Source organism: Patagioenas fasciata, chromosome 3, assembly GCF_037038585.1.
Source record: "Patagioenas fasciata isolate bPatFas1 chromosome 3, bPatFas1.hap1, whole genome shotgun sequence".
Classification (NCBI taxonomy): domain Eukaryota; kingdom Metazoa; phylum Chordata; class Aves; order Columbiformes; family Columbidae; genus Patagioenas; species Patagioenas fasciata.
In genome coordinates this window covers 101,497,392-101,569,480 of record NC_092522.1, presented here as the reverse complement: position 1 = coordinate 101,569,480, position 72,089 = coordinate 101,497,392, and the positions used below count along the sequence as shown (strand labels likewise).

The 72,089-nt window shown below is 37.5% G+C and overlaps 1 long non-coding RNA gene across 2 annotated transcripts; it reads left to right on the top strand.

The window, feature by feature from the left end:
- Nucleotides 1-27,062: 27,062 nt before the first annotated feature.
- On the top strand, nucleotides 27,063-65,752 carry LOC139827762 (uncharacterized). Of its 2 annotated transcripts, XR_011738689.1 has the most exons (6): nucleotides 27,063-27,268; nucleotides 27,599-27,735; nucleotides 28,394-28,497; nucleotides 51,564-51,777; nucleotides 52,674-52,752; nucleotides 65,411-65,752. It is a non-coding gene; the product is annotated as an uncharacterized lncRNA (long non-coding RNA). The 2 variants fall into 2 exon arrangements; XR_011738688.1 differs by lacking the exons at nucleotides 51,564-51,777; nucleotides 52,674-52,752; nucleotides 65,411-65,752 and adding an exon at nucleotides 31,492-31,929.
- The last annotated feature ends 6,337 nt before the right edge of the window (nucleotides 65,753-72,089 follow it).

Genomic DNA, 72,089 nt, shown 5'->3' with positions numbered 1-72,089 from the left:
AAAGTCACTGTCTTCTCCCAACCAATGTACAAAAACCTTTCAATGGCAGGTGCAAGGAATTTTGCAAGGTCAATTATGACAGCATTTAACTAGAATAATGCCTTGAAAAATCAAAGTATATCTCTATTGTAATGTATTTTATTTACTGGGTGGACATTCTTGGTAATGTTAGAAACCAGTTTACTTTCGCTAAGTTTAATAACATCACTTCTGTCAATTAACATCAAGTTAAAAGTAAGACAAACTTTTCTTTGTAACTGAGTTTCTTCTGTTGCATTTTCCTGGTACTGAAATAACCCTTTTTTTGTTGGTTGGTTTTTTTTCTTTTTTTTTTTTTTTTTTTTTTTTTTTTGGTATTATAAGAATGTAAACTGGGACACCCTACAATCCCAGTCTTTTCGGTCTCTCCTCTGATGGAAACATTTCCATTCTCTATCTTAATTCGTGCTTGAACTCTCCACATGACAATTTGATCCACTCTAAGTAGGTTACCATACCAATCTCCTTAACGCTAACCTTTGCAAAAAACCACAGAAAAATTGCCAAATAATACAGGGTAGCTCTTCTAAAATAAGAGCAACGTTTTAAAATGCTACCACCTGGTGGTAACCGAGTAGGAAAACTTTGACGCATGCTAAAAACATACAATCAAATTCTGCTTCTGAATAAATACAAGTTAATCCTTACAGGGGTTGCAAGCTGTTAAATGGGAGCTAATGGGAGTGTACTACGTTACAACTACAATGTCCTGTAGCTAAGCTTAAGAAAGGAAATACGAGACACCAAAGTTTGTATGATCTAGTGGCAGGTATTAAGCACATTTTTGTGCTTTGGTAAGCATCCGTATCTGTGGATAGAAAGACAAATTGAAGATTCTTAAACAAGATAGTTACGGGGATGTTCACTACTTGGTATTGAAGGAGTAGGCTATTTGTCCCAGTACAAAAACAAAACAAACAAAATCAACCACCCAAAAACCAAACAAAACCAAAACCAACAAACAACAACAACAAACACCAAAAACAGAAAACCAACCCCAATTACTCAAATAAAGAGAAAAGGCTGTATTTTCTCAAAGTGTAATTTCACTGACTTCAGCAGAGCTACTGGCACAGGAAAACTCCATTTGGAGCTCCCTTTGGTGACTGCCTTATGTATTATATGCATTAATCAGTAGCTAAGATAAAGAGACAAATCTGTGTTTCTGCAAATATCCAGTGATAGCTATTAAAATCTTTACAGTTCCCACTTTAAAGTAATGAAATCCCTATTCTCTGGGCAGGGAAACCAAAAACTTCAGTAAACTCAACTGCTTCAGTAAACTCAGCTAGGCAAAAGTAAAGACTTTTATCACAGACACCATGGACCCGGGCCTGATTTCACACTAAGTCAGTGCAAGGCAGACTCCGCTGGCTTCAGCTGAATTATTTCTGATGCATATTGGACTGAGATCAAAACAAAGTCATTCTCCAAGTCTAATTAATTTTGTTTTCATTCTCACTTGCATCTGAATTAGCAGTGGACAGTTGATACATATGCATTAAAATTTACCTGTTAACTCTGATGATAGAAACATATGTGCATTTCACCGAGTGCTGTGTGTTAGGGCACCTGGAGAATATGGTTTGAGTTGGTACAAACAGATCACAAGGGAAGATACCCATAGTTACGAGAAAAATGCCTGATTATTTGCATAAGCAGCTTGCAGTATGCTCAGAGGGCTACAAGCTCCCACCACATCTGCAGATCACCATCAGATTGCTCTGCCTCTGCTTCTGAATGGCTTCTGTATAGAATATATTCTACTACAGAAAGTACAGTTTCTTTTTCTGCCTTTCAAATTATTGTTGATTTTAGAGGTGAGTGTGCTAGCTCTTCCTGTTCCCTCAGAAGTAGGAAACTCTTCCCTATATGAGAAAGCTTCTTTCCTTTTTAGGACATTGAGTTTTGGTTTTTTTTTTTTTCTTCTAGTGCATTCAATTTCCTAATCCAGAATCATTATGTTGGTTGACAGAAGCATAATAGCCAGAAATGCATGATGAAGTTGAAAAAGAAAGTAACATTTGCTACAGTATAATTTTTCATGTAAAAAACTATACAGTAACAGTTGTGATACCTCAATTTTCCATATTATTCCCTATACTTATGATAGCGTATAACTGTGATATCTATTTGCATTTACATTTCATGACCGTCATTGCAGAAACTGACTACTGTGAAGCAGAACAGCTTGTTCAAAGAAGTAAGGAAACATATCAAATAAAATCCTTGCCTTTTTTTCCAGAATAAGGACAGGATTTTAACCACTCTGTTATGTCTATCCAATTGGTTCTGGTCTATGTCACTTCAGATGACACTAGAATGGTAGTATCATGCACAAAAGCAACAGATCCTTTCAATTACTTAAGCACATGTTCAGTCTCTGTATTTGTCAGAGACCAAAATGGAAGGTGATTTGCACATCCATTTGTTCTTAATAGCTAGCTGCTACAAAATTCATGTTGGTAATCAAAGACATTTTTCTGACTTTTTTGGGGGGTTTTGCTCATAGTTCTGAGGAGTGATCAAGAGAGAATTAAAATTTTGGCCAATGTGGGTTTTGTCTGAACCCGTAATTGTTACTGATATTCATTCATACCTGCAGGATAATAGGCCATTTCTCTTCAAGACTTTTTCTCTGGAAAATCACAAAACACTAAATATACTTAATATTCTGAGGTTACGTGTCTTGTAAACCTGAGTCTCAACACAGCTTTCTGTCAAATGATGATATGGTAGTGCTTTAAGAGCCTTGCTGAGTAACTATCATAGCGATAGATTGGAAAAACAAGATCATTTCAAGTCACTCCGTATACACACACTTCAACCATTAAAGTTATATTCCATATTTGCAGTTTGAAGTCTGGCTTGTAACAGGTCTGATTGCCCAGCATTTTGTCAATGCCTGTAAGCAGAAGGAAGCGTGCACTGAAGAGAGGAAAGAAGTCACTGACAGGAGCCGCTGGTTCAGTCAGAAATCAGGAACTACCAGATAAGTGCAGTGTGATCAAAATCAAGATAACATTGCTGGCCCTAATAAGCAAGAACCTCAGGAGGGACAATCTAAAGCAGTGTGAAGCACAAGGGAGACAAAAAGGATGATGGAGAAAAGAATGACGTGATTTCAGCAGAAATGAGAGGACATGACATTTAAATTTGAATTTCATGAACAAATGAAATTACTTCAGAAACACCAATGCACACATGCTTCTAGATAAAATTATGACACCCAGAATCTGCAAACAATTCAGTTTTCTCAAACAGGGAAGGGCTTAAGCAGAATTTTGGTCAGAGTACCAAATAAGACTGGTATGAAGACTCAATGGCATGCTAAAGCAGGTGAAAAACAGAAAGAATATCTGGGATGCAAAGAGAAAGTCAAACTCCAAGAGCCAGACATACCAAATACAACTCCTCTCCGTAAGATAAGCAAACCCAGAAATCAGCCAAGGGTACAGCTAGATCATTATAAAAAATTAGATTGTAATACAAAATGTAGTAAAAAAACTCTTTGGAGGGGTGGTTCTAGTGGATTAAGGAAGTTATTCTAATAATAGATATGTCTGTGTGTAGTATTTTTAAATGTGTCAGAGACAGCAGATTATTTGCACCTTCATTGCATACATACTGAGAGAACAGAATGCAGAATAGCTATATAAGAAACTTCATAACAAAATGAAAAGGAGGAATCAAAGTGTTAGCTGCATAGTTACAACAGCATAGAATTTGGCTTCTAAAGCAAGCTGAAGAAATTTAATAAAGAAAATCAGAAATGGAGTTACTTATAGAGGTTTCAGTATCGAGTACCAGATACACTTTTCATGATTAGTGCTTCAAGGAACTGAATTCCAAATGCTGTAGCTCAACAAGCGCTTTACCCCCAACACATATAGGATCATCACGTAATGGTGTCGTCTCTTAAATGGTGTTTCTCAGCAAAAAAGATACTTGTTTTGATTTGTCAGTCTATTGCGTCGTACCTGAACTAGTAAAAGTAAACAGATTACAAGTGAGACAACAATTTAAAATGTTATCCTGTTCTTCAAAGTACCTGACTCCGGGAATTTCTACAAAAGAAAACAAAGGACGTCCTGGAGGTGAAAATTCTATGGTCAGACCCACGAAGAGTGAGAACCTATTATATGGCAGTAGTCATGACACAAAAACTAGGCAAGTAACCTAACATACCAAGCAACGTGGCCAGACTGATCCAGACTCCATTTATTTGGAGGAATTTGTTTCCCAGACAACTGTTGTCTTGGGTCTAATTCAAACCTGAGGTAAGCAGGTTCAACTCCTTTGACATCAATGCAAGACGATCAGCTTAGCGTAGGAGTCCTGGATTTGGCATAACATGCCTCTTGTAATGAATTGATTTTGCAAAGCACTACAGTTTGTCAGCCCTTTTGATATCTCCAGTCTCAGAACTGCCCCCTTCTAGGACTGCATTGATTCATTACCAAGCTGACCTTTACAAATGGACAAGAATAGAATGGAATTTAGTTTATATAATGTCTTTCCTTCAGAAAAGGTCTTCAGTCACTGATAAACCAATAATAATATGAAGATAATGCACAGGAAAATATAAAAAAAAAAAAAATTGTGAATTAGATAGCAGTATATATATTACCTTGAATACAAGATGATTACAAATGAAAAAACATTGTTCACTTATATTTGAGAGCTTTTCTTTTTCACATTTAAAGCATAATGCTGCAGAATTCACTTTGTGGACTAGGAATACATTGAACTGTAGCATAAATTCACATGCGACTCATCTTACTAGTTTATTATTTTGGTTCTAAAACTCTTCTGTTTCTTACAGATGAAAAGTATGTATTTTTAATTGCTTTCCAGATTTAGTTTAAGGTGAATCTACATAGTTATTTTTAAGACACATGAGGCTGTGCTTTATAGGTCTTCAATACCTGTCTCTTCAAAGCTGTCCATTGACCACAACAAACCATCCTTTTCAGCTCCATTACTTCCTTTCTATTTCCTGATACTTCTGTAGTAACATAGAAGAAAAGAATTATCATTGTCTTCATTCGAAAGACTGAAAGTGCTGTAAACAATACAGAAATGATGGAGTGGTATGCTGATACACTAAATGTTTATGAGCCTGCAAAGCCAATATCTTCCTTACATTCCTCTATATTCACCAGGAATTGCATTATTCTTAATAGGACTAGCAGCTGAATTACTTGGTATATTGTGATCCCAGGGAGTTATAGCATGGCATAAAGAGGACATGAAGCCCTTGTGTTGTTAGAAATTCAAGGGACAAACATAAGAAGCAGCAGCCTATGAGCCTGAAAAGCAATGAAAACATGGAATAAGGGAAGACAAGGAATTCAGTTTCAGGAAGGCTAGTCTGGAGGGGTTTAGAAATGCAGACTAGCTTCTCTACTTTGTACCAGCTGTGGTTTTCTGATGTCAGATGCTGCCATTCTGGTGCATGTTTTACATTTTCTTCCTACTAGTATAATATAATCCCAAATGATTAATGCATTATAAAACATACTTTTGTGGGAGAATGTTGAAAGACCTCAGAGATAACTGTCTTATTCCTAAACACGGCTTTGTAAACCTATTCTGTTAGTCTCTGTGACTGGCAAAAGATTTCCCACTCCTTTGAACCAGCTAATGGGTGGTTATGAAATCGCAAGAACTGGTGTATATAGATCTCTCTGAGCTTAGGGAACTTTTCAAATATAGACTCCTTTTTGAAAGTGGATGCAGCAGATTGTAGCAGATGGCTCGTTCTGTCTGGTAAATCCTTCTTCATTCGTGGCTCATTGAACTAGTAGTGTCATTACTGTCTAGCATGTTAATTTGGAATCCATGTGCTAAACTTCATTGCAAAATTTTATGATGAAAAGATTTTATTTGTATGCACAAGAGCTACTATTCCTTATTCAATGTGGCAAAATATTACAGTTCCCTCTAGAGATCTTTAAAAGCTGGATTTCCAGCTCTACCATGTGATTGGAAAAGCAGATTTCATGAATCTGTGTCTAGTTGCTATGAGATTAATTCAAGAATATATTTTTTTTCCTAGTGACTTGGAAACCAGAAGATTAAAAGGAATCCCTTTATTAAAAAAAAATAATGTAACATTAAATATATTTTACATTTACAGCTGTATCTTTCAATTCTTTGCAACCTTTCAGCACATGAGTTATTGAAAAACTTCACTTTTCATATACTGCGCTGTTCATCTGTATAACATCAGGCAATTTGCACTGGAAGCAGACATTAAAAAGCTTAGAAATTAATCTTCAGCATTAGGTAGTGGATTTCCACAGGCCTTTTAGTGATTAAAATTTTAATCACCTGATGATTAAAGGTTTCATTACCAGGCAATTAGCACTTAAAGTTTAAGTGCCAGGCATTTAACTCTGTTTTGGAAGTGGAACCATCAGTGGCTGAGGATTGCAAAGTCAGATGGATCACAAGGCAGCAACGAAGCCAGAGCAAAGGGGCCAGACAAGGACAGAGATCAGGGTGCAGGTGCGTAGACAGTGTAAGGATCCTTCCCGCAGGTTTCGGCAGAAGGAGATTTAGATCTAGTGAAGGAGACATCAAGGTGCAGCAGGGGACGGCAGCTCCCTGGGAGTCAGGAACAGGGCACTGGGGTGGCAGCAGGGCAGCCCCCAGCCCAGGCATCCAGCACCTCCCTGGGGATGGAGAAAGTTGTCTCATCCTTGCATGATATTGTGGATCTTGAGGCAGAATAAAGTTTGCCCAGAAATTGGTCACAAAGAATGCCAAGAATATTTGTTTAATCTTCTGGTTTTTTTCAAGATAGAAGCCACTGTTGAGAGCTGAACTATTAATTATAGTAGATTTTAACATGTGAATCATTCTTGCTGTTACTTTCCATAGAAAATATATATTTAGCCAGAAACCTTCACTCTGTTACTCCAGGCAAACTGATCTGCAATTTAAGCAAGATGCATTTTGGGGGTTTGTTTCAGAATTGTAGATTTTGCATATTGGCACTGAGTGTTGAAATGCCAAGCTGGAAGCTGATTACTTCTTTTCTTAGCTCTTGCTAGTTTTAGCTGCCTCTTAATCTTTTTCCTTTTTTTTTTTCCTCACTAGCAGGAACACTTTGGTCCTAGAAGGGTTACACAGTCTTTTTTCCAGTATAAATATCTAGTATTGATTTATCTGTGAACAAATTGCATTTACTGTTTCATTATAAAATATGTACAGTAGACCTTGGAGCTGGAGGATGTTAGGATTCTCTGATCTACCAGAATAAGAAAAAAAGACCCGATTTAAAAAAAGACGTTGTTCTGACTCAGTTCCATGGCTCACTTTGATATCAGAGAAAGCTGCATTCATGTATCAGAGACTAGACTATGGAGCTTAATATATTCCGTCAGAGTTGTCATGCTGTTTCAAGATAACACAGGGGTTTGAAACTATAACCAGTCATTCAGAAGGGTAGGAAATTCACTCTTTTTTTTTTTTTTCTTTTTCTTTCATTTAACTGTAATTCCAATGACTAAAGCCATGCCATTGCTATGCCAACCAATCAGCAGCATAAAGTCCATGGTACTTGTGGCAGATTTAGTAAATAAGTGGGTAAAAACTGCAAACCCTCCTCCATGTATTATCTAGTTGTTTTTATTTGGTAGAAGAGAAATGTAGTAAGCATTGGACTAAGTCCTGATCTTAGTTCTGCTGAAAAGCCTGAGAGCAAATAAACAAAGAAGGGTCAGAATAAATCAGGTACTAGAGGGGCTGTATGTGAGTAGGAATTAGGTGGTGAGTGTGAGCTGACATAGGTTTTTGCAGAGATGAAGTTAAAAAAAGCACAAAGCAATGTAAAAATAGTTAAAGAATGAATACTTTATTTCACTCTGGTGTTTTGGGAATAGCAAATCGTACACTAAACTGTTCCATCACCTGAAGAAATAATGTCAAGTAACAATCAAAATCCTCCTTGCAAAGCAGCTACTGAAAAGAAATTCTAAACTGGAATACATTATTTTTTTCCTTTTTGTGAATGATAAAAAATATGAAGACTGCACATGTCCGTATTTACGTTTTATTTAAAAGGTGTCAATTACAACAGGCTCTGCTTCTACCAGTGATTGCATTGAAACAGACTGAATTGCAGCATGGAAGTGAAATCTGAATGCTGGTTTTGTTTATTTTTCATTATGACAAAGCTCTGCAAATTTACAGCAGAAAATTCTACAGATGGCCTAGGCACAGCTGCGGCTTTTCCGAAATAGGTCTATACAGCCTATGGAGAACGCGAGGTAGGATTTGTCTCATCTTTATTTTAGGCATCTGAAGAAATTCACGTGACTAATTTTACCTACCTACCTCAGGAGAAATGGGCTTATGTCCTTGAGGTTTTTATTTCTGCCTGTTAGCTGTGAAGTGGACTGTCTCAGACACATCTGCAGTGTGAATATTTAGGTCCAATGAACAGAATTTTATATTTATGAATGAAGTTCTTCCTCAGGCATTCATGGTCAGCTTTGATTTTTATAAACCCTAAGTAAATCTGGATCATCTTGTCAAATTATTGCTAGGATAAGATGAATCATACCCTGGAAGTGTTGTGGGTTTTCTTTCTTGTTTTTGGTTGGTTTGTTTTGGTTTGTTTTGGTTTGTTTTGGTTTGTTTTGGTTTGTTTTGGTTTGTTGTTTGTTTGTTTGTTTGTTTTAATCTCAAGCAAATGACTATGAGATTAAAAATCCTTAGACAAATACCATTGTAAACAAATTAGGTGGAATGAATTCAGCCCTTGGTATTTTTTCTTCTTTAACAGTGAGCCATTATGCTTCTGAGCTGGTAACTACACAAAATGAATTGTACAATACTAGCTACAGCTACCAATAAGCCATTAGGTGGCAATTTAAGTGAAAGGAATTAACATGACAACTGCTGAACTGGAAAAAACTCAACTTCATACTGTGAGGAAAGATTCTTTTTTTTTCTCCTTTGTGCTTTAAGTATGAGGCTACCTTGCAGCCTTTTTCAAATTCCATGCTTGTTTTTATACTGGTTATAAAATTAAATCCTGATGAATTTTGGGTCATGATAATGATAGAAAGCCTGAAGTCTGAGTTTCAACTCACCTGATTTGAATGGTGAGAGAAAATCTTGAGATACTTAGGAAGCATTGTCAAGTTACTATTTTTCTGGCTGGCTTTTCTATGAAAGATTTTTGAGGAAACTGTTTGGACAGAGGCAGGACAGTTTCTGAAGGAAAACACAAAGGTACAGTCATAGAATAAGGCCTAACCAGTTAATTAGATTCAAGGGGGTAGTACCTGCTCAATTGGGTGTAACACTATGGTAAAGTAGATTAACAGTGGATCAGACTTTTATATGGCTATAGTATGTCTTTGTTAAGAAGACCTGGTTGAAAATTATAAAAAGGAGATTGTCAAAAGCACATGAAAACAATTATTGTGTTAATAAACACAAGCATATGAAATGAAAAAAAAAAAAAGGAGATTTAAAGCCTACATATTCATCTATCTGATCTGTGAGAGTGGAACAAGCAGACCAAAAAGGAAAAGTGAAATGATCTATAAACTTCTCACATTTACCATGAAAGGCAAAAGAATTTAGTTCCACTTAATGCATTGGTCTATGAGATCACCTGCACACAGAAAATTTATTCTAGGAGTTTCCAGTAGCAATCTATCTCAATTCAGGAGATTAACTGATTGTGGGAGATTAACTAATTGCAGTAGTTTTGCAAGTGACTTACTGTATAACTGAGCATGATCTCTCAATGGATTAGAAAGAAACCAGTGATCCTAGCTGCAGCAACACAGACACCTGTTTTGAACATTTATATCCAGGGAAGTTATTCAGAGTTAGTGTGCAGGGACCATATGAGAGCCATGTGTAGCATTAGAACCTTCTTTGGTCCTTCCTTAACTTCTAGTAGCCCATGTTTGATTCTGAGCTATCTGAAGATGGGAAGACCGACATAATAACAGAGAAAAGTCAAGAGTGTAAAAGGCTGTAGGCTCCTTGAAATTTAAGTGCCACAAAATAGCAATTTCTCCACCTACTTTGCTCAATTTTACAGAAGTCGTATCTAATGGATTAATACACTATGTGAAACAAATCACACTATCTTACTGCACCTCATTTCTATGTCACATACTTCATGAAGTTTTTAAAGCTGTATGTTGTCTTTTAAAAATGTAGACACTGGCTACACACCTTTGTTCTTATATAGCATCTGCTTTGTTACTTATCCTACTTACTGTCCCCCTTCTAATGCATCCAAAGGCTTACCTGTTCTTCCAATCAGCAAGTTCCAGTATGTTGAACACCATTATATTTTCATTTGATAGCATCCGAATTAACTTGGTTGAATGAACTGCTTCACCATACTATCTAGATTACACTCTGTAACCAGCCTTGCTTCATCATTCTTTCTTCAGGTCTCTGAATCACTCACAGATCTTACCAGATTTTTTTTTTTCGTATCTATTTCTAGCTCATTTAGATTAATATCGAATGACATCAACGTTATTTCTTGTCAACCCAGAACCCCACTAGAAACATGCTCATTCAGGAAGGATTCCACTTTCCTTGTTACATCTTGAGATCTGCCAGTCAGCTGTAATTCAAATGACCCAAGAATTGTTGATACCGCATTTTGCTACCCTTTTAGTCAGCATATGATTGGACACTAAACCAAAAAAGTCACTAAAGAAAAGTATATTGCATGTACATGTCTCCCGTCTTATTATTGTTCAAGCCACTGACGAGGAACACAAAGAAAGACAGCACTGTAGATCTGAATTTCATCAGAATATTGGACCTAGTTCCACTTGATGCGTGATTAAAAATCTGCATTATATGGAAATAAGAAAGACTGAAATAGACTTTTCCAAACAGAGTTGTTAGAGTAAATTCGTCAGTTTGTGTGGACATAGCTCAAGGGATGGGTGCTTTGCCAAGTGCTATTCAATAATTTTATTGAGAATGTAGACAACAATATATAACCTTGTCTATCTGAGTTTACAACTGACACAACAATGAATAGGATAATGAATAACAGGAGAGGTTACCATTACAGAGTGATTCGAATTGTTCAGTTAAACAGTTATTCTCCAACCAAGCATGTTGTCCAACAGCTGAAGATAAGGTAACTTATCTGAGCACAAGGAATGGATTTCCTAGGTAAAGGATGGGAATACTATTTTGGAAAACAATCATTCAGAAGATACACTGGGGTCATAGTATATGAGCATCTTAATATGCTAATACAACTTTTGGGTCATGTAGGGGGTACTGTAAGAGAAAGAATATGCCACTGCAGGTACTGTTAGTTAGACTATTAGTATACTGTTGTGACCATCCCAGTTGACTGCTTCTAAAGAAGATGTCAGAAAAAGCAATATGTGGTAGCTGAAAAATAACCCCTATAAACAGAGTCTCTAGGGACTCCATTTATTCAGCTTATCAATGTGGAGGTTCAAAGGTGATTTGATTGCCATACAGAGATACTTACTTCTACTTTGAAATTAAACCTGTTCATGGCAAGAAAGGAAAATTTTCGGTCTTGCAGACAAAAACATAACAAGATATGCACATTCAACCTTGAAACAGAGACAGTAAATGTAATTAACAATTTATCAGGAAAGGCAATAGATGTGCTCTGGGTCTGTAAAATGAGATTAGATATCATTCTGGAAAACATGCTTTGACTCAGCATCTGAGAAAATTACATACATTATAGACTGAGTGATCATTATGGTCTGCACATAAAGACGATGAATCTGTTTGCCAAATGAGAAGCTCTGGTGAAGAAAAGCAAGGTGTAATCTGCCAGAATTTAATACTGTCATGGCATTTTGAATGACAATATTTTACTTCCTTGTACTGGGTAAAAGTGTCTGAAACAATGTGGCAGACCTCCTCTGGTAAGTTGAAGAGTATCCAGGTTCAATATGACAAGGAAGAGAACCTGTCTACTTCAGTGGACAACAGCGGAATGTCATCAGCACAAGAGCGACCTAGGACATATGTTGAAAGAAAATGGGTTTGGATGATTGAAGAGGGCTGGTGAAGAGATGACTTCTCAGTTGGGTGCTTCTGCCTGAAAATGGCACTACAACTCCCTGAAGGATACTCCTGTAAATCGTGCAATCTGACCTAAGTGAGCCAATATCAGGGTCATTTCAGTGTAAATCAGCACAGAGAAGAGCTTTTGAAATGAATCAGTATACATACACTAGCCATATAACTAGATAAATGCATGGAAAGAGGTTGAAAACCAGGTAATTAAAAACTTTAACAGAGCTAAAAGCAATTTTATTTAAAATATAATGAAACTAGTAGGCCAAATTAAATAAAATACTAAAGGATATGGCATGGTGCAATATAAAAGGCTATTATATAAACTATCTAAAAAATGAATGAAGGTAAAACACCTCATTAAACCAAATAACAGCCAAGCAGCAGTTAAAGCATATTATTTTGACTCTGTTAGTTCTTTTTTTTTTTTTTTTCCATCACAATCTCATATTAGTTAGCATGAAACTTCTTAAGAGTTAAACACAGACGTTTATCAAAGGTAGCCTGCAAGTGTGGTTAGTGGCTTTTAGTAGACTTTTGGTAAAAGCCTGAACAACCCTGTGAGAACTTCAGCAGCAGAACAGCTTGTCAAAATAAAACCTTAAGCAGATGGATCTAAATCACTGGAACTCTACTGCATATGCTGAATGCTTGAGCAGTTCTATGAATAACAGAAATCTGCCCACAAACATGGAGGAAAATAGCAGATGTGTGAGGCTGATGTTACCTGATCTCCATCACACAGAATCCTATCACTGTCAAAAGTGCCATCTCTTGCCTGCTTGAAAAAGTGACTAAAAAAGTCTCTGTTGATGAAGTTGTTCATAAGAAACACATCCCTTTTTAAATACTGTACCTTAGCTTCTTCCTGTGGAAAAGGAGAACCTTCACTGGCACAGACTAAAGGCAGCTATAGCAATGGTTCCGAAGGACACTGAAAAATATGTTAACCTCCAATTTACTTGTCAACATGAAACTTGTATGTACTTTCTGTTATTTTACCAAATGCATTTCACTTTCAGCAAATAGAGCAAGTCTTAGTCACAGAGATTCTTGTCCATGAATGTCTGTTTTCCATGTCCCTGCAGGGTCTTACTCCAATGTAATGTTCTGAGGTAGCAATTGTCTTCTTGTTCAACCTTTTATTTAGCATCTCTCTGGTGTCTTGACCACATCAGAGAAGAAGAACTGAATTTAGTCCCTATTCCCGATACTGTTCCTTTGTTTTGTAGCAAACTATTTGGTATAAAAATACAGCAGAACTCCTCCTATCTATGGTAAGTGCTACAGCCTTTGCCCTGCAGAGCTGGGGAGTTTCTGAGGGAGTTTATTTCTCTGAGAAATAAGGGTCCCACAGCAATAAGAAGATTTGTTTCTGGTAAGTACTATAATATGGTAAACTGAAGCAGAAAATAGTCTTTGACTGCTGATCTTTCATTCTCTACATAAATAGGAATCAGTCATACTTGAAGACCTTCAAATATATTTTTTTTCCACAATGTGAATTGGTTGTATCTGTAACCCCCACTGTTTAGTACTGGTGGAAGCTGCAGGCATCCTTCCATTGCATTAATGTCTTTCATGTAGCATGGTGGAAGTACTGGTGATCCCAAAAACTGTTCTGGTTTTAATCATAACTTTAAAATGTCTTACAGTAATTTTCAAAAATATCTTAGGCAGAAGACAGATACTCTTCTGCATGAGGATATATGTATGATACTATATGTATTATCTGTAATGATGTTATATCATTATATATTGTTATAATGATGCTCTATGATCCTGGTTAATGATACTATACTATCTGCATGACACTGTATTATCAGTAAAGTGTAAGAATGTCACAAAAATTATATTTTCAGTATATTCCGAGAATACCTATACAATGAGATATTCTGTGATATTTTTAGCCTATTAAGTCTTACTGCTGTTTAAAGTAAAGAGTGAGCCTGTGCAAACTGAAAAATCAAATTATTTTGGTTAAACATACCTGGAGTTTTACTGCAATACTCTTCCAAGTAATTTTGGTATCTATCTCTGATCCTAGAAATTGGCAGATTGACTAACATCTTCAGTGTCCAGAGTCCAAAGGTGGCTTTTATTTGGATTTCAGAAGTCCAAGCCAAACATTAAGAACAAAGTGCATTTTTAGCACAGCAGGTGATTTAACATCAGTGACTAGGATGTCATCAGAGAGCTTCAAATTATGTCCTCTGAGAAGTGTTGCTGGGTTTGGGGTATGTTTTTGTAGTTTATATAATATGTTGTGATGCTGAACCCTTCATTCAGAGGTTTTGAAAGCCTACCGGTAAAACATGAAGATCAGATTTTTTCCATAAGAATTTTTTTTAGTGTAATCTGGCAAAAATCTACTGAAACTAAGAGAGTTCTCCTCTGTAGTTCCAGTGATGGTAACTGCAGTTTCTGTTCTTTCTGACTTTCTGACTGTATCAACAGAAAGTAGTCTTTCTTTTTTTTTTTTTTTTACCCAAAAGGGGATGTACTCTATTTTCTGGTGCTTGAGAATTTGGATAAATATTCTGAATATAACTAAAATGTTATTTTATTATTTTAAGCGCGATAGCCTCAGAGCACAAGAACACATCATTAGCTTTCCAGAAGCTTTAGTCCATGATTTAGGTAGTGTTATTGTAGCAAGAATAATGCACAGGGAAAATTGTCAGTTATTTGGATACCAATATGCTACGGAGTGCCATTTTTCCTTCCTCTCTTATTTTGTAGAGGAAAATTCAAGGAAAGGGGCAATTAGCTTTTCCCTTTGAGTTTAAAACAGCTATATATAGGTGCCTTTGTACAGTTATCTAAAGAAGAACTATGTAGCTAAGCCTCCATTATTATCAGTGGAAATCTGCATTTAATCAGTGTCCAATAAGACTGGCCTTAACTAACATCCCAGGGCATCCAAAGCCATTCGTGACACCCATGTGTAGACAGCTGAACTGAACTACTGATGACTGCCCATCTGACTTATTCTCCATGTTCCACTGATTTTATTGATCTATGACCATACCAAATTCTTCCCTTGTAGGCTAGCATAACTGCTTTCCTCATGGATTTCTGACCCTCATTTCTGTTGGCCTTTGCCATAGTTTATATATGGTAGTCCATCTGCTTACTTAAATGACCACAAGTTCAGTGGTATTGTCCAGATACTTTGATGAGAATCTTGGTCGTGTATGTAGTTCTGTATCTCACTGAGTTCATGAAAGGAAATTCTGCTCTGATTTCTTTTTTAAATCCAACAAGACGTGATCTTTCATTACATTCTATATACATATTCTTACACCAAGTTCTTCACCAAAATCTCTGAATGAATTTTACTATGTATTAGGCAAAATTACTAGTGTCTCTGTTGTGCCTTATCTCTCATCTTCTGCTCCCCATGTGCAGTGTGCAGTTTTTGTTTCAGTGAATGTTGGTTCTTATTGTTTTTTATCTGTTTTTGTTTGAGGGGTTTTTGGTTGGGTTTTTGTTGTTGTTGGTTGGTTGGTTGGTTGGTTGGTTGGTCTGGGTTTTTTTGGTTTTTCTTTTTTGTTTTTTTTTTTGGGGGGGGGAGAGGGTTGTTTCTTTGTTTGTGGGGTTTTTGTGGGTTTGTTTGGTTGGTTTGGTTTTAATGAAAATACTGTTAGGAATTCGTATTGAAAATGACCAATAAAAGAATGTACATGGCAATTTCAGCAGAAAATAATCAGATGTAATACTGTCATTAATTTCTGGATAAAGTTCATTCTGTAGTCCTACAGAAAGCATCTCTCTAGCAGAGATGAGCTTTTTCTAACAGTAGAAAACACACTGTGCCAGTGGAATGAAATTGCTGGCCTTCATTCCAGCAAATGGTTTGTTCACTTCTTAGCTCTTTTGGCCCTTGAGAATAAAATAATTTTAAGCAGGAATTTGAACTTGACTCATTATTCCAGAAAACAGGAGCAGAAGAGAGGAGAGGACAAATGAGTGTGCAGCAGCTGATAGTGTCAAGGGAATTTCTCTTTCACTCTGCACAGACCTTAAGGCTGGATATGACTGCGGATGTTGTAGTCTAACTTCTTTCATAACACAGGCCACAATGTTCTCGTTGCCTTCTAGTGAATTTGGCAACTGTTGCTTAATTAGAATATATTTTCTAGAGCCTCTTGTCAGGAGGTTGAGGTGCTACCTTGTCTTTCAGTGAATTGGATTCTATTTGCTTTACTAAGGTCTTGTTCTGTGGGTCTTTCTGCTTTTACTCTAATATCTATTAAGTTATTGGCTGCTTGAAGCTGAATTTTTCTGGAGGGGAAACTGTCAAAGATATTAACATAAAAATTGGCCTCATGGTAAAGAAGGCATGGTTAATGTTTCTAGTGAAGGAAAGACTGCAACGCAGTCTCTCAGCTGGCAGCAAGGAAGGGTGAGGGAGAGGTTACATCCACTGAACTACAGTGGCCTCTGCTGGGCTGTAGTCATTTACAACTAACTTTGTCCAGCTCTGCAATTGCCACAGAAGGTACTTATTTAGAATGGATATGAACTAAATGGAAATGCTTAATCTTTCTTGTAGACTCCATAAGGAAACATGCATCAGTTTGTCCTGTGCAAGCCCTGACTGTTAAAGGAAGATAGAGGCACATAAGTTAGGTAGACCAAGTGCCCCTCTGAAGGTCTCTCAGGGGACTTTTGTCTTTCTGTTATTAGTATAAGGAACTTAGGGGTTTATGTTGGCTGAATTCCTCTCCCTCATTGCTTCGTAATAATGTACTTTCAATGAAGCAAAGCCTAAACTGGGCACATAAATTAGGTGCATTAACTTTCGTCCTGAGAAATCCACTCAGGAGAGAAATCTTATGAAAGCTGCAAAACGGAAGTTTCAGTCACACCTTTCATTTTTTAGATACTAAATATGTCAACCCTAAGGAAACAGGAAATCTGGTTTTCTTACCCGTAAATTCAGTTTAAGCATTCCTAACTATCTTCTCTTTAGATCAGGATAATGACAAAGACTTTTCGGGTGATGTTTGAGAAGTTTTATACAAAAGATTTTTTTTTGCTTCTGGATCTTTCCTGACTTAATTGCAACAGTTATTCATTAGTCCACATTTGTTCAGTGTTTTGAAAATGTGACTGGATATATTGGAAAAAAAGCAGCAACCATTTGCACTTGTCTGCAATTCTATATGAGTCAGGACTACGCTAATGTAAATTTATGGTAAATTTTCCACTTACTGTGGAATTTTGTTATCCAAAATGCCAGGGCTGTAAAATACCTTTGCCTGGATATCATGAAGATTATTCCAGATGGACAGAAAAGACTGAATTGACATATGCTGAGAAGAAATTTCCATTCCTTTTCTGGATATAAATATTCAGATTTGGATGGAACCAGCTACATCCACGGCAGCAGAGTTGTGCCTAGGGGTTAAATCTAGTCTTCTCTACTTAAGTTCCGTCCAATGCCACCTGGTGAAATCTGGGAGCTCTAGGGGTAGGTTCTGTCAGTCAGATATATATTTGATTTGCCTGCTAAGGAACAAGAAGTAGATACTGCTTAGAGAAGTGGTAGGCGAGCTTTGCTAAAGAAACTTCCTCAATTTGACAGTCTTTCAAACAAGATTTTCATCATATAGCAATAGCTTCCTTTTGAGGGCAGAGGAAATTAATTGTGGTAAACTGATTTGAGGAGTGTTTGAAGTTTCCTGATTGACCTACAATGGTCTAGCAATGGGTTTGGTACACTGTGCATTAACTTGGTAATGGACAAATATAAGATGCATTGAAATTCATAAAACATTGGAAAACCCCAGCAGGAGTAAAGTCACACTTGAATTATGTAATTCCTTTGTTTCTGAAAAACCTCATTGAGGTCCATAGTACTGGCCAGCTGGTCTTCTACCAATAAGGCTTTTTCATATAGAACTTAAGGTACACATGGCACCAGCAGCAAGGTTCATGAGTGAGTATAGGCAGCTGTGACATCAATATGTCAGTGACATTCAGATCTGTGCCATCACTCATTCTTCCCAGTGCCTTTGAGCAGCTTAGTGTCTAGCAGAAACAGGACTATTGGTAATACCTAGCTCTGTGAGGCACTGCCTAAAGGACACAAAAACAGCATCTGTATCTTTAAAATTATGCCAGTGCCTACCAATGAATTCATAGTTTCCGATTGCCATTATGAAGCAACATCTAGAAGATCTTCATATGTTCACACAGAAGTGCTTAGCATCCAACTTTAGCCTACTACCCAATAATAATGAGCAATACCAGATAATGGAAGGAGCACTAAGAACGACAAACATACAACAATATTTATCCATGAGTTAATGGTTGCTATACATAGGGTTTTTTTGTTTTGTTTTTGTTTGTTGGTTGGTTGGTTGGTTGGTGTGGTGTTTGTTTGGGTTTTTTTATTTGTTTTTGGGGTTTTTTTGTGTTTTTTTGTTTGGTTTTGGTTTGTTTGGTTTTTTTTTTCTATGCTGTTAGTTTTCCAGCTCCAGAATAAATTCATGCAATCTTGAGAGGCCAGTTTATTCCTTTGGGAGTTAGAGCTGAAGTTTCCACACTAATCACATTACAAATCAGTGGTCTTCATCTATATGACTGTAGCAGTGTAACTAAGCTGAGACACCTGAGCTGAAAGAGAAAAACCTTATTCTTTCTCTTCAAAAGACACGTTTCTGATGATAAATCAACAGCTTTCTAAAACATATTTTTTCGCTTGGTTCACTAAGGTCCAAATTGGCAACCGTCATTTTCTTCCTAGCCTTGCCTGGGACACTGACCTGACCTGGTGGAAGACTGTGGTAGAAAGAAACCTGCTACTGTATTTGTTCAGCAGGCATTTGTTTGGAATCACTTGTAGACTTAAATCCTGAAGAAGACAGAAAGAAAGATGAGAGATCTGAATTTTCAGACAGCTCTTTACACATGAGGATCTTGATGCTCCAAATGAGAAACTTCTGGCCTTTCCCAGAAGAGAACTGAAAACACTCTGTTAAAATTCATGTAAAATCTGGGGTAAGTCTGCAGCTTAGCTAGTTCCAGGGTAGACAACAGCTGAGCAAAGATTTGGAAATTGGTCTCCAAAAGTGGGTGCACAGAGGAGACATAAATCTTTTGTGGATCTGGTCTTACTTGTTAAGAGTTTGAACTGATATTACCATATCCTATCCAATATTAATCAGGTGGTAACAGCTTTCAGTTGTTAGTGATCTGTAAGATATGAAAGGCTGTTTGATGTTTCCTGATATTTATTTTTGCCTTTTTCCAAAGATCTGCCCTAAGATTATCAATGTGCTACCTGGGCATTAACTTCAAATATTTTGAACCATCCACTCCCATCAGATTTTTATGTTTTGGAATCATATCTGCATATTGATTTGCATGATGTTCATGGACAAAAGAATAGCTGTTCAAGATGACAAATGAACACACTGATTTCTTATGATCCAAAATGTATTTAAGCTCCTAGACCTCTAAGCTGGATTTTAACAGCTAGCACATTGCATGGCACAGAGCTGGAAATGGTTTCTTTACTGTGACATTTGCAAAATAAATGCTCAAGAGCTGGGCAAATTCTTTCTTTGGGTAATGCTTTTCCTCAAAGAATTGGAGTTCTGAGTAATGGATCTGTATTTTGGGACCAAGTTCTAGCTTTGAAATGAGAATTTGGGTAAATTAGGCAGGTGGGTATTTGGCTGAATTATCAAGGTCTTTATTCTTACTTCTGAGATGTTGTATGGTAGGGCAAAAACTCACGAAATCTAACACTCAATGAAATGCTGACTTTGAATATAAGAATTGCAGACTGCTCAGTCTTCCCCCTTGAGAATGTCGTGGCCTTTGCCGAAACTGGGTGGAAAAGCTGATCAGCACCTTTGTGGGCATTCAGTTGTCATTTCCTACAGGGCACAAATGAAGCAATAACAGCAAAAGTGAATCACTACTTGCAAAGAGATACTCAATTTTGTGGATTGCTCAGTAAGTGTGGGTGTTTAGGTCTTAAACTTCAGATGAAGTCAAGTAAGCAAGAACACAAGGAGCCACAGGAACAGCTGGGAGTAAATCTAAACATATGTTTTAAAAAGCTGCAGGTGGGTTTCATGAACAGGTCTAAAAATTACTACTGTGGGGCCAAAAATGTCTGTTCTGAGAGAACAGTGAATGTTTTGATCTTATTGTGTCTGTATGAAGGGGAAATAACAATTCAGAGATAAATGACTAAGTAGGTGGAAAAAGCTATTCCTAAAATTAAATAAAGATGCAGACATACAATACAGATCATAGGTCTGTATCTTAACCAAGGCTTAGGATATAAAATTACTTAGATAGGGAAACATACCCATAAAGTTTCCAAATAATAAACAGGTAGGCTTGTTTTTACCTTTTAGATTAGAGGTTTTGCTGTCCTATCCATTTGAGCTGTTCTGGTTTTGAGTTTCTAGTAATTTTCCTTGTTTTTGTTTTGTTACCCACCTCTGGAGTGAAGGGTGTCAGTTATCCTATCAGCTATACGTAAGTAACAGTTGTTGAAATAACTGTGACCTCTGCAGCAGGTATTGTGACTGATCCCAGGTGTTCTCTTCCCCTTTTCCTTTTGGGGAGATGTAATATGTAATATGTGCACCAATATGAACTTTCTGGAACTAATAAAAGGAAAAGTACTCCAGGTTAGTAAACTTAGTATTTCTGACTTTTTTCTGCATATGTGGTGCACTTTCAGGTAAGTTTCTCCATTGTAAACCAAAATGTCTTGGAATGACTTCTAATAGGGACTCATTGGCCTATGAAATGAATTTGGCAGTCTCAGTTACCAGGTGACAGGTGTCTACACCATGCACAAAAACCACTGCACAGCTGGTGCTGGCATTCACCTCTGGCCACACTCCTAAAGCACAGGCCAAACACCGAATCAGATGTGCGCAATGCACTATTCTTATGGTTTATGCAGTTCAGGTTTCAGGCTTATTACCAGGAAAACTTTCCTTGCCACTGTTTGCACTTTTAACCTTCCTTCAATAGAAATGCCACTACAGAAAACAGAATATACTCTTCAAGGCCGTGCAACATATTCCCCAAGAGGCAACCTCCTTAGGAAATGGGAGTCTCTTGAGTGAAATTTCAGTAGCTGAATGTTTCCTTGAAAAAAAGAGATGTGAAGGAAGAACAACATAAGAAAACTGGGCTTGGTTTGTATACAATGCTGGATTTATATTGACTTAAGAAGTAAATCCCTTTCTTCTGGGAAAAAAAAAAAAAATGTTGTGACTTAGAAATATTGTTTTTCTGCACCGAGAGCCTATATATTCTAAGACCTCGAGCCATGTTTCTGTGTGCAAGATCAACAATTTTGAGCCTCATCAAAAAATATTACTAAAACACCTAGAATCTTTTAAATTGCTTTTATGGTCTTTCCTCTCCTCTGGAATCAACGTAAATAACAAATTTGATGTTTGCTTTACATGTTAAAGAACTTGCTGCTTCTTTTCTACACTCCACAGCTCCAGACATATTGACATCTTTATTTTTGTGGCATAGTGCATCAAAAGTCTCGGTATTAGGCAGAGCAAATTTTATTTGATCTCTCCAGAGTATTAAAACTAAGGGTATGACTGTCATTGTAATAGTAAACAACAGGCAGGTCATCAGTTGCTGAAGTTTTCAGGAGAAGAGCAAACAGGGAAAATCCACATTCATCTTGTATTAGGATTACCAAGACTAAGGAATACAAATATAACCATCTAGAGAAAGAACACCCTAACGGTACCCCAATTTGAAAAAAAAAAAAAAATTAAAAGGGGAAACTAAATACAGTGTAACTACAAGACCCCAGACACTGATATGTATACACTGATGTGCCTTTACCAGACATCCCCAATGGATGAGCAAGACAAATTATTCACTGTAACAGTAGCCTTTGATGAAAGCATTTGTGTCTCTCTAATGACTGTGCTTGCCATAATACCCTAATAATACCCCTTTTCTCATGAACACTTCTTCCCCTATTACACATTCTCATAATTTTGGAAGCTGTGCAACACCTCCTCTTTTAAAATAAAAACAAGCAAACAAACAAAATAAAAACATGCAAACAACAACAAAAGATATACAGAAGGTGCTGATGAGTAGATTATTCATCCTGTTTTGTGTAAGTCCAAGCTTCAAGTCTAATATTTGAATCCCATAGGACAGGAGAATGACTAAGCTATCAGTCTGTTGTCTATTCGATGTAGGATACATAATTAAATATTAATTTGACCATAATATTAGATTCACTCTTCCTCTGTACATTCTCTGAATTCACAGGTATTGGAGAAAAAGAAACTGAAAGGAACTGAATGTTGGCACTATCTACCCAACAACAGTTGTTTTCTATGTCCAAATGAAATATTAGTAGATAACCATGACTGTAACAATACTATATGTGTTCCTGAAAAGTATATGACTCAACAGTGTAGATGCTGTCTCCATCGCTTTATGTTTTTGCAATGTTTGGCTATTTTTCTAAGAGAGAAAGTAAGTCTTTATTACAGAAATTAAGGGAAAGGCTGTGGATGTTGTTTATGTGAACATTAGTAAAACCTTTGAGACCATTTCCCACAACATTCTCCTGGAGAAACTGGCAGTTTAAGGCTTGGACAGATGATAAAAAACTGGGACTGGGTAAAAAACTGGCTGAAGGGCTGGGCCCAAAGAATTGTGGTGGATGAAGTCAAACCCAGTTGGCGGCTGATGATGAGTGGTGTTCCCTAGGACTTAGTATTGTGGCCAGTTCTGTTTAATATGCAGACAACACCAAGTTGGGCTGAAGTGTTGATCTGCTTGAGGGTAGGAAGGCTCTACAGAGGGATCTGGACCAGGTGGATTGATGAGCTGAGGCCAATTGTATGAGCTTCAACATGGCCAAGTGCCAAGTCCCACTCTCAGGTCACAACAATCCCAGGCAGCGCTACAGGCCTGGAGAAGAGTGGCTGGAAAGCCACCCTTTGGAAATGGACCTGGCAGTATTGTTTTATAGCTGGCTGAACATGAGCCAGTCATGTGCCCAGGTGGCCAGGAATGCCAACAGTATCCTGGCTTGTATCAGAAATAATGCGGTCAGCAGGGCTAGAGAAGTGATTGTCCCATTGTACTCAGCATCCTGTGTTCGGTTTTAGGCCCCTCACTACAAGAAAGACATTGAGCTGCTGGAGTGAGTTCAGAGAAGGGCAACAAAGCTGGTGAAGAGTCTGGAGCACAAGCAGCCAAGGGAACTGGGGTGGTTTAGCCAGAGAAAATGAGGCTGAGGAGAGACTTCATTGCTTTTTACAACTACCTGAAAGAAGGTTGTAGCATGGAGGGTTTTGGTGTCTTCTCCCAAGTAACAAGTGATGGAACCAGAGGAAATTGCCTCAAGTTGCACCACGGGAGGTTTAGATTGGATATTAGGAAAAATGTCTTCACAGAAAGGGTTGTCAAATATTGGAACTGGTTACCCAGGGAAGAGGTTGAGTCACCATCCCTGGAGATATTTAAAAGATGTGTTGACATAGCACTTAGGGACACAGTTTAGTGGTGAACTTGGCAGTGGTAGGTTAATGGCTGGACTCAGTAATCTTAAAGATCTTTTCTAAACTACATGATTCTATGAAATTAATGAATTTCTACTGACAGTGTTTGAGGTCCAGAAAAATGTCTTTGTACTGTCTCTTACCATTTTATCACATAAATGCAAGAAAAAACAGCTTTATAATGATGTCTGGATATTTTACACAGTGATAGGAAACTCTATGTAAGTCCTGTCGCTGCATAGGAACCCATTACTCCATAGGTCTCTAGAACATCGAGCATATCCACCCATGTTCAAAAGCCTCTCAAATCTGAACCCTAAGTGTACAGTCATTTTCCCAGTTCTCTATTGCTCTGATACAATTGTGCATCCAGTAAATGGTGGAATGTGGGCTGGGACAGGTAAAGATCTTCAAGGTATTTTTGAGTCTAATCAATAGATAGACAGATGGTAACTAAAAAGTAAAAGTATAATGTTAAGTACAATAGATGCTCCTAATACGACCATGCAAGGCTTGGATCATTCATTAGCAACCTAACTTTATTGTTTTGCATTATTTTTAAAAGCACGTAATAAATTAGTGTCTATTTATATTTTCATTTTAGGCATTCTGTAATCTAAAAAGTTTTGTTTGATAAGGCAGAAAGTACCTAAAGCTTTTATGAACAAGCCTTTATTCTCTTGCAGCTCTTCTGTCATGTACCTTTTTCTCCTATCTAAACCTGGATTTTAAAAGACTTTACACTTTACAAAGCACTCAGCCTGACATCCTGCATCAGCTTCTATTTTTCTGGGTTGTCCTTCTTCCAGCCAGACAAGCAGTTGGTGGCAGAGGAACTACACAGGTGACACAGCCCCAGTGTTCCTGTGGAAGTGCTCCATGTGCTGAGGATGCACAAAGGGACTGCTCTTCTGGGAAGGAACAGATTTGCTGCACCTGTGCAATAGATTCAGTCATGCCATCAGGCTAGGAATGTGCCGAGCCCCTCTTTTGCTAAAACAAGCCGCGCCTTTGCTAAAACTGTCTGTCCTAGTCATATGCTTTCCACAAGACACTTGCTGCCATACAACTGTTGATTTTTTTGTTAATTAGTGAGAACACCTACGACACTCTGGTCCAAGATTTGGTGGAGACAATCTGTGCAGAGATCTAAAATGTTAAAATTTTTTTACCTCTTTTCCAAAAAAGGCAGTTGAAGCAAGAAAATTACGTTTTGAACAGTGACATGTTGGCTCATCAGTTACTTTCAAATCTTGGTTTCTTTGGCATTGTCATGAACATTTGACAGAAAAAAAAAAAAAAAAAAAAAAAAACACACCAAAAAAACAAGCAGGTATATTAAATTAACAATGATGTATCACAATGGTTACTTGAGAAACACAGGAATATTCAGAAATCTTTGAAGATCATCTTCAGTAAAAATAGATTTGGTTGTGTGAGGGTATTCAGCTTCATGTTATTTGTCTCTGCTATTTGACAGGTCAAAAAATGTTTATAGATTCATAGTTTACATAATAAAAAATTTTACTCACATTCTTCTTAATGCACCCCAGGATATCGTTGGCCTTCTTGGCCACAAGGGCACATTCTTGACTCATGGTCAACCTGTTGTTGACCAGAACTCCCAAGTCCTTCCCTGCAATGCTACTTTCCAGTAGATCTGCCCCTAACCTGTACTGGTGCCTGGGGTTATTCCTCCCCAGGTGCAGGACCCTATACTTGCCCTTATTGAACTTCATCAAGTTCTTCTCTGCCCAGTCCTCCAGCCTGTCCAGTTCTCACTGAATGGCATCACAGCCTTCTGGTGTGTCAACCCTTCCTCCCAGTTTGGTATCATCAGCAAACTTGCTGAGGGTGCATTCAGTCTCTTCATGCAGGTCATTGATGAACAGGTTAAACAGGACTGGACTTAACACTGACCCCTGGGGAACCCTACTAAGTACAGGCCTCCAACCAGACTCTGCACAATTAATCATGAACTCTGCACCATTGATCAGAAAATCATATTTCATATTTCACTTGTGCATTTTATACGTAGCTCTGTTTTCAAAGAAAATAGTCATTTCTGTCAGAGGTTTATGAATTTAGCTTAAGACAAGATAGAGTAAAATGGTAGTGCCAGCAACTGAAGGAGGGAAAGATGTTAATATCTATAGCTAATTAGCACCTCATTTAGATCAATTAGGGACCCAAACTATGTCCTTAAGCCAATTCAATGATTTCCGTTAACTTTAAAGAGCACCAGATGAAATCTTATGTGGCAGGTTCAAGTAGCTCTTAAAAATATATCAATAAAAAGGAACATGAATGGTATTTTATATATATATATGTATATATATGTATTTTTTTTTTTCCTGACCTCCTGCCTAGGTATTTCTATTTAAAAGAAGAATAATATCTAGTGATATCATCCTCAGGTCCCACATATTTAACTATCAGACTACTGTATGTTCTTCCCTAATACAGCAGTTCGTTCCACAGTTGTCTTTTTTACCAAAGTTTAAGACCCCTTTTGTACTGAACAGTACAAATAGCATGGCTTAATGTGTCTAGAGTGATGTCCTGAAAACTGCTCTTCTTGGTCTACAGATGATGCTCAGTTTTTCATGTGCATAAAAAGGGCATTTAGGAAGGTACAAGAAGTACCCAGTATATTAAAGTTCACTAAAATATAAACCTCTGAGTAGCTGTGTCAATACAGAATTCTAGAAATAACTCTGGAAAAGACTAAGCTGGATGAAGCTTCTAGGGAAGATGCAGGGTAATGTGAGCAATGATAAACTGGATGTTACTGAAGCAGACTATGACATCATCTTTCTCAGTGTTCTTTCTGTTCCTCTGCTAAAGGAATTCTCCCTCATAGCTGGGGCAGAGAAAGTGGTCTGCAACACCCTAGTGTAGAGCCTGGGATGTCAGAGTCAGGGATAAGGCACCTGCCTTATTTTGGTCTATCAACTGGAAAAGCCCATGCATGTGCTGATATTTCTTCTGGGGAATGCAAGATGCTAATCTTACTGTTGAAAAGAATAAATGCATTCTCTTGGCCTTTGCAGCTCCTATTTTCTGACAGACCTTGTACATGATGTACTGCTTCCCACCGATTTCTTTGTTGGAAGAAGTCAGAGCACCACCAGCTTTATAGTCAGAATCACGAAGAGTAACTGCTGCTGCTAAATAGCCTCTAATGCTGGTCGGTGTCAAAATAGTGCATCTGAGTTCTTTGAAACTAGTTTCATTTGTTGAATGTGACCATGATATAGACAGTCAAATGACACATGAGAATAGTGTAGAAAACAAAGAATCTGTGATTTTTGTAAATAGGTTTACAGAGCTAAACACAGACAGTATTTCCTAGATAAACATTAACACATGCATGTGTGCATGTATTCGCTTGATCATGCACATAGAGGACAAAAACGTTCAATTAAGTTTTTAGGCATGCTGTCACTCTCTCAGGATTTCCATTCATCGAGTTGTCTTCAGTGGGAGCTGCCATCTTTATGACATCATGCACCAGAGGTCTGCTTTGATCATGCAAAGAGGAACAAAAGGATCAACTTCATCATGAGGAAAGAGTGAGAATCAGGAAGTCTAAGCATTTTCATAAGGTAAATTCTGTAATTTTAAATAATTTTTAGTTAATTGAACAGCTTATTTTTAGTCAGGGAACTTACCTTTCAGCAATGAACTTTCCTATTGCTAATGTTTTCCATAGTTAAGATACTCTTTTCCAACTTACTTAATTGGCTTTTGCTTTCTCCATTTTTAAAGGAATAGTATCCTTTTCTGGGTTAATCCCTTACCTACAATATTGCCTTAGCCTAGTGGGATTGAACATTATCCCTGCTAATGCTGTAGATGTTCTTTCTTTTCTCTGCTGGCCCTTGCAAAGGGCATCTCTTAATAATTGTCTCGCTTTCTGGGTTATACATCGCTAGGTATACCACGTGCAGGAGTACAGAAATAAGACCCCCCTGAAGGCCAACAGCAAACAGCAGGATGCCTTCATCCCTCTCTGAAACAGCAAAACAAGGCAGATACAACACACCCTGCTGTGGGATTCCTGGGTTCAGTGGTACGTATTTGGGCACAAAATGTGGTCACTGAGGAGGTGTAGTGCAGGCTTACCTTTCCCAGTTTGCAGTGGTGCCTTTGAGCAGGATGGAAATGTACTTCACCTTTCCATTATTTTTTAAGCCCATGTTGCCTCTGAGTCTTCCACTACTGTGAAATGATTTTGAAATAGCAAATGTCAGTTGCTTTGGAAATCTCTGTAAGCATTAGGTGTGAGACTATTTTACTCTGACACTTGAATCCATTGGATATGCTCAGTAATAAGAACCAGTCTGTTGGAATAACTAATTCATGCATAAAAAAAATGCCTAACTGAGCTTACAAAGAACAATCTCTTCCTTAAGACTGTGCTAAATATTATATTCAATCTTTGTTTTGTGCTGTTACCGAGCAAGACTACATATATGATTTATGTAGTTTGATATCCAGCTTATTAGAAATTTATTAGCACTAAGGAATACATTTCAATGTCTACCTAAAGTTGCACTTAATTTTAATTTAGAATCTGATCAAAGACTATAGGCCAGAACTCTTCATCCTTTGAATAGTACTACCCTTTGACGTGGAAAATCTCTGAAAAATTCAACATGTAGACCTTCCTGCATATTTGTCCTGACTTTTTTTCTTTCCCTTCCTTTCCCTTGCCAACTCCACTGAAGAAACAAGTGGTTTGGTCCTTAAGTTTCTGGTCACAAAGGGCTGCCTGAGGCACACCGCAAGCTATAGGAGGAGTTGAGCCGGTTCCCTCTGTGATTCTCCTCTGGTAAGCACTGCTCTGCAGCACTACCGTATGCTTCACAGTATGCATAGGTACCACAAGTTCTGCTGCTTTACAAGAGCAGGTATAGGCGAATACACTACAGCAATATAGGTCAAAGTTCTGCTTTACTGTTGTCTGATACATCACATACAACTATAGCCAGCCCTGGAAACCTAGTGCGTAAGCACGATAAGCTTATCTTGTTCTCTGGTTAAAGATTTACACAAGATCAAATGCTCTTGACCAGTGACTTATATTCATTTTGAATAGCACCTTTTTTAACATTGTGTTGTTGGATCAGTATAAGCAAATTTCATTAAATGTTCTGTCTCTTTAAGATTAAAAGCAAGGGTTGCTTGGTATTCACAGACTTGTTTAACAAATTTAGAAACATCTGTTTCATTGCTACCAAACTCTGAACTTGGTCCCAATAGCCTAGGAGCATTAGGGCAAGCTTTCCTTCTAAAATGATGGGAGTTAGATACTTTGCTGTTAGTACTTAAGACAAAAAAAGAATGTCCTTGAGTTTGTTATCTTCTTATGAATTTGAATACTATATAAAAAGAATAACTGAGCAATGAAAACAAAGTCATGCTCATGGCAATAGTGAAATAGCAGGCTTTTTTTGTAATACATGTCACATACATTAATGTAATGTGGAATAATGAAAGCCTCCCAGTGTGAACAATAGAAGCACATTTGGTCTGCATTATTTAAATGTAGTTTGGTCAAAGGAATTGAAAATGCAATGGGGAAACAATTTTTCATTAACTATGAGATGGACAAGATGACCTTAGAGATTCCAAATGTATTATAAGAACTATTTTATTGAAATACTAATAATAATTTGGTGTATATGTAGTGCATATAGAGGTCTCATGAGATAACCATGGATAAAACTATGCATGCACAAAATCAGAAATGGTTTCCACGTCCAAGGAACACAAAAAGAGTTACAGCAGACTGAGCAAGCTCTTCATAGCAGCTCAGAAACCCATATTACCCAGTCTGAGACATTGTCTACCCTTTGGGATACAAGCTTTCCACTGAAATAGAAAAGGAAAGTTTTATTCTAATAGTTCCTATTTATGCTACAAAACCATGTCATTTTAGTTTTCAATTCATGTTGCTGTATTTTAGAAGTGTTACCCAGCTGAGATGCACCAGCAATTTACTACACAAGACTTCAGACTACATTCAGACTGTAATTCAGTCTGAACCATAATATAACTCTTTTAAGTGAAAACAAATGTAAAATTCCCTCAGCCTTAACAAGGATGTGATTAGTCTGCAGTTCTCTTTGTTCCGATCTGTCTCTCCTATATCTCAAGTTCAGCTCTACCTCACAGCAACATGCTAAACATCCAACAAGTCTGCATATTTCTGATTTAGTCAATAAGAAAATAATAACTAGTATCATTATCCTTAATTTTGAACAAAAATGTTGCTTCAAAACAGAATGAGGATCAGTTTTGAAATAGTAACAAGCAGACATATTGTGGATGCTTCATATTTTAATGGGGACTGCTGAGCTTTGCTTTTCTCTTTTTTTTCCCAGTTTTCAGATTAGCCTTATGATTGGCATGACCTTCAATTAACCATATCAGACATCATACATTCCTCACAAGCAATTTACAAACTGAAATGGCAGCTGATCCTCTCAAAGAAAGTCCATTTCAGATTGTAAAAAATGAACTAAACTAAGGGTAGCTCTGAAATAATGCACCTCACACTTGCCCTTATTTGAAGAACTCTACTATAATAGGCTGTCTTTAATACTCTGTGAGTGCAGTTGGTTCCTAAATGTGATAAATCTTCCTATAATCTCTCTTTTTAGCAAGATCAAACAGCTTAGAACATCCAAAACGTTGAATTCCTTCAGATTGGCTGTATTTATCATCAAAGAATACAAAGTGTATTGCATGACATTTGGAAAACAGTTTTAATTGCCCTTTTAGTCATTATCAGAGTCACAGAACACAGAGTGAGCAGGAATATCACAGATCCTACTGTTTTCAATAAATAATAGCCGTATTTAGAGATTGAAACAGATCTCCTCCAGGTAGCCTTTCCACCTTAATTTATTCTGTAATTCTATGATTTCGTGATTAACAACTAAAAATTAATTGCACGTCAGAGAAGGTGTCAGTCAATTCCTCCTTTATGGAAAGAGGTGTGCTTGAAAATGTAGGCATCTTTCTCCATGACAAATCAACACAACTAGTCACACATAGGGTCAGATGTATTATGGTTTTAAGAAAGTGTAATTGGACAGGAAAGGGAAGAGTGAGAGGAAAAGCACTTGCTGAGAGTGCTGTAGGAGGAATGCCTTACAAACTAGCAAGGAAATCTGGAAAGACAATGGAAATCCGAAGTTTGATTGCTTAGAAGAGGAATTATGCAAGATATCATTGTGAAAATGTCACAGTAAAAATAACAGGAGAATTATGAAAGCTGCATTCAACAGATTGAGGAACAGCATCACAGAGGGGTTCATTTCAGAGTCTTCTGATAAGAAAAAGACAACACAGACCACGTTATGATGAGCTAACACAAAGATGGAAGGTACAATTGTGTGAAAAAATAAAGTAGTTGTTATTTAAGCAGAACCATTGCCTTCTGTCTTCTTCTTGGTTTGATTACAGCTGGTCAGAAAAGTCAGTTGGTGGGGGAGGGGACTGGTATGTAGCGAATAATTATTAATTAATTTAGGTCAAATATGGAAAGTAGCTCAAGCTGAAGAAAAATGGAAAACTTAGAAAAATCAATTTTTCTTTTCGACAAAAAAATCAATTTTTTCTTGTGATGAAAATTTTTCCAGACTATCAGAATTAATTTAAGAAGAAACTTCAAGTGCATAAAGTGTTCATCATAGATTGGATTTTTTAAAAAAAGTTTGTTTTGCTTGTTCTCCTAAGAAAAATATTTACTTACATTGTGTTAACTGGGAGGTCACTATTGCTCAATTTCTCCAGTCAAAACCCCATTTTCTTCCAGGTCCTTCCAGCAATCATTTGCATCTGCACAGTTCCTACTATATGCAGAGAACTTGTAACTTCTACAGGACCACCACGGGGGTCGAAGGAGCAAGAGATGACAGACGCATCTCTTTGCCACTGCACTAAGACCAACCTGCCAAATACTCATCATATCATAATGTCAGTCTGAATAACAGCTATGTGTGCCAGCGGACAATGTATGCGGCTGACTCACTCTAGCTGTAAACACATGCCAACTGGCACTGACTGGAAATTTTTCAGCAAACTAATTTTGACAGAAAACATTGATTTGTCAAAACTAAAATACTGCAGTCCAAGTGTACACACCGATTTCAGCATCCAGACACCCTTCTACTGCAGGATAACCAGTATCACTATGCAAGGATCTCCCCTGAAACATCAGGGTCCTGCTCTGAATAAACCTGCAAAGATAAAACTATGTTTTTCTTCATTTATTATGTAGGGAGCCTAGGAAAACTGGTCAGATAGGTTATGTATCTAACCTTGGAGTATGTGAATACTAACCAGCAGTTCAGTCTTTTCAACTCAATGAATTCTCACACAAAGGGAAAACTGTTCATAATCTCATCAATATAAATGAAATATCAAATGTTCATCAATGACACACCAACAGGTGTGTATCTTACCAGGGAAGGGTTTGAAATGTAAAAGGTTTGTGAGGAATTAAGCAGTGAGATTTTTATTAGTGTTTTATGATCCATTGGTTGAGCTCTCTATTGAAGCTTCCATAAGGAATTAGAAGAAAACACATTTTTCACTACTTAAAAGTTCTGAGAACAACAGTGATTTCCTGTGCTCTTTCAGGATAAACCTGATACCTTACAAATGTGAAAAAGTGTGAGAGCAAGACCTCAAAGACTGAATTCGGCCCTTATTTGGGGGCTGGGAAATTCCAGTCCAAATCTCTGCCTATTTGGTAATTGTTTACACAAGCTGAAACATATATCTGGAAGATATTCAGAGGTCCATAACCTTACAACATTCAATATCCTATTGAATAGGTCAGAGAACTTGCCTAAGCAGTGGTAAGTTTGGTTTCTGACACAAATCCAATAGAACAAGGAATATGGATGCTTTTAATTGGTCCCCAAGTAATCCAGTTATGACTCCACTGGTATTTCCCGAATAAGCAAGCTTTCATGCCTTTCCTGCTCATTTGACATTTTTTCTTACCAAGTTAAGAACATCCAACACCTATAAAAAATAATTTGAAAAAAAATTATCTTCCAGCAACAAAATATATGCAATTGAAAAGTTATCTAGTAGTACACATTTCTTTCGGTAGTTACAGAATATTCTTCAATTTCTCCCTACACTTACAGATAAACTGAATCCCAAGTCAGCTCTGTGCACAAAGTTTATATCCCACCTCAACCTTCAGACTGCCCAAGTTTGCTGTACCAAAAATAGGCTGTTTGCTTCAACTCCAACCAGAAAGGATGGCCTATCCCTTTTCCTACTCACTTGTGCTAGTATATTTTTAATGCAGTTGGCAGAAATTTGTTTTAGCACTTAATCTTTTCAGTTTGGGTCTCACTGGGCAGACAAACACCTCAAATTTCACTATGAGCTGTAGCAGAGAACAAATTAAAAATATTAAAATAATTCTCATTGATATTCACAGATTTTATCTGAGACTCCTCATTAGTTCTCATTCTCATTCTTCCTGTGTCTGTAAACTTTAATCTGAATACCTGGAATAAATTTAGACATTGCCAGATTATAATCAGTCATTCTCATTTTGGCCCTGAATTTGATCAGATCCCTTTCTTTTTGGCATTTGTTACACCACTGCCACCCTTGATCTACTCAAAAGAGAGAAGCAGAGACTTCATTTTCCCAGAGTAATTTTAAGAGTTTTTCTTCCATCAGCCTGATTTCAGTACTGCTCTATAAATCCCTACCTGAATCTACTTTTCTTGAACATGTCTAATCAGACCTGTATATTTCTAATTTAACAGTCTGAGTAACCCAGTGGCAAATTATTTTTTTCAAAAACAGGTTTATTTAGGTCCAGTTCTTTGCCCTTCTGTTGAATCTGAAGGACACGGGTGGAAGATATCCCTTCATTTTTGCTTTGTACATACTTTAATCAATGGGCATTGAGAGTTGTCAGGAATACATTGGATTACTGTGTGCAAAATCTAGTAATTTTGGGGGGTCTATATTACTGGTTATTTATTATTTGTTGGTAGCATGTTAAAGCAATGCTTCTGACCTGGAGAGCTGATGTCAGGCAACACACCCAGTTTCACTGGGAAAGGAGACTGGGACAAATTACTTGATTTAAATTTAAATTTAAAAAATTTAATGTATTAGTTGATCCAATTTACACTGAATCTCATGTCTGAATGAGACATCCATGGACATAATTTTTGTCTAAACATAAGCAGCATCTCATTATTTTTCCTAGGACTGTAAAATATTTTCAGTTTCTAACAACTATAAAACATAGAATGAAAATAAAGTCTATCTAATCATTATTAGATTAAATTTAGTGTAATAAAACAGATGCTGAAAGTAAACTCCCTCAATGTAGCTCTGTGTAATAAAACAGTATTCTTTTAATCCATGCAGCTTTTAAAGCCACTAAAACTGAGTGACACATGAGTGATCCAGCTGAATAAACTAACTGCACTGATGAGACCTGACTGAAGGAGATTTTTCAAACTGCAGTGATGCATATGGTATAAAATTCACTAGAACACAAATTCTGCAGGAGGGACTGTCCCTATTTGCATGTGTTTAATAATAAAATATATTTCTTTTTAAAGTCTACATCTTTCAGAAACTTCAGGGAATGAATAAAAAGAGATATAGATGATCTGACTGAATACACTTCTGAGAATAATGAAACTTGACTGAAAGCCACTGAAACAGAGAAGGGTGACACTGGATGCTAGATAACAAGAAGTCAAGGCTCCTGTGAGTGAAGGTGACACAACGCCTTGAAATGCATGCTGAATCCACACCATCTAATGACAGATCAGTTCTCATTTTCAAAACCTGAAAGAGAAGGTTGTTTTTCCTTTTTTGAAGAGGCTGAACTAGTTCTAGCTATAAAGCTAGGCATTTAGAAAGTAACATTTCCATCACAGAGACAAGTACATCCATATTTTTGAAGATGGAATTTGGAAATTGAGCCTCAGTCATGAATGTGAAATAAAGATCATTTCAGATGTTCAAATGGCAGGTAAAAACCAATGTCAGTATTGCAAAATAGGCTGGCAGAGGTAAAGGAGATAGAAAATGAGGCAAGAGCAGCTCAGAGTGGAAACAGGTAGAGTGTTGCAATCAAACCACTTGGCTTTCCATCTGACACGTATTGAGGCTACTGCTAAATGTCATTGCTGCTTTCAGCTTGAATTTAAGTTAACCATTTTGGTCTATTCACTCTTCTAATTGCATACTAATCCTCATCTTTTTTGTTCCCAAACTTGTATCACATGATCATTGGGATCTGCACTGCTGGAGAAGTTAGGCCTTTTAGTTCCTTGCTTGGAATAAGCTGTCTGCTATAGCTTCTCCATTCATTTATAAAAAAAAAAAAAAAAATGTATAAAATAAATAGTCTGTCCCTAATATATATATTTTTAAATATATATTGCCTCAATACAAAGCAGGAGGCAATGGAACTTCTTGAATGCTCTGTACAATCCAAATACTCTTGCGGCAGAGCCTTCTCTCTTTCTTCCCCTCTTTTGGATCTTTCTGGTCATTATTTACTCTCTTTTGCTAAACCCTTTCTGCAGCTACTTTTCCTGGGGACAGCAGCAGCCTGCAAGTGTCAGGCACATTTATCCTCCTTCTATATTTATCCATACTCTGTGGTAGATTGTGAAAAAAAGATAACTAAATCAGACTAAAAGAGGTAAGGAGGGAAGATAGTAATTCAGACAGAAAAGCAACCACTGGAGTAAGTGCATATACTGTGAGGATCAAACAGAAAGCTGGTAACATTTTGTACGGGATAAGAACAGATAATCTGTGAACACCTGGAACAAAGAGAAGTTGAACCATCTCCAGGTTCCTAAGACAACTGGGACGTCCGAACAACAGATTGATTAGGACTTCTTAATGAAACTGTACATCTCAGCTTAATTTTACATAGCTATGCAGGTATCCAGTAAAAATAGACTCAGAGGACAGACTGTCTTTATCTCAGCTGCTAACTGCCTGCAGCCCAAGCTATGTGCTCTGACAATGGACTTCCTCAGCAAGGATGAATTTGTGGTTCTGAAAGGATAAGGTCATGATTTGCTGAGTTACTGCAATTCCCTGAGCCTTTCCATCAATATTGGGAAGAGATGCATGGGTCATATTTTTGTTTCAGACCAACAGACCTGCAACAATGTATCCAACTCCATGATGAGCAGGGTGTGTAAAGATTAATTTCTATGGCTTCAAATAAATTTTATATCTGAAAATTTTATCTAAAAGAAACCTTCTTGATGAAAGGCAACACATTTTGCACAGGTCCAGCTATTCTGGAGTAACATTTTACCTAGGCAGATGTTCATCAATATATGTATTCTTTTACGAACAGTGATTGAAATCACATGAGGTGAGAGCTAGGCATCCACAAGAAGAGGAACTAGAAAAATTTTTTACATTGTAGGAAACTTGTTAAAACTTACACCTGCAATCTATACACACTATCACTTTGAAACACCTTAAAGAAACCATGACCCAGTTATTTGTGATTACAGTGTCAATTCTAGGCATTTCAATCAGAAGAAGAAGTAAATTACAGGCTAAGTCTATTCGCATGAGTTATACATAGTTATGACTTGCCTTTAAAGACTCTCTAAACAAGGAGGCTTTATATCCCCAAATTAAGTAGTGTCAGGAAACAGCCATGGGTCCTGAAGGTGAATTCTTGATGCTGTTATACTGCTTGAATACTCCTTGTGGTGCTCACAACACGCAACAACCAGCACTCCCCAGCAGCCATTCCCAAGGAGCCTACTGGATCACACCACCCTAGAGGATAGAAGAGTTTGATAGCTGGGACGTGATTAAAGTTTGCCAGCGTATATGCATTAACACTGATTAGTTTGCATGTACATATGTCACCTTGGTGTCCTACATACATCTCAGATGAGATGTTCAGCTTTCTCTGTTTTTTTGTTTGCTTGTTTGTTTGGTTTTTATGTGGTAGGGAAAGGAGACAAGCAGCAAATGTGAAGAAATCTCACAGTGGATACTCTTTTCTTTTCTTTTCTTTTCTTTTCTTTTCTTTTCTTTTCTTTTCTTTTCTTTTCTTTTCTTTTCTTTTCTTTTCTTTTCTTTTCTTTTCTTTTCTTTTCTTTTCTTTTCTTTTCTTTTTTTCTTTTTTAGGAGAAAATTGAGTAAGAAGAAGAGATATTATGCACTTAACTGCTTTCAGTAGTATGACAGTGTGTGTCAGTGTTGAATGTATGAAATGATGGAGCATGAACACAGACTTTTATGAAATTTGGGGTTTTAAATGAAAACAATGTTCCATGTCAAGCTCTGTGGAATAAAAACAACACTGAAATACCCACATGTTCTATTACAGTATTTCTTCAGGCTTTGACAAGCTGTAACTGAGAATCACTATGCTAAGTACAGAAAAGTTACACTTCAAGCACATAGGAGTGAAGGTGCTTTCCAGCTAATTTGTAATGGGCACTTTCCCACCATGCAGAAGCACTCCCAGCCAACCTCTGAACATCTCTCTAGCCTCACTTCAAACTGTCTCATCTTCCTTCGCTTTCACTAGTCTCACAGTGCAACACAGAAAAAGCATGGCACTTACCAGGTCCCAGAAGACCAGTTGAATCTGAACAGTGCAAAAACAATCTTACAGTCTGAGCCTGTGTGCTGAGTGTGGTAAGCAGACACAGCAGTTCTGGTATGCAGAGAACCAATGAGCTTCTGCAATACTGTCAGCAATGGTGGCAAGGTTTCAACCATCTTTCAAGGGAGAGGGAAGGCTGTGGGAAAAGCAGCTTGACAAATCTCCTACTGAGAACATAGACATGATTTGGAACTGCAAATTTTATGGAAAAATTCAAGGGCTTATAGTAATAAAATTACATTTAGTGTCCACAGAGAACATGGTAACAGTAGAAGGAATTAGAACACACATTTTTTCTGGGGTTGCAATTAGGGTATAGAATGGTCTAGTTTCTTTAATAGTAAATCACTGCAAGTGGGAAACTAGAGTTTTTAGCTTGGAGCTCAAGTAACATTTAACTGGGCTTCTATATTACTCCAGTGATATAATATCTAGACACCAATAACTAAAGAGGAATCAGTAAGGGGCAATATGATGATTTATTTACTGAAGTCTTTGTGAAAGCACTTGAATTTTAAGTGTTCAACATCTGCAGAGACCTCCCACACTCAATCCTTCAAATTACTCATTCCCTTCACTAGAACAACCTCATGAATTAAACTTCTACTTATTCTATTTTACTATTTAAAAGATATTTCTTCCCACACCAGATCAACTACTGTACTTTTTAACTTCTTATATGATTGGGCTGAGTCTCCCTTTCTAGAGGGGCTTTGCATTTTTTGTTGTGCAAATGTAACAATCATCTGTTGGAGAGTTCCATTTGGCATCTGCTTTGCTTGCTTCCTTTGGAGTGGAGGTGAATATTTCTATTTTAGTATTTCAAAACTATGGTATTTGTTTGATTTCAAATCAATTATTTTAACAATAACTGCAGCAATCTGTTCATGAAGAGAAGAGAGGGAAAGGAGTGAAGGACAAAAAGAGGAAGGAGGGAAGGAAGGAGGGAAGGAAGGAGGGAAGGAAGGAGGGAAGGAGGGAAGGAGGGAGGGAGGGAGGGAAGGAGGGAAGGAAGGCAGGAAGGCAGGAAGGCAGGAAGGCAGGAAGGCAGGAAGGCAGGAAGGAAGGAAGGAAGGAAGGAAGGAAGGAAGGAAGGAAGGAAGGAAGTCATGGTCTCATCCATTAATCTGTCCAAATATCTGCCATGGAGTGCAGAGAGATATGAAACAGCAAGAGTATGAGAAATCTAAATTTAGACTTTCTGTAATTTTAGATCAAAGATGGCTACTGCCTGAAGGAAAGACCCAATTACTAAGTACCAGATGTTGCAACTCAGAAAACACATCTGTAGCATGGGAAAATAAGTAGGAAATCCTCTCCTAAGATAAAAATGCCAGATGACAAGGCACTTCAAAATTGAATTAACTTTATAACATATGTTTATGCTTTCAGAAATATTGAATGTGTTTTGAACAACCTAGGTATAGGGTGTTGGTCCGAAATAAATTTGATTTTAGAGGTAACTGTATGCCACATGTATTTAAAATAAAAAGTGTTTGTCTATTTGAAATCAAAGTATGAGAGAAGTTAGGCTTTTAATTAAATAAAACATGAGCAGGATCCATCTTCTTACTTGCTTTGCATTGATAAAACCTAGGAGTATTTGAAAAAAAAAAAAGGAAAAAAAGAGCTATCTAACGTTCAGGAGGCACTTACCTGATAACATCTCTGCTAGTGAAGAAGGAGACCCATAAACTTCATTTTCTTTCTGTTACACCTGAAATTCTCACTAGAAAATAGTATACTTTATACCATTTTCAAAGATCTGAAGAAGAAGGTACCTTGTCAGGGTCCCAGTCTGAATTGTTAAATCAAATGTACCCTAAACCTAGAGTAAGAATACATTTGAAGCCACATGAAAGAGTTCACAGGCAATACTTTACCCCTATACATTATTGTTTACATTTAGCTCATGTGACTGCACATCTTAATCATACTCATGAAGTATAGAATTGTTTTGTCATATTATTTCACTGTGCTCTACTATTTTCATTTTTATAAACAACATATGGTTTTGGACTAAGACACTGATCTTTTTTAAAGTTTTTTTTCCTCTAATAGTCTAACTTTATTGTTAGTCAGCTAATTTCATACACAGTGGTCATTTACATGATTTGGCAGGGCCAGGAATGGGATTTGCCTTAATCCAATATAATTAATTTTGAGAGATTCTATATGTCACATTTGCATTAATGAAGATACAGGGTGAAAGAGAGCTGATCTGTAGAAATTAATTTTTGAAACAGGTGCATTGAATATGGCTAATAAACACAAACCCTAGTATTATCTACCCCTGGCTTCCATTATTTTTGTAATCTTCAGGCTACAGCTACATATGAGGAACACATACACACAAATAGCTCTGGTCCTAGCTTCAATTTAAATCACCAAATCCTTCAACATGGCTTCACCATGAGACCATTGTGCCTGGCTAATATGATAGCCTTCTACAACAGAGTGACTGCATCAGTGAACAATGGAAGAGCTACAGATGTGATCCACCTATCAGACTGGTGCAAAAAGAATTGCAGTTTTGGACCATGAATTGTAAATCTTTATAACTAGGCTCAAACATATCTTTAATAATAAAAATAGGAACCATTACAATCAACATAGTTTTGCCAATGAGAAATAAGTTTGCTTATTCCTGTAGAGTAAAAATCCATGCTTTGGGATTTGACGAACTCTTGGACAGTATTTTCTGCATTCTGCTGGTTGTGGAACAATTTTCCCTGTAAAAAGTTGCTGAGATGCTTGAAGAAGTGGTAGTTGGTTAGTGAGAGGTCAGGTTAATATGGTGGATGAGGAAAAACTTCATAGCCCAACTTATTTAACTTTTGAAGCATTGTTTGTGTAATGTGTGGTCAGGCTTTGACATGGAGAAGAATTAGACCCTTTCTGTTGACCAGTGCTGGCTTCAGGTGTTGCAGTTTCCAGCGCATCTCATCAATTTGCTGAGCAGACTTCTCAGATGTGATGGTTTTGCTGGGATTCAGAAAGTTGTTGTGGATCAGATGGACAGCAGACAAACAGAGTGACCGTGACCTTTTTCTGGTGCAAGTTTGGCTTTGGGAAGTGCTTTGCAGGTTCTTCTCTGTCCAGCCACTGAGCTGCTCATCCCTGGTTGTCATATAAAATCCACTTTTCGTCACATGTCACAATCCAATCAATAAATGGTTCGTTGTTGTGTAGAGAAGGTGACACTTCAAACTGACAATTCTTTTTATTTTTTATCAGCTCATGAGGCACCCACTTATCAAGCTTTTTCACCTTTCTAAATTGTTCCAAACGCCAAACAACCATAGAATGGTCAACATTGAGTTCTTCAGCAGCTTCTTGTGTAGCTGTAAGAGGATCAGCTTTGATGATTGCTCTTCATTGATCATTGTCAACTTCTGATGACCAGCCACTATGATCCTCATCTTCAAGGCTCTCATCTTCTTTGCAAAACTTCTTGAACCACCACTGCACTGTATGCTCATTAGCAGTTCCTGGGCCAAATGCATTGTTGATGTTGTGAGTTGTTTCTGCTGCTTTACAACCCATTTTGAACTCAAATAAGAAAATCACTTGAATTTGTTTTTTGTCTAACATCATTTCCATAGTCTAAAATAAATATAAAATAAACAGCAGGTAACAAGTCAGTAGCAAAAAAACATAAAGCAAGAAAAGCACATTAAAATTATCTATAACATAACCTCATTTATTTAAGAATGTATTCCAATATTAAACAGCAAATTTCAACAACACAAAAACCACAGTTCCTTTTGCAGCAACCTACATAATTCTGTGAGACCTTTAATGTGATCCCCCATAACATTCTGATCTCTAAATTGGAGAGACACAGGTTTGATTAATAGACTCTTAGATGTATAAAGAATTGTCTGATGGCAGCTTCCAAAGAGTTGCAGCCAATGGCTTATAGTCCAAATGGAAATCACTGAGTGGCATCCCTCAAGAGTCCATACTGGGACCAATGCTACTTAATATCTACGTCAATGACACAGACAGTGGAACTCAGTGCACCCTCAGTGAGTTTGCAGACATCAAGATAAGTGACGTAGCTGATCCACTAGAGGGAAGTGATGACATCCAGAGGGACCTTGAGAGGCTTGAGAAGTGGGCCTATGTGACTCCCATGAAGTTCAAAATGGTCAAGTGCAAGATCCTGCACCTGGGTCAGGGCAATCCCCAATGTCAATGCAGGCTGTGGGATGAAGGGATTGAGAGTAGCCCTGTGGAGAAGGAGTTGGGGGTACTAGTGGATGAAAAATTGGACATGACACAGCAATGTGCACTTGCAGGACAGTAGGCAAATCCTATCTTGGGCTGCATAAAAAAAAATCCGGGTCAGCAGGCTGAGGGAGGTGATTGTCTCTCTCTTTTCTACTCTCACAAGACCCCACCATCGATACTGCATTCAGCTCCAGGGCCCACAATACGAGAAACACATAGACCTCTGTGATAATGTGACCTGTTGGAGTTGGTCCAGAGGAGGCCCACCGAAATGATCAGAGAGCTGGAACACTTCTCCTTTGAAGAGAGGCTGAGAGAGCTGGGGTTGTTCAGCCTGGAGAAGAGGTGGCCTTATTGTGGCCTATCAATATATAATAGAGGCTTTCAAGAAAGAGGGAGATGACTTACCAAGGCCTGTAGTGACAGTACAAGGAACAACAGTTTAAACTGAAAGAGGTTAGGCTTACATTGGGCCTAAGGAGGAAATTTTTCATTATGAGTGTGATAAGGCACTGAGAGATTGTGGATCATTGTAAGTGTCCAAGACAGGTTGGACAGGGCTTCGAACAACCTGATCTAGTGGAAGATGTCCCTGCTCAAGGGCCGGGTTAGATAATCCTTAAAGATCCCTTCCAACACAAACCATTCTGTGATTCTATAAACATCTGCTAGATGGCTAGTAAACTGGAATAGTTTTCCCCAAAAACGTCCGTTCATTCTAAAAGGTCTTAGTGTATTCTCTCTAGAAGAGCTGTGAGACTGCTGGATATATAAGTGATCATACAGTTTTGTGACAAGAGGTGTAGTATGGCAAAACTCCATTGCTAGCATTGCTTGAAGAACCCAGAGCCACCATGTTGTACTAGTTTCTGTGTAGGAGCAGGAGTGGAGGGTGGAGTGCTAGTCTTTGTCTCAAACACCTTATTATTTAAATTGACGGGAAGAATGAGAAGAATATATAAAGTTAGAATCATTTGTGTGTGGAAATATAGAAGGAATGTGGCAGAACCCAGAGAAAGTCACAGTTCTCTGAAATACTTTGTCCATTGTAAAAGACTGTGCCTCAGTGTCCCAGTCATGTATAATGTTGGGCAGTGATGTCTGCCTGATTCTCGTTTTCAAATGCAATTTTGTGACCTGATGCTGATCCCTCACTACATACATAATCACCATCTATTAAACAGATGCTGCCTAAAATTTCTCATAATCTTTCTTGATAAATCTGTGCATGTTGGTTAGAAAACACCATAATGTTTTCTCCTTCCAATGGTGTACTCAAGTTTACAATACAGTGCACTGGGTATTTGCTGGCTATTCAGTTTTAGTATAGTAAAGTTAATGTTGTATACTTTTAGACAATAAAACTAATTCAGATCACAAGAAGTAAGGGGGACAAAAAACAAAACAACTCACACAACAAACCGAAACAACACCACCAACCAACCAACCAACCGACCAACCAACCAACCAACCAACCAATCAACCAACCAACCAAAAACACACTCTTCTCTCACTCTTCCAGTCTTTTAGTTCATCCATTCTTCAAAGGTTTTCTGGTTAAAAGAAAAATGACCTCCCTTTCTTTCTTTGTTTCGAGTAAGAAAGTCTATGTACTGCTGCTTTAGAATGAACTCTCACCTTGTGGCAAATGGAAAACCAATGAAGCAATCAGACTCCAGTAACTGCAGTGGAATAGCTTTTGTGAACTTTTTATAAGGAACTGGAAACAGTAAGTAATTAAAGTCCTGGAAATGCACTTATGGAAACCACAGAAAACACAGGGGTCTTTGATTGACATAAAAAAAAAAACCAAACCCTCAGAGTCTTTCTTTTTCTTTCACCTAAAAAAAAAAAAAAAAAAAAAAAAGGCTCAGCATAAATAAAATTGATTCATTTGGGTCAGGATTTAGGAACTGGAGTTCTCTACTGACAGTCAGTGGGCTTTATCCTAAATGTCTTAGGTGTTTCTGGGAATCTCAACCTTGAGAAATATATTTTGTTAAACACACTGCTGTTTTTCTTTTTTTTTTTTTTCACTTTGTATAGCAGAGACATGCATTTTTACTATTAATAGATGATTCATTCCCTACACCCTCTAGTCACATGGGTATTTTAATTGACTTTGAAATAAACATCTTAAAGAACATGCTCTATTTACAGATCAAGAGCTACTGTAGAAATGACTTTTCAGACATAAACATATTACTTGTTACCACCAACTATTACAATTCCGTAGCATACAATAATGTAACAAAAATAAAAATGAATGCATTAGCATAGCCTATAAAATGATAAATACATACAAATCTTGACTACATGCTGACAGTTGATACTGAAGAAATATTAGCTTGGCCATTTGGATTTCCTCAAAAATGTGAAATATAGTTATTGCTACTTATATTGCAATAATGTTCCCGAAGCCTTATGGCAAGTCTTTAAAGTTTAGGGGTGCCTTTGAGAAGGAAATATAACTGACTGCAAATTATCAGGCTGTCACAAGAGGTAGGGAAAAAATCTGGTCATTATGCTCTCGGACTAGAGTCACTATTAAGGAAGCCAAATAGATGGTCTGAGGGGAGAGAATAGCTGTCACGTTATATGTAGCCCTTTGAGTGACAATTTTTGAACAGATAGGAGTGATGGAAGGCCCTGAAATTTTTCTGACTTTAGCTGTCTTCCTTATCTAATTTATCTTCATTAGTTTTCATCCTTTTTTTTTTTTTCCTACCTGCTGCTCTATTTAGTAATAATTTTCTTTAAAAAAAAAAAAGTCTTATTTTCCCCTATTTTAGAAAATCTTCACTGGCTTGGTTTCCAGTACACAAGTTGTTCCAGTAACCAGAATTATTCAGATGGAAGTACATTGGGAAATCCTTCTAATGGAAACACGGCTATCACCAGTAAAAGAAATATCTTTTTTTGCTGGTATAGTTAAACCATCTACTGAAGAGACAGATATTATACCCAGAGAAATGTCCTTTTGCTTTTGTAAACTTCACCTACATATTGGTGTTGAATAATTTCGTGTAGAGGTAGGCCTTTCAGCCTTTCATGTCATAGTTATCATAAGACAAAGTACACATTTTTTAATTTCCCATTAGCAAAGTTTGACTAGAAACAACTTTGTAGTGTATACATAGCTTCCAAGTTTCCTTCTTAACAAAACTCTTCCCTGATTTTGCTTTCTAAGTATTTATCTCTTTGTCCTTTAAAAGTTCTTTCTTCTGTAACATTGCTGCCCAGATTTTGACACTTGCAGTTTTCTCAGCAAGCATAACTTAGACCTGTTTTATTCTGAAAATATTCTGAAATTCAACAAATGTTAGAGGCAATGTAATATAACCTAGATAGTTTATTAAAGAAAAAAAATGTGGCCAGGAATATTTTTCAACAGCTTCTAATTAATGCTTTACACGGCCTGACTGTTCCCAGGTTTTGGAGAAAACGTGTTCATTGCCGCATTGCTAGGGAGAGTCATCACAGGGAACCAAAGTGGCAGTTTTTAGCATTGCTTTTTTGCTTTCCCTCTCAGCTCTTTCTCTCTGACTTTGTTTTAAGATAAAAATTCAGATTTCGAATATACTGTAGCAGGTGCACCTTCACCCCTCCCTGCCTCCATCCCGAAAGCACCAGAAACTTCCACATCAATGGACCACTATGGTCATGTACATAACCATTGGTCAACAGACGTGGCCCCTAACCAATGAAATGACTTGATTGAGAGAAATTTCTAGACCACTAGGTTACATGACCACAAGCTCAGATTCAGCTGGGATATAAATGGAGCCACTGGAGACCCCCTTTGAGTTGGTCTTCCTTGGAGCAGTGGGTCTATAGTGGAAGATTCTCTGCCTTAGATCCAGGACACCACCTAAAGAAACTTCCTTGAGGATTAAAACGTTTTACCTTATTGGTGAGTGATTATATCTTCTGGGTACACTTGAGAGTCCTCACTTTTTATGAGTAGGTAGATGCACATTTTGAATCATCATTCTAAAGTTTTGCGATACCTTGAGTCTGAATTGGCTGTGTACTAATTGAATTCCTAAGCGGTATCCAAATCTGTCTTTCATAATGTTGTTGGAGCACTGAAGGATTTTGCATAAACCCTGTTTCTAGTTGGTTTGCTGCTAAACAGTTATGGTTAGAATAAAGTCTATTTGGAGCCTAAATTGATTTTTGGGCTGCTTCTGCAACACACAGCAATGACGGAAGCTCTGGTCAATCTGAACCAGCCTGACCATGTTTCCTCAAAAAGGACAATTGATGTATCCAGCTTTACTATTTTTTTTTTTTTTTAATTTAGTCAACATTCGTTGCTTCATATCTGTTTCTTTTGCAATGAATGTACACAAAGTCCCATTCTTCTGAAACAAACAAGAAGAAAAACAGTGAAACTGCTTTGTAAAGCAACTAACTCCAGAACTTACTCCAGAATAAGCATTCTTTCTAGGGCTCTGTACTGCTCTCTTGGCATGGAGAGATCTGATTCCTTACAGACATTCTTAGAAACCTGCACCCAGATCAATGCCTCCAGTTCAGATGTTTTGAGTCAGAATGTCTGTGTCTTCAGCAAGATTCTCTGTGCTCTGGACTTAGATCTCTGTCATTACAAAAAGAGATGTAGAAATTGTTTAATTGTTTCTCCTGAATCAAAGGTGTGAATAACATACATCATCTCAGCAAGATCAGGCACTACCAACAACAACCACCAGAACCCACAGCTACCATCTCTGATGTCCCTAAAATTTCACTAAATAAAGGTTTTTCTTATATGTTATATACATACATTAGGTGACTCTCCTGATTCAGAGAATAATGTCTTTAGGGGAAAGAGATCATATAGGTATGTACATGGGGCAGCGTGATTCTAATCTCAAATTGTATATGTATACCTCCATGCCAACAAGGATTTTGAGTAAATACAGAAGCAATCCCTGCCTCTTGTCTAAAGCCATGCAGAGTTCTTTGGAGTTCGGATGAGATATGCAGACCTAGGAATTTGTATTGTTCCCTGGTTTCAGAATCTGTCATTGCCTGAAGCACCAGGCTGGTATGTGAATTGCACCTTTTCAAGGTGAGAACACTTTAGGCACAAAATTAAGGTGGAGCAAGTGTGGGCAGAAATCACACCAGACAGATGTGTGAATTCACCTAGGGAGCAGTAGAGACAAAGGTTCCTCTCAGAAACCTTACAGACTAGGCATAATAAAGCTATTAAGGACACAGAAAATGAGAGCATAGTTTTAGTTCAGTGCACATTAAATATTGAGAGCCCAGACAACACCAAGTTTTGAAGAGCCTTTCACAATTTCTGTACAGTACCAGAAGCCCTCCAAGTTTTTGACATTTTTTTAATATGAGTTTGAGGCTGTGGTGTAGAAAGACAAACGCTGAATAAAACAATGAAATACTGTTATCAATGCATTTTAGCATAGACTTTCTTATTTAATTTCTAGCAAACATCTCTGTTCTCATTGCTGACAGTTTCATTTACACTGGCTTGACTGAAAGTTGAGCACCCAAAATTGACACAGCTCTGTACTGTACATCGCAGCAGAGAATATAAAGCAAAGTGGCAGCTTGAGACAGAAGAAATCATGGAGGTGGGAGAAGGGGGACATTTCTTAGAAATGTTTATCTTTCACCACCTTATTTCAGGTGGAAATTTTATCTTGAAGTTTTAAAGCTTAACCTCTACTGAAAAGAGAAAGATCTTGTAGAAAACAAACCATTGCCTGCCCCACACACTCTTCTCATCCATCCGGATCCTTCTGTGCCATTCACCATTTCAGTTTAATATGTTCTCTGAGACAAATGCAGCAATTTGAAACCTTCTTTTCCAATAAGAAACATTGGAAATTAAATTGTCAGTAACAAAAATGGTGGTGCTTCCTATGTATTAAAATGTTCACTAAAATGAAGTGAGCTCTACTTTTCACTAGTGTACTATGTTCCATAAGTAATCTGATTATTTCTCATTCCTATGTATAGAAGCATAGCCCCTAAGATGAAGATGCTGGTGGCATTTGGACTGCTTTGTACCTGAAACCTGATAAAAAAGTTCAGTCTAAAATCTTTTACAAGTTCTGCAATGCCAAACTGCCAACATCATATAACGCAATGAGGCTATTGACTGTGGTCTGGCCTAGTTTCTGCTGCCACATTTTATTTATATGCAACACAACTGTACACTGAAGGGCATTGTTGGTACTAAGCCAGGTTGCTCCCTTAGTGGTGCCTATAGTTTACCGATGTATTGCTGATGAACAGGTCTTGGGGTTAATAGGTAGGTAAAGATTTCAGGCTTCACTGACAGCTCAGAGATGCCAGGATCAAGCATAAAGAGTTTTTGAAGTTAGCAGTTTTAAAATGTGACATCCTGAATGGCAGCTGCTACTCTAAGCTTTGAGAGATTAAAAATCGGAGAAAAGGGGGAAAAAAAAGAGTAGTCTCATGGTAGACTGCAGTGGTTTGGAGTTTCTTCTATGGACCACAGTGGGTAGAGTCAAGCTTAAATAGCCTTATGTCTCTGTCCCAGTAAGGCCACACACATTCCCAAGACTCCTCTGCCTCTGGAGACACTGCAAGGGTAGTACTTGCATTAACTTTTAACTCCTCCAATCATGGGCTGAAAAAACAAAGCTACACAGTTAAGGCAAAGCCAGTCTGTTGGATGCAAGCACATACAGCCCTTTGGCAGATTAATCCTACTAAAAAGAATACCATATTTCCTAGCTGGTCCGTGGAGAAGATCTGATCTGCTCAGCTGAGGTGCATAAAGTTTGGTGGCCAGGATCTCCTCCTCTTTATAATCAAACATGCACACCTGCCTCTCTGTGCCATAGAGGGAGCATGGGCACCTACCTCAGGTCCCAAACACAGCTTGGTTAGAAGAAAAATAGCAGTCATCCTGTAACTGAGAGACTGTTTACTCTAAAACTCTGTCATAAAACTCTAGCTGGCAGAGAGTATCTCGGAAGGGTTTTGTATTCACAGGATGCAGAGATAAATGAGATCTTTCCCTCTAAAGAGTTATTGTCTTTCACCCTCCTCCCTGCAGGCAGACCTTTGCACTCTGGAGAGCTCAACCGAAATCAGTACTGTTCAACTGGGGCACAGGGCTTCACAGCTCATATAGAATTGGAGGATAATTAAGGACAAGACACAACAAATGCATTAGAAACACTGTAAGGCAACAAGAGACAAGGGACAAGATAACAAGCAATCCTGCCATTATGTAGGCTAACAGTGCGCACAGCTTGACAGTTCAATATATAGTTTGTAAATTGTGTATAATTTTATAGCTGAAAAATATTACACTGAATCAGTACTTTGATGAATGCCACTAATCCTTGCCCTGGATCTAACAGTACACCCAGAAAAACATCAAACTGCCTTACTCCTTTGAGGTGCCTGGAATTTTCTGAGTTCCAGAGCAGGCAAATTGTCTCATAGCAATAACTCTTTCAGATCCCAGTCCTTATCCTTGTTCCACAAAACCAGATTCACACAGCCCCACAGCACTGCGATGGAGATTCAGCAAGAGATTCAAGATCACATCTGCAAAGCCAGCTTCATGGCCTGTTTGAAAAAAAGCAGCTGAATGTGTGTGTGGAGGAGGTGGGGGTAAATTCTGCCATTGGGAATAGCAGCCATTTTTGTTTTAAAAGCTAACAAATTATAACTTTGAAAAGGCATAACTTCAAGCTGTTGTATTGAAACTAGCTATCACTGTCAAATACATCAAGCAAAATTACTTAGAATTTGTATGTATTGAAAAATATCACTGTAGAAGTCTGATATGTTGCTATAGATTATCAGTCCTGTGTCTAGCTTGCTACAGGAGAAGAGTTATCTGGAGACTACGATGGACAGAAATGAGACCAGAAAGGAAACAAAAAGCCAAAAATGGTTAGAGATGCCAACACACCACAGGCTTCTCAGTTTGATGCCATGATTTTCTGCCACGATCATGCCTTCCAGTATCCATCTTTTCTGTCCATTCCTAGAAGCTTCCTGCAATAATCTCACTGTTCTCCCAACCTCTGAGAATGTTTTATATATCATTGAACAAAGCAGATGCACTCCTTTAGCCAACAACTTCTACAGAGGGATGTCCTATGCCTTGGAAAGGAAAAGGCCTTGACCTGTACGACAGACCTCAGTTTGTAGTTGTACTCTATTTTGCCAGTTTATAAATGACAGAAAATGGAAGTTTCTACATAGCCTACAAGAGATTTATTAAATAAAGCTGGGGTGCATATGTTTCATTATGACTTCCTCTGATCTGTGTTCATGAGAAATGGAGGCCTAAAGCGAAATCCATATATTATGGATTATGCATCTGGTGTTGCAGAAGCTACCTACAAGTACCAAGGTTGATGAATGACCAAAGAAAAAGTCCATGTTGCCGAGGACCTAATTTTGGATTGAAGGAGATTATTATGAAAGCTGCTGAAAAGCTTCAAATTATAAACTGTAATTGTATTTCATTCAAGATTTGTATGGTTCTCTTTATATTCTTTGGGTGTTTCAGCAAGCATAATTATCTCAAATATCTCAGTCACAATTTAATTCAAAATGCAAATAAATTATCCTACGACTTCAGAGGAGAGATCTCATTATTCAAATAAAATCATTACTAGATAATCAGAGTAATTTTGTAGAGACGATGTGCAAAATCAAAGTGTGCATTTTAAAATCTGTGAGTGAAGCCCTGGCCCTAATAAATGAGTAGGAATTTGGCAGCTGATTTAAAGGGGAACAGGATTCCACTAAATATCGTTATTTCAATAAAAAACATGAGTTCAAGTCATGATGATGAACATGAAATAATTCTAAATTTATCTAAACTCTGTTAATTTTCTTTCAGCGATAAAAAAAATCCAGAGTTGCTAAATGCTCACATTTGAATGAACAACAATTATTTTAATAATATGAAAAAGAATAAAGATCCAGAGGACTCTTTTCTTCCTGTAACTCATTAGGATACAGGTGCTCTCTATCTTAAGACGGAGCTCTAGAAACCCACAGTGCTCTTGCTCCTCATACAAAAAACCATCTGCTAACACAAATTTTCTCTTCATTTTCTCAGTTTGAAATGGTACCTTGGTGTTGGTTGTGTTGTATCAACTCCCCTGAATGTAAATATCAAAAGAGAATAGACAGACTTTGCAAGGTATACAAATTATGTGTATTATTTTTCCCAGGAAATAGTAATCTCTTCATTCTCTGCAATATTTGTTACAGTAACTTGGCATCCACTAGTACTCAGACAGCAATAGGATGAATATCCTGTAAGAGTTTGCTGATAAATGCTCTCACCTAGATCTGGATGCTCACCTGCTCTGCCGCAAGCATTGGATCGAGGACAAACATGTTAATATATCTTCAAGAAGAGCTATATTTTTATATCCAGCTTCTCATCTCCTCCAATGATTTATGGCACCACAAAAAAACCATCATTCTCACACAAATGCTCTTTCAGAATTTGTGATGTTGCCAAATGCAGAAATACCAGCACGTCTGAAGGATCAGTCTGGATGGCTCAATGATGCTAATTTTCTCATTTTATTGCTGCTGAGTAGATCAGTTATAGGAATGTTCATTGGTTACTGTTTTAGCTGTTTCTAAATTCATCTTCTCACTTGACTCAGTCAGACATTCCTTAATGGAACAATATGCTCATTGGAGGTATAGGACATTTTTCTTTTGCCCATCCAATAAGGTTGATAGTAGCCCCAAGAAGGACCCTAGATTCCATAGCTGAGGTTCTTACACACTTTAAATATTAATGTTATTTAGTATTATGTTACAATATAATATATAGTAAAAATATGAAGTCTCAATTTCAGGTACAGTGACTCAGAAGTTCTCCTTAATGACCACTAAGAAGCAGTGTAGAAGGCACACAATGTCTACATTCTTTCACAAATGCCATCAGGATTGCTAACATGTCTGTTTGTATTCTGTCTCTCATATAACAGTGATCTGTGCAGAGGAGTCATTCCAAGTATACTACTATGAGCAGAGTGGCTGATGCCAAAGGGAAGATGCACCCCTGTCTTTCTCACAATGGTTCCAGGTGGGACGGAGCCAAAGGGAAGCATTGATTTGTTGGCTTCTTGTGGAGAGAAAGAGAAGGAAAAGGAGTCAGTGTACAGGCCTGAGACATATTCAATTTATGTAGGTTCCTTTATGGTAAGTGGTTTGATTCTGTTAAGAAGAAGAAACCTTAACATGTTGAGGAAGACTTAACAATTTTATGAAGGTGTAGAAATGTGGAGCAGCTAATGATGTCTGACTGTGTACTGGATCTTTGCCCTCCATTAAGTCAATCGATTGCCACATTGGGCTGTAAATACCATAGGTGCAGAAAAATAACTAAATGAGAGTCCACATAGGGTGTTTCTTACAGGTGAAAAACCCCTATGTACTTGTTGCACTCCTGTTCACAATGCAGAAATCACTAAAGAGATGAACTTGTTAGCAAAGTTGCGATGGGCACTGGGAGGGCCTCTGAGCACCATGTGGGGTGGGCTGAAGAGGAAGCTGATGCTGCAGAGCAGCTCTGCCTGGGGATAAACCTCTCTGCCCCACAGGTAAATACAAAATCCACACCATCTGACAGTATCCTGTTAGGAATAAAGTGCTACTGCAGAAGCTGGGAAACAGTCAGGTGTCTTAACAGTTGCCTTACAAAGGAGCTGGAGAGGAGAACTGTGAATAGTTACCTAAACAGTGGAGAAGGGACAGTTGTTCTTAATCACTGTCTTTTCTCCTCTAGGTAAAGGATTGTTCTTCTAGACAATTATATCTTTGTGATCAAAGGAAGAAAACTAACTCAATGAGCATCAGGCAGCTCAAGTTTATTCTTGCAGACTTGCTGATGGGGGCTTGAGCTCATCCCTCTTATTGATCCCAAAAATTTAAATCCAGACTTGCATAATGACTGTCGAGCACATGGGTTTTGTTAGGACAACTAAGCAAAACCTTAGAGATGAGGATGAGGGTCTGCATTTTTCCAGTTGAACTCAACTAAGCTAACCAGTGAATTTAGAAAATAAACTCTCTAACCAGACCTTGTTTCTCTCAAGTCCAGGCACATCCACTGTGGACCTGCAAGGAATTTGCCTAAACTTGCCATCATGGTTGTTTAACACAGGAGGCTTCCAGGTAAATAAATACATCCATTTTTCCGGTGTTTTATGGTCCCTTAAGTGTAAGGCTTGGAATATGGCTGATCATTTTCAGGCAAATGTAACCTGAAAAAATAGCATTATTAAAAACAGTTTTTCACTACTCCATGTTGTAAGGCTGAATATGTACTGCACAGGCACATTGCAATTCAAAGTGTAATTCTACTTTCTGGTGTTATATTCTTTCATGAAGGCTCACAGACTTTATAAAATAATCTCTCAAGAGACGAGGGCTCACAACATAGGACTCTGCTGAGGTTCTTCCAAAAATAATCAATAGACAGCTACCCTACTGAGTAAGAATATTGCAAAGAAACAGCATGTTATGGAAAACTACATCATCATTTTATACCTAAGCAACAACAAAAAGAAATGAAAGGGTATTAAAACTGCAAAATGTGCAGTAAGACTGTCATTAGAGCAGGATCTGGTAAGTGAAACTGAAAAATATTAACTTGCCTTTCTTCAGATACAGAGTTACAGGGTCTGAACAGTCTGCACAGCCTCTGAAGGCATTAGGAGTGACACAAAGAATGCAAGATCAGGAGCCTGCAGCAAAACCAGGGCTTAGCTCAGTCGCTCAGGGAATTTATGTTCTCTCTGCTAAGATAAATTAGAATAACAAATATTGGGAGAGACTAGGCAGGGAGTTCACCTTGTTAAATGGTTACCATTTGTGACCCAACTAGAAACATACAGTAACAAGACTGTCTGATTTACAAACAGGCAATTCTTTACTCTGCTTGGAAGAAATAAAGATGCATTCCTGTCTTCATGTCCACCTTAAAGTCTGTGCTCATGTAAGAGTTAGACTTTCTAAGCCAAAGCTTTCATTGTTTAATTCATTATTTATATTAGTGTTAGCATTAATATTTCATAGCCATTGGCCATCTGTGAGATAAAAGAGAAACCGAAGTTCTAAAGTCAGATAAGAAAATATATATAAAACTGTATTTTCAAATATAAAATTGCTACATTAAAAAAAAAAAAAGTAGGAGAAATTCATGTTCTCTGCTTATAAAAGTCATTAGTAATTCAAAAGCTAAGATAAGAAATCACAAAGGTCAAGTCTTCCAAGTGATCTGACTGACCCTGGAATCATTCTGTGGGCCTCTCTCAGTGCTCTTAAGTAGAGTCTCCTGGGCTATAGTGATATAGATCTTTTAAGCTTGGCAGCTCTCATCCTTCTCATTTCTCTCATGGATCATAGAGGAACATTACCAAGATACACTGGGTATATCCACAGCTTCTTTTGCCTGTTATATAAAACTGTAAAACATCTCACAATACTATCCTTATACAGCAGGTTCTTACACAAATTAATAATCTTCATTTTTTCCGAACAGAAGAAGACAATAGCAGCTAAAACTAATGTAGTGCGATTTCCTTATCTGAAAATCAAGAGATTTTCACAATAAACAGTATGGCCACAGAGCCATAGCAAAGAGCACACCAAAGCAGCAAATATCTGAGACACTTTGGTGGCTGCTGCTGCTGCAGCTCCTCAGTCAGGAGTGAGGAGGTCCAGAGGAGGTAGCTGCAACAGCTGGCAGGAGGCATAGGGCTGGCTGAATCAGCTTCCCAGATGCCAAAATGTCTCATTATGGTCCCATATAGACATACTTGGTTTAGCTCATATTCAGTATCACAACAGATAATTTTCTGTTTGGTTTAAATTTTATTATTGATATAGGACTCCAGATTAACCTTTACTGTTTTATTGAGACAGTCATTCAACTTTGCATCTTCTGAATCTAGCTACTAAATTGAATGAGATAATAAAGCATCATGTTCAGTTTTAAACAGTGGAGCTGTGGATATGTATTATTTACACACAGTCTCTCAAAAATGAATCCTGATTTTCAGTTAAACTGCTACTAATTTTTCTTAGATTGCCTTGTAACACTAGTTGATGAGAAAACTAGAGCTGTCATCTGTAAATAAGCGTAATAAACCACCAACTATGGCATAACATTGATGGGTTGAGGTATTGTCTTTAAGCATAAAAATCAAGAGAAAAACGTTTAAAAAACACAACTGTGTGGATGAATTATTATTTTTTTCTCCTCATGTGCAAACTCCTAATCTACAAGAAGGAGATTTGTCATGAATGTTGTGTTGTGCATAGTGTTTTGAAGATTTGAGTCCAATTTCTCAAAGCAATACCTCATCTTATTATTACTTGTAAAAGCTTCTGTTTACCCTGGGTTTCCACTGGGCCCTGCTTTTGCTGTACAGAGGATTTCCTAAAGAAATGTGCTTTGAAGTAGGATTAACAAATCTACATTTGTTTCACTGACCCAATTTATTTCCTGGGACATTCTTAATTTTACCTACCACTCCCAATTAACCTCTTTTTCCTTGAAGTTATTTAACTCAAGCTTTTCTACCAAAAGGTGTAGGATTCACCTGTCCAAGCGTAGGATTCAACCTCTTAACCAGTGTCTAATTGCTCTGAAAAAGTAGGCAGTTCTAGGACATAATTTATCTCATTCTAACGTAGATGTCCAAAATAATGGAATAAACTGCATTCCCCAAAGTACCTTTTTCATTTGCAACTGACAATGAAGTAAGTGGGAGATGCCTGGTTCAGTGGAGTTATCTACAATGTAGACCACTAACACAGGTGTGTAGATTTCTTTCAAAAACAAATTCTTAGAATTATTTTTGATCTACTTTTGAGGCCTGGATTTTGTTAATTTTCCATCTTTTTTGTGATGAGGCAACAGTTATCTAGAAGTCATCATTGATTAAGTGTTTGACCAGATTTGCACCATCACACTCGCTATCTTTTGGAAAGTTCCCAATGGAAGCTGTCTACCATTAACCTGGTTTTCAGTCTCATCAACATACTCAGGTACAGATCCATGGTTACTAAGCAGAAGTGTACATTGGAAAAGATGCTATTTAAGTTGTGTGACAGCATACTGGAGGCTTAACCTTTTAACCATTCGAGAGGTTAAATCATTAAGTATATTGCTGTATCAAATTAGAAAACATAAGTAGAATTTTGAAGCTTAAGGAGTCAGGTAATCAACATAGTCTAAAGGCTCAAGGACAGGAATTAATATGTACCAAATTTGCCCCAGCAATAATGACTTAGAACTAGAACATACACTAATGCAATGAAACATCGACAATGAGAATCTTCTTTCACTTTCAAAACAATGCTATTTTTTTAATCTTTCCTTTTTTTAACCAGTTCTGAAGTAAAGAAGTAACCTGAAAAAAAAAATGGTAAAATTAAAACAGGAGATAAAAAGAACTGCCTGTGCAAAGAAATATCTGATTGAGCACCCTGCATAAATACACACGCGTAGATCTAGATGCAAAATTTTTACTAAGAGCATGACAAAACTTCCTCTTAATCTTTTCATTCCTCTTGGTGTATTTTTAAAGGTTTCTCTGTTAAGAAAATATTTATATTTATTTGAGATACCTTAACTATAATTCATTCTTTTTCTCCCCTCTTAATCCCAAGTCATAAAAACATGATTTTCACCTGATTTTAAGGTTAACAAATTAATTATTTTATCTTTTAACAGAATCATGGACAGACTAGAAGCAATTCTGGGGTGGGTTTTGGTTTTTATTTCATTTGTTTGTTTGTTTTTTCCTAAACCATTCAACATCTGCAGATATGTTTATTTAATACATTTCTATGACAGAAAAAAATGGTAGCAGTATTATTTGTTCAGTGGAATATCAGCTGTCTCTTCCACTGAGCTGGTGAGAGAAGACTTAATTTCTTTATAATGTCTGATAAAGCTTGGAAAAGGAGTCATCCCTATGCTTTAGATAAGAATATACTTCATAAGGCAGTGAAGTACCGATTTACCTTGTCAGTTAATTGACTCTCAGCAGAGCTAAATGAATGAGTTTATAGGATGAAATATACCCATAAGCAGCAGGCTTTCCTAGAACCAACATTCTCTTTAGATCCCAGGTAAGCAATACTTTGCAAGCTTATGTGAGGTCTAAATTTGTATGGCAAAGCTCTCAGATATGAAAAGGTCACCAGATAACTTCAAAAGTGAAATTGGCAATGTTTAAACCAGAAATATGACTCTTAGAAATGAGAGTCATAAACTATCAGGATAGCTTATCAACAAAGGTGATAAATTTTCCATTACCTGGACTTGTTTTAGCAAAGCACTTAGACATCCATATCCATAAATTCCACTGTACAGGTATAGTCACAAGCACTTGTGTCCAGGAAGATAGGTTTTGTGGACTATCCAGACCAGAATGTAAAGCTGTCTTTGTAACATGCTCAAGAGAGAGCTATAGAATGCAAACATGATGTTGTCCAAAGAGCTTAATGGAGACAAAACCCTGCTCGTTTGATCAGTGTCTGGTATAGCGAAAGTGTGTGTGTGTCTCCTGAAATGAATATAACAGTGCCTGGGTATTCCATACTTTCAAACTGGACTACACACACAGCAGATGTAGGCAAGCAATAGGGTTACAAGGTGCAAGTAGACACAATCAAGGAGGAGTGGTGTGGAGCTGAATCTCCTTGGTTACTTAATTGGATGGACAGAAAGCAAAGCAGATTTATGCGTGACTGCATGGTAGTCCACTTCTCCCTGTTCCTCAGGGAGAAATGTATCCTTTTTTTTAAATGCAAACCACTACAAAGGCACAGCTCTCTAACATGATTTCTCAGACCTTATGAGCATGACTATACTTTGTAGTGCAAGTCATTCTGCAGAAAAATTGCATTTTAGCATTCTCTAAATAACCCTGCCAGCAAGCAATCATGAGGGCCACAAATGCTGTAGATTCTGTGTTAATAATTAATTGGTGAAAGTAGAAATTCTCTGCCCAAAATAATAGAGATTCAAGAATCAATATATAACACAACTCTCTCCTGAATCTCTGTAGAGGTCTAATTTCTGTAGCTTCCAGTTGAATCAGTTAAGAAAGAGTCAAATCAACATGCAAACTCTGTTTTCCTTTCAGAAAGGATGGAACTGCAATTTAAAACAGGTAGCTATGCTATCTGCAAGTTCTACTGGTAGGTTATTTCTGGAGACGACAACCGCTCCTTTCTTATTTATCCTTCTGAATTCTGAATGCCTGTCTAAATCTTTCCCTCTGGGTCTTTCAAAGGTGTCATATCATAATAAGCTGCTCTTTTGGATAAATAAGCGTTGACAGCACAAAAGCGATTGAGCGATTCATTTGTTTATACCACCAGGAAGTCTGTGCGTAAAATTTTTCTTTACTTACATGCTTTGCAGTGCCTCACCACAAGAAACTTGTGTTCATCAAATAATCAGTTGTGTATCAGGCATCATTATTCCCAAATCATTAATTTCCCATTAACAGAAATGCGATGCTGTTCAGTGTAGGACCTTAGTTCTCACCAACAGTAGCACAGCTCCATGACCAAATCATGTTTGGCTTTGTCATTCTGCAGCCACTCCTCTATCATGAAGAAAAGCCATCAGTATATTTGCGTTCATAAACAGGTACACCTGCCAGAAATCTATACTATACTGCTAATCTGAGTCAAGATGAAGTTTGGTCACTGCTTAGGGAGCCCATTAGAACTTGAAATGCATAGTAGGTTTGCTGATGCGACACAGATCTTCTGTCTGGCTTTAGGTAAAGCTCCTAGGCTGCCGTTCCATATTACTAGTTCTGTCAGTAGCAGACCTAGTTTAAGCTCCTCTGTCCAGACCCTTTTCCCTTCCACCTCTTCTCTCTCAGAGCTTACTTCCCACTCAGTCATGCCAATCCAGCTATTTATATAACTGTGCTTCACAAAGGTTTTGTGAAAATATGTCTGGTCACCTGAACAGATACAACTGAGTGACGCCAGTTTCTGGGGGGAGATTGCAGCAACATGCAACACAGAGTACAAGAAGGAAGGGGGAGCTGATCTGCTGTCTGCCAAATATTAGAGAGGAACTGCAGTTCTAGTCTTTTCTCTGGCTCCAAATTCAACTCAAAGAGAGGTAGCTAAGGAGCCTAATACATTAAAGATTGGCTAAGGTTAACAACTTTGAGTAATTATTCACCCAGACTGCATTCATGAACATACTGACTGTTGCAATCTACTTACAACTCACCTTTGCTCTGGTACGTGTTCAGGAAATAGATTTGGGGACAAAGGAAAAGAAAAAAAAAAAAACAAAAACACATCGCAAAATAACTAACAACAAAGAACAGTGCTAAAGTTACAGTAAGATTAGGTGTAGATTTAAGTGTACCAGGTATATTTTATGAGATTTCTAACGTGTTTCTGAGGTCCTTTTTAGACATTGGAGAGAAAAAGGTGCTGCTGTAACCTTCCAGTGCAAAAACCTGCCTTTGTCGGTTCAGGCACCTAAGGTAGACAGGCATGATCTGACTATTTGATGCCTTTAGAGGCACTTATGTGAAAGCCAGGTGCTTAAGCCAGACAGATTAGATCCCACTCCAGGGTATTTACATTAACTCAGACTCTGTGGCACTCTTTTTGTAATGAGATGATGAAGTATTTTACTATTTTTTACGTTATTATTATGCACTTCACATCCTTGACATTTGTCACCATTTTCAACATACTCTCAGAAGTATAGCAACACCTATTAGCCCGTAAACCGTCTTAGCGGAAATATTTTTCAGCATTAATGGCTTCCTTTATATCATATTTAAATAGATTGATGTACCTGTACATCAGCAAGGTTGGGAGTTTTTTCCTAATGCTTGGATTAATATATATTACTTAAACTTAACAGATATTAAGAATCATTATGTAAAAACTACAAGCTCAGAGCTTGATTTACCAAGGAGTTCAAAGACTGTAGAGTGCTTACCAAAAGCTAGATCTAGTGAGGGTAAGTACCTTCTCTGCTTTGATAAAATCCATCCTAATTAATGCAGTAAATGGTAGCAACAGGACTCAGCACTACATGAGTCATATCCCAACTATATTGGCCTATGATATTAAATACTAGAATGGACATTAAGCATCTGTCTTCTCATTTAAACCTTGTGATAGTATTCTCAGTAAACAAGATATTTTCATCTCAAGACTTCAAGAGTTTTGGATACACAGATCAATGTTCCTCTTTTCTTTGGTACTACCATATACATTTATCATGAACTTTTATGTCAAAAAATAACATTCAATGGAATAGATATTGCTTACTTTAGTCTCATAGAGCAGAATTTGGAAATACACATAGTAAGATATTTGTTTGCTTTCCATGTCATACAGAACACTTAACACAGAAGATTGTCTGGGCAGGGGATGTCAAGAAATTATCCCATGTATAAGAGTTATTACAAATTGGTTTAATACATTTATTTTTATGAAAGTGCAGTGCTGGTTAAAGTATCCACAATGGGAAGGCTCCACAGAGTATATTTAGCGTAACTGCTGTTACTACATTCACCATTAAATTATTTATGATATTTTATTCTGAATTAGAGTAATGAGACCATAGGAACTTGCTTCAAATCAGAGTTCTCTGAAATTCAGATTTAATGCCCTGTGGAACTCCATGCATTTGCAGTATGATCTTACCTACTTTCACATATTCCAAATGTTGTTTTAAGGAATATCTTCATAAAATTGATAATTTTCCGTTGAAAGCAAGTAAAAAATCTCACACACCCAGCAAAGATGTTATGTGCAAACCATGTCTGTTGAAAAACAGACTTATTTTAACTCAACTGTCCTATCTTGTGTTATGCTATAGACGCTACCTTGGCAACAAAGTTCTCAGTTAGGTAATCACTTTGTGTTCAGTCAGCTTTATGTAAACCAGGAGAGAGAATATCACATCTCATTGAGAGGATTCTCCTTCACATTGGTTTCTCACTGAGGCTCTGCAAGCAGAGCAGCTTTTGAGTGGTGATTTTCATTTCAGTCTCAGCCTTGCAGTCAAATATGGTTTGTCAGCTCTGCCACAGAAGTTGAAAGAGTTACTGGAGTTAATTTGGCCACAATTTTACTCACTGTTCTAGAAAAAAACAAAACACTGAAAGAAATTGTCTCGGGTGGCTTATCATTCTTTCCATGGCTGCTCCCACATGCTCTTGATACTGTCTAAAAGGTAGTGGCCATTGTTTTGAGAAAGACTTTTCTGTCTGAAAGAAACTTGCCCCTTTCGGGACAGTTGATATCTAAAGTGAGAGCTTCTTTGTCTTTCTCTTATCACCCCAAGGGTACGGGTTTAGGGCCTGACCATGCCTTTGGCTGATACCAAGAAAACAGTCCACAGCTTCCAGTCCGAGACTGATGGCCATGCCTCTCATGGCATGTGCTTTGCACTGTCTGTCTGATCTGATCTAATACCCAAGATTCATGAAAAAGTAAGTCCCCTACTTGAAATATTCCAGCAGTGTTGAGCAGCAGCTTAGCAGCCAGGTGTTTATCACACCAGGAGTCTTTCTACTGCTCTCAGTGCAAATGAATACCTCTTTCCTCCTCTCAGCCTCCCCACAGAGGACTCTCATGCATATGGAAGAGTTAAAGCACATCGCACTCAAAAACCCAGGGGGGACCCGTAGGGGTTCAGGTTTTACTGCCTGTTGTCTGAACCAGCCTGTAGGACTTGACACTCCTGAGGACTGAAGCCCTCTTGACAGACAGAACAGGTGCACATCTGGCAGTGGTCATGCAAGCTTCTCAGTTGTTCAGATCTGAGCTGGATTTGAACGAATGAGCTAAGTCACTGAAGCTCTGCAAGGAAGACATGGTGCTAGTCCCTTCCTTCTGGCTGCTGAACTTTACACTTTGGTGCTCAGTGTCTGTCCGTGACAAGACATCTAGCATTTGTTGTCAAAAGCTCCATTATAACCAAAAGGACAAAGAGGACATTGTGAAGGACATACTACCCATCTTGAGAAGAATCTGTCATGGGTGTGGTATCCCTACACACAGTCTACTCCACTCTTTCAGTCCAGTTGATGTAGCCACTACTTCAAGCAGCCGCAGTGAAAGGAGAGGAATCTGCCCCACTGCTTCAAACCTGAGCATGCAGAGGCATACAGTCAAGTGCACAACACAAGTTTTCTGTGTTCTGAGTGAAATCCATGTGTTGGTATAATGGTCTTTACCTCCAAGGAGCGGCTGGGAAAGCACTGTTGCTAATGGCCATGTTCTCATTTGCCAAAGGGAAAATGAACATTGTATTTCTGCCTTGGGATGGATCATGTTGTTCATTATTTTACCATTAGAGACAAAATACAAAAAAGTTGATTTTCAGCACAGCAATAGAGTACCAGGGAAAAACGCCGATCAGCTCAGAAAGTGAGATATCACATTAAATGAGTTGACCAACGCATACAAATTTTTATGAAATTTTCCGCAAGCTACCAGGCAAAATCATCTCAATTACATAAAAATGCACAATTTTGCAATGTCTGACTCACTGAACAAAATGATAACACTGCAAGGGCTGCTCAAATTATCAAACCTCATAAGCATAACGAAATAAAATACCAATTAAATGCAAAGCTATTATAAACTGTAACTACAAGAAAAAGAGGGAGGGGAATCAAACAGTGATTCTCCCTCCTTTCTATTTTTGCAAACCATAGCATACATTATCATTTGATCAGCCTAGGTTTTTGTAAGCAGTAGACAAATAGCTGGGTTAAGTGATATTCCTTGTAGCAGCAAGAATATTTTTTCCCCTATGAACTTTATTACTATTATTTATCACATTTTGAAATACACTGTTATTTATACTGGGAAGTGACTAACCAGGAAATCACCTGACAGGCAAATTCAGATAATACCCTGTAGCAAATAAAAATGGTGACCGCCTGCCAACCTCCAATATAATTTTCTCAGCGGAGCAGCAATTCACAAGTAATTCAATCAGGTATTCAATAGAAAATTATTCCTGTTTTACAGACCGCCATCACTAACAGTGGGGCCTGATTTTGCTGATTTACCATTTTGGCAAGCAACCAAGGAGCATGCGGTATTGGATTTTCTCCCATACCATTTCGGTAACAGGGATGTGAAAAGGATATTATGTAGAAATGTGCATAGAGGCCTTTGCATGTTGCCATAATACAATCTGCACTTCCATAATCATTTTCAAAAGATTCTTAAGTGGGAAAACATTCAAAAAATTAATAGCAGGTCCATAGTATATGAGGACCATGGTGCTAAGGCATGTTAGCTGTGACAGGCTGATGGGTGCAGTCATTCTGTGATTCACAGGAATGTCCAAGAACAGACCTTAGAGCCTGGCAGACATATTATCTTTTATAGGAGTACAGACTGATCAAGTCCTTCCAGGAATGAGTCTGATAGAAAATATACCTCAGCTCCCACAAAAGTAGAGTCCCTGATCTTCCTTGCAGTAAGGGTTTGATGGGACAGCAAGGTGCTGTTCCCAGTGCGAGGTAGTGCTCTGTCACCCTTGTTCCTGAGCAGCCTCTAGTTAGGCTGTGGCTGCTCCCACGGTGTTGGTGTCCTGCCAGCCACTCTCCTGCCCACAGCTGCTTCTCCCCACACACTATGCTTTGTGAATGACATCCACTTTCTCTCATTCCTCTTATCTACAGCATGTAACGTACACAGACCTAAACTCTTACTGTCAGAGCCTTAAGCAGCCCCTTTTCCTTTTTAGAACAAATACATTTATGATATGCCTCTTTGTTTATGGAAATACCCACACCCAAATGTAAGGAACAGCAGGAGATGCCTCTGAGCCTCCCCTGATTCCTCTCATACTCCTTCTCCAATCTTTGGCCAACAAAAGCCTCTTCCCCTTTGGTTTCCCTGTCTAATGAAACTGTCTGACTTTCATGTCAGTAGAAGAGCAATGTCCCAGTGCATAGCTATGCTCTGTAACATAGAGATTTCCTCCTTCAGTCTCACAGAAACAGAAGACTGCAAAATAGGCCATTTCAGTTAAAACTGAAGACCTCGAAAGGTCCTCTGAACTTCTACTCTGTTTAGCACAGACTATAAAGCAACTCCATCTCCTTAGGGTATAAAAATGGGAATTCAAGCTTCACCAGTTTACATTGTACAGGACATACTCACTGATGTATATTTTTAAATATACAAGAATATACAAAGTGCAGTCCATCTAGCCTAGTAGGTTTACTGCAGCTTTGAAAAGGATCTGGAATACCTGAAGTACTTTTGCACAGGACCCAAATTCTTTTCTGATTGTTGTGTGAAAAGCACAAAGCTTGATTCTCTTTTGTATCCCTGTTTTAGCTTGTTTGAATTCCAGCTACCTCATGAAGGGGTAGTATCTTATTCTCAGTATTATCATTCCATCGTATCAATGTTTTTGTCCTCTAAGGTACTCTGCACTATTGCAAGCAACAACAGAACCTCATTCCAAATGATCATACCTATTTTTAATTCTAGAAAATTTTCAAGGTATTAGAAGTAATTTTGATCTGAAATGTTCTAGCAGAATTTCACTGTCAGGGGGATGCACTGTCAGAAAGAATCACTGACTGGAAACAGTAATCACAGTCTGTCATTTTTTAAAGTGCAAAGCCTATAGATGAACAATACTGACCTCCAGATGTTACCTTGGAAAGTAGGAGTTCAAGAAAGCTACCCTAAAGAGATTAGGCTTTCATGGTAACAGACAAAAAGAATTTTACTTAACAATTTGTGCAGTGTAGATATGACACAGCAAATTCATGTGCTACAGTAGTACATAAGAGACATTTGTAAATGCTGAATAAAAATAATAAAATAAATAAATTAATTAGGTTGGGAAAATCAGGAGTAAAAAATTTTAAGAATTGCTAGTAGCAAAATTACTTCCTGGGACAGGTGTTTTATAAAATGTTCTTAAGTTTCAAGAAAGGTTTTGACTTGTGCAAACTGAAACATGTGCATAGGTCAGGGGCAGATGAATGCAGATGGGGTGCCAGTAATGTAATACAGAATGTCTTAAGATAAACAGACATAATCTAGGTGCTCTATCTTGATCTAATAATGGTAAAATATGTTTATTATCTTCTTGTTTCTCGAGTTATTTCTTCTGAACTATTTTCCATCATAAAAAAGACCTGCAACATTAGGATAAGTCTTATGTGTCCGGTATTTCCAGTCATAAAACTTCTTAGCCAAAAAAAAAAAAAAGTTTGCATGAGCTAACTCAAAAGCTTCACGTATGTGCTCAATATGAGAAAGAATAAGGACTACATAATAGGTCTGAGAAGACAACTTTTGAAAGACCCTCTGAGGTAACAGCCATTAAAAAAAAAAATTTAGGACCACAGTTAATGAAGAACCGTACTCTATTCTGGATTCTTTTCAGAGATGAAGGATTTTAATTTGCAAAGGGCAAATCTATATCAAGCCACCTTAAGCCAGTTCCATGCTGATCTCTAAGGCTGCCAGAGTGAGAGGCTGATAACTTACCTGCAGTTCAGGAAATGTGAGGAGAGATTTCAATTCAAACCTCTGCAGGTGCAGAGAAGCCTTGTTTGGAAGTTTCTTTCTTGGTGGTCCGTACATAAAAGAAAACTCCTTAAAAGAGAATAGATTTTGATTTCTCATTGCAGAAGGGGTCCTTTTAGTCAGTTTTACATTGTAGAATGCTGGCTTCATGCAAGCTAACATTTACAAATAAAAGGTACAGACTTTTCTTTCTGTAAAACATGATCCTCATTAAAATTTGCACATTTTCTTTCTCCAGTGCCGCTGCTATACTGATGCTACCTGCTTTGCTCCTTCAGCAAACACTTCTTTTCCCTTACAACTATGATGGAGCTTTTACATTAAAAGTCTTCATTTTATCAAACAGCACAGAGAGAGTTGTTAAGGATTCGTGGGGGAAGGAGAAGAAAGTGATGGTAAGTGTATAAAATTTGATTATTATACACATACAGAGATGACATAGTTACTCAAAAAATGATTATTTCCTGACAGAAACAGAAAGCAGTCAGTAATAAGAGCAAAAGAAAAATGCAAAATGTGCTACAAATTCCAGAGAAGATTTACAGAAGCGGGAATAAACTCCTACAGATTTTACATTGCGTTGAGGCAACTTTTAAAGCTTCTGCATTGTAAAAAGAAGCTTGCAGAAGAAAAAAATAAAAAACATTCAAATAGCTTTGTGTAGGTAGGTACCTGCTTCTGATGAAAAGCACACTCTCTAGTAGACTGTGGAGGGAGGTGTGGTAACAGGTCCCTGCGCGTTTCTGGAGGAAAAAGAGCTCTCATTTTGTATTTGCAGAATGTTGCTGTGATGATGTTCTGTCAAGTGCCTCATCCTGTGTAATTCTGAGTACTTCCAAATTTTGCAATGTCTTGACATGCTAAGATGGTTGAAAAATGAAAAACTACTTCAGAAAAAAATGAAGTGGAAAAACCATTCTCTCTTCAAGAACTGAAATGAATCTTTTTGTGATATTTCAAATTTTTTTCAAGACAATTATCATTTTTTTCCAAAAGATCCAACAGAAAGGTCTAATGTAAATTCATTTGAAGAAGATAACAGTTCACCTTTTCAGCATTAAATAGTTAACCATAAAATTTTTGGACATTTAAAATCAAGGCTTCTTAAAAATAAAATAAAGTAAAATTTGAAAAAAGTTAATTTAAAAAGCATCTAGCCTTAGATTTCAGAAAAGTAAAAAAATCCTTTTGATCGAGCCTACCTTCTAGGAAGCACTCTGCCTATGAGTGATGGTTATTAAAGAACAATTCATACATTCATACTGCTGGTGTATGTAACTTCTTAATAAAATCTACAGTCAAAAATGTACTGTTTCCTCCATTGTTAATCATTCAAATCCTGCAACAGTTTCTGCAGTGGTAGCCTGCTCTGTCCTTTAGGAAAATACTCACAAACTTGAGAACATTTTTTGGCCCAGTAAATCTGGCTTCCGTACGTGATTCACCCAACCTAACCTTGGACCTGTTTCTGGAAAGGGAAAAAAATGATTCTGTGTTTTCTGTGGTGACACTCCATTAGGTGCTTGTTCCTGTGTAGTTCAGAAGGGCTGGTGTTGCCAGGTTTGAAGCCTCACCTTCATTGCCCTTCCTAGTCAACAGAGTCAACTCTGACCATTTGAGATCTGTAGTACTTCTAGAGGGGTCACTGTTTTTCTGTTGTTTTTAAACAGAAAGATGAGGACACTGAGGTCCTGATTTATGCACCCCTGTTGAGTGTCTGAAGTTAGGAGGGATGAGTTTTTACCTGAAGTCATACTGAATAGAATTTCAAACAGTAACAGGACACTTCAAAAACTGTGAATTTGGTTCAGCTTTTAGTAAATCTAAATCTTTATGCCTAGACTGGAAGTGGAACCTTCAAGTCATTGAAGCAGCAACAAATAGCAAATTGAATTGTATCTGCTCTATCTCCTATGGTGTGTTGTTGCATTGAAAATATAAGATCTTAGATGTCCCCTTTTTCTATTTTATGCTTTGCATTACTTAGTGTAAAGCCAGACATGTTACACTGACTCTGTACTATGTGTCATAAATATGCTATTTGTTTGTTGCTGGTTGAGAAAGCTTCATTCCTACCAGCTCCCTGATGAGTCTGATGAATGTTATCACATACTCTATCTGTAATTTTCCAGAGATCTTGTGTTTCTTTATGCTACAGATAATCCCTGCAGCTCCTTTTTCATGTCATTGGGTAACATCCTTTCTCTGAGCAAGCAAGAACTAAGAATACTGAAACTGTCCTTTCCAACCTTGCGCATCTCTCAGTGGGACCTGGATAATAACCTTTTGTTCCATACTCTTCTCCGTAGGATACTTACCTTGAGAGGAGAAACATTACTAAGGGTTCCAAAAGTAAGACTTTTATAAATCTTAAGACTGCAAAAATTTCATACAATTTATATTAGAAGATGGCCTTTTACTCTTCTTTGCAGTAACATTCAATTAAAGAAAAATGCCAAGTAGCCCCCAAACCATTGGAATAGCTGGTGAGTCATTGCAACCGAAGGTCTATAAATAAATCATATACTTTAGTGTTTGCATTATGCTATACTTCGGGGTCTATCCAGAGCAATCATTACTCAATGAGAGAATTGCTATTTCAGTTTTTTACTGCCCACTGAAGGGTACTTTTGAGAGTATTCATTGACAATACACTGCCAAAAATGCTATTTGGCAGCTAGTAACAAAGCGATTGTGATTCTAAAAAGGTACAGTAACTTTCTGAGGGAGTTTATCATACTATATTGGTGAATTCTTCACTGCAGCAATTTTCCACCTGATAATACCACTAATTATTGTCTCTGGTACAGAGTGAATAGCTATTGAATAATGTAGTCGACATTTTCCTCTGCATCAAATGAATATTGGCTAACACTAGTATATTTAAATAATGTATTTCAAAAAGATGATAATTTTATTATAAGAAAAAGGCTTCTCATATGAAAAGGCTGTATTCATGCAGTAAAATTATATACATGGAGTCTGTCCAACAACTAAATGTCATATTATAGATATTAATAATACTTTGCATTTATATAATATTATATACAGCTGATCTGAAAATGACTTACCGATACTACTGGATAATCTTCATTTGTATTACTAGTCCTATTCTACAGGTAGATAAAATGAGATAAAATGCTGATTAGGCCAACACCGTCAAATCCCTATGCTTACTCAATCTAAGCATTCATATTTATCCTCTTAAATCACTGGACTTGATTCTCAGAGAAGCTGAGGGAATCGACCTCTCATTGGATTCTTTGGTTAATACGTTAGTTATAGTTAAACATCCAGACTTTAAAATGTTGCCGTAATTGGTTAAAGAGTCAGAAAAGTTTAATGTCAGATCAGTAACTAGCTGTATTTTGGCTCCTGAAATTGTTTTCTAAACACTAAGAAAAAAGTTCTCTCTTTCTCTATTGCAAAACATAGCATTTCTTATTTTTTTCCCTAATTTCCAATGTTAAAATTCAAGTTTTCATTGGATACATCATCAGTTTTCCCATCTTCTTATAAGATTCAATTACACAGCTTTGCAAATAAATTCAAATTTATACATGACACTAGCCATTAATAGATGTTGTGATGCTGGATTTGACGTGGCCATGTAAACACGTTTATCATTCTGCTTTTGCTTGCCTACTAATAGACCAGTGGTTTCAGAAAATCATTATCATTTTAGAACTTAAGATTCTAAATGCTAGTTATCCATTCAAAAGCCTGAACGCTCATCCACACCAAGTACTGTCTTTTATCATCAACAGTAGTGTATTTAGCTCCAATATCTGCTGTGAGCATGACAGAAACTTTCTGAGCCCTCAGGATCTATATGTGTAGGGCGTGCCTGCCCTGAGGAATGAACCCTCGTGCTAAGATGATGATGGCATATGGTTTCTCCACATCCACTTAGGTACCATAGTGCAGCTGAACCACACGATGTAGTAGGCACAGCCCTTCACCAAGCTCATGTGGCAATCCTGTGACAAGGTTGGCTGGCAACCAAGCTTGGACTTCTCTGCACCTCACTAGACAACACAGTTTTGTTTTTATTCTCGTGGGTTTAGAAAGGCTGAATGATTCCCAGATCTAGAGTATGGAGAGCTATTTGGGCAGGGGCCTTTCCACAGCTGTGCTGGCAAGCTTCAGTCAATGTTAATTTCTGTCAGTTAACAAAAACCTTCCAGAAGGGCACCTAGAAAGCCAAAATATTCCTTTCTGGCTCACTCACTTTTTGAAAGCTTCAGGTCCTGAAATCCTATCAATCTTCCCCCCACAAAAGTACATTTTTTAAAAATTTCCATCATCATTTGGGAAACAAATTTTAACAACGTAGCTTTCATCACCAAAAACACCTACTATTTTACATCCAGCTCTGCTAATGAATTAGTGAATTTTTACCTCTCTAGTGACTTTATATGAGTGAAGAGGGAAACTCTAGCCCAAAATATTTCAGCTGGCCTGGAAGATTCTGGGAATCCACATAATTTGCTCCTACTCTAAGCACCAATGTTACAATGAGATGGATGCAAAATTCAATTAGATTTGAAGGGCTCAGCTGGCCATCATTTTAGAACAGTATCAAAGGCATTGGGATCAGCATATCACATTCCTTTTGACGGCTTCTGGAAAAGCAACCAATGAGAGAGTACAAAATGTCATCTCGACACTCCTCATATGTCATTGTCAGAAAAGGACCCCAGGAAACCTATTCTATGGAGTTGTTGAAGAGGAACAAAGGATTTTGCAGAAACATTGCAATCCAAAATTGAAAACTCATGTTCCTTTGTCAGAGTAAAGTTTAGAGCAACCACCATTAAAATAATATAAGGTTGTGTGGAAAATGTTAAAATGTTTCACAATCCTAGAAATAAATCAGAATCCTGAGCTGGAAGATGATTCAGAGGGGCTTTATATGTTACTGATGCAAACAAAATGCATGATATGTAGAACACAGGTGCAAAATTAAGCCAAGTTCTTGTAGGTTACTAAAGGAAATAGCAGGAGAAGAGACTAGGGATTTAACTGTGACAGCTGAGAATGGAATGGCTGCAACAGTAAAAAAGTTCTCCAGCTGAACAAAGACATCAATCCCTGCCTAAGTCTGATTTAACAGAAACAAAAATTATTACCCAGGGTAAAGGAGATAAAGAAAATCAACCACAAAGGCAAAAATCTCCATGGAAATCCATGTGTTCATCAAATCATTTGTTTGTTGGAAATGTGAAAATGTTCTTTCAGAAAAAGGTGTTGTTATGAAAGTTTGATTTGTACCATACGTAATCTTTTTTTTTCTTTCTGTTCTAGATAGCCTATAACGACAGTCATTGTATTGGATTGCTAAAAAGATGAAGGTGCCATTGTTTGTAACACTGGTGGCTGCCATTCATTCGGAACATGTTAATGTTCAAACCCTTAAAAACTGGAGCTATTCCTCAAAATACTGGCAGCATATATGATTGGTCAGAAACCATGCTGACTGAAGAGGTTTTACTGTTTATTTTCTTGCTGGGGCTTTCATTGTTTGTTCTAGGAACAGTCCAGGAACCTTCAGAAAAGACAGTGATTTCAGTGTGGAACCAGAAAAGCACCTGCTGTATGATATTTAATTGGAGAAACAGTTTGCAGATAAACTTCTAGCTGGGAAAGTGCCTTGGAGATTTAGGAGAAGAGTCATATCCTGCTGGTTTATTTCTACTTTGTATAGGAAAATGAGAGCTTACATATATATTCTGAACATAAAATAAGTTTTACCCAATTCCATTCAGCCTTTTTTTATTTTCTAGCTGGTGAAACCTTCAGCATGTATGTACTGGCAAATTACTGAACACAAAAGGAGTATCAATAACAATAACTAGTAACAAAATGAACTGCTGTAGGCAATTGATGCATAATGCAAAGGGCATTTGGGGACAGAAGACCAAATCGAGAATTTGTTTAGTTAATTAGGCCATTGTTAAAACTCATCTGTGTGTTTGTCTTTTAGAATGCCTGCTTAACCTGTCATTCTCCCTAACTAATCTAAAATATGCAAATGCTCTGATCTATTCTACTCAAGAAATAAAAACTTGGGTCATGTAGAAGTTTAAAAGTCTCTTTAAGTAATTTCTTTTTTCTAACAATATAACCTTATTTTTTTTCCTTAACCACTTCAGGTAATTAATCATCTACTCCTAGTAAAGGTCACCATTAGCGATTTATCAGTCTGTTTGCTGTGTCTACCAATACGCTATATTCATGTAGTCTTGTATTTCCCTTGGTTATTGTTAAACCTTGACTGAAAAAGTGGCAGCAACAGTCCTCTATCATACTTCCTTAGGAAAAGTTTTCTGACTTCTTGCCCTTAGCACGAACAGGATCTCTCAGCTCGCATACCCTAAAACCTCTGGACCAATGCTAACACAACCCAAACACAGGCACTTAAAGGATATGTCCTGCCCCAAACTTCTGAGAGAAACTGGGCATCAGTCTAGTTCTTCAGTAGTGTGTCCAGATCAGAAGACTATGAATAAACTTGGCACGGTTACTAGCCATGAATCAACTCTTTTTAGTTTCTACTGGGTTTTCCTAGAGAACAGCCTTATATTAAAATATGATAGAAAAGCAAAATCTTTGTCCCATTTTCCTGTGTGTTGCTGGTGTTGGAATTACAGTCAACGTTCACTTCCTTCTCTAAAAAGAAAAGGTGAAACTCAGTCATCTTTTCTTCTGTCCAAGTCATGCATTTCTACAATGGATATAACTCAAGTATTTTAGGAATGCTTATGTTACATCATCAGTTAAATATCTCATATATTTTATTAGTATGTATTGATTTCAGACTACATGAGAAATCATTTAAAGCAAAATATATGTGCTTAAAAAAAGAAATTAAAATGGTAGGGTCAGTAGAGTGAAGCACCTTGGTGTGACGTTTT